General features: G+C 35.9%; 2 protein-coding genes across 2 annotated transcripts; both read left to right on the forward strand.

Moving 5' to 3' along the window:
* Positions 1 to 20568: 20568 nt before the first annotated feature.
* LOC132545208 (fibrocystin-L-like) lies at positions 20569 to 54478 on the forward strand. The gene is made up of 36 exons (XM_060208882.1): positions 20569 to 20740; positions 21110 to 21234; positions 22164 to 22299; positions 22700 to 22889; positions 23392 to 23630; positions 23780 to 23968; positions 24249 to 24413; positions 25373 to 26875; positions 28123 to 28272; positions 28620 to 28791; positions 28919 to 29087; positions 29201 to 29363; positions 29772 to 29851; positions 31395 to 31524; positions 31766 to 32134; positions 32748 to 34255; positions 34874 to 35039; positions 35660 to 35875; positions 37118 to 37396; positions 37643 to 37891; positions 38284 to 38451; positions 39108 to 39335; positions 39936 to 40583; positions 41154 to 41316; positions 41617 to 41849; positions 42665 to 42904; positions 43526 to 44020; positions 44309 to 44350; positions 44688 to 44977; positions 46262 to 46633; positions 47292 to 47691; positions 47895 to 48055; positions 49152 to 49977; positions 50697 to 50919; positions 53029 to 53786; positions 53919 to 54478. Exons 1-36 carry the CDS (start codon positions 20569 to 20571, stop codon positions 54476 to 54478), a joined length of 12177 nt encoding a protein of 4058 aa, XP_060064865.1.
* Positions 54479 to 55098: 620 nt separating this feature from the next.
* LOC132545209 (mannan-binding lectin serine protease 2-like) lies at positions 55099 to 59747 on the forward strand. The gene is made up of 5 exons (XM_060208883.1): positions 55099 to 55153; positions 56096 to 56186; positions 57645 to 57775; positions 58224 to 58385; positions 59584 to 59747. Exons 1-5 carry the CDS (start codon positions 55099 to 55101, stop codon positions 59745 to 59747), a joined length of 603 nt encoding a protein of 200 aa, XP_060064866.1.
* Positions 59748 to 60948: the final 1201 nt, after the last annotated feature.

Genomic DNA, 60948 nt, shown 5'->3' on the forward strand with positions numbered 1-60948 from the left:
GTTATATATCAAACATTGGGATAGTAATATAGGTTATATATCAAACATCTAGATAGCAATATAGGTCAGATATCAAACACTTGGATAGTAATATAGGTCAGATATCAAACACTGGGATAGTAATATAGGTTATATATGAAACACTGGGATAGTAATATAAGTTATATATCAAACACTGGGATAGAAATATAGGTTAATAAAACACTTGGATACCAAATAGGTTATATATCAAACATCGGGATAGTAATAAGTGTTATATATCAAACACTTGGATACTAATATAGGTTAGATATGAAACACTGGGATAGTAATATAGGTTATATATCAAGCACTGGGGTAGTGATATAGGTCAGATATCAAACACTGGGATGGGATAGTAATATAGGTCAGATATCAAACATTTGGATAGTAATATAGGTCAGATATCAAACATCGGGATAGTAATTAGTGTTATATATCAAACATTGGGATAGTAATATAGGTTATATATCAAACATCTAGATAGTAATATAGGTTATATTTCAAACACTGGGATAGTAATGTAGGTCAGATATCAAACATTTGGATAGTAATATAGGTCAGATATCAAACACTGGGATACTAAATAGGTTATATATCAAACACTGGGATAGTAATATAGGTTATATTTCAAACACTGGGATAGAAATATAGGTTAATAAAACACTTGGATACCAAATAGGTTATATATCAAACATCTAAATAGTAATATATATATCAAACACTGGGATACTAAATAGGTTATATATCAAACACTGGGATAGTAATATAGGTTATATTTCAAACACTGGGATAGAAATATAGGTTAATAAAACACTTGGATACCAAATAGGTTATATATCAAACATCGGGATAGTAATAAGTGTTATATATCAAACACTGGGATACTAATATAGGTTAGATATCAAACACTGGGATAGTAATATAGGTTATATATCAAACACTGGGATAGTAAGATAGGTTGAAACAAAAACTGACACCATTCACTCATCAAATATCCGTCCTAGGTTATGTTTCCCGAATCAACCCCCGATATGGCAGTTCAGAAGGATCAACACCAGTCACTATCGAAGGAGTAGGATTTTCAAGCGATTCCTTCAACTACTTACCGGGAACGGAGCACCTTGGTAGTAAGGTGTACTTTGTCAATGCACATTATTCGTATCCATGTGACGTCATCGTGGAAAAAACAACAACAACCCGAATTATCTGCGTGACTAGGTAAATTGAGTTGTATTACAGGAAATGATGTCAGATTTCCCCGTATTTTCATTCTTTCGGAGTAGTGTGATTTTAGGTAGTAAGTAAATTATCATGAAATAGAAAAAGGTTTCGGAATGATAACTGTTAATGTTGACATCATTTCCAGGAGAATTATTCGAAGGAATCGTACAAATGAATAAGACAAACAAGTATCGAGATATACTTTTTAAACATAATAGCTGTTATATGTTAACTCATGTACAATTTGTATCATTATGTACCAACAATGTTTGTTTTTACTTTGTATCTATTTTAGAGCCATGGTACCAAACGAATATTTGGATGTCCAGGTTGTCGTTGATGGCGAAGACATTCCTTGTCCTTCTCTCTACTCCTGTAGATATCGGGTATACTGTCTTTCATTATGTTATATTCTGTTAGTTTAAACAGTACTTAATACCTTTTGTTTTTATCTCTTGGTTCGTCATACAATACGAACACTAGCAATTTACTGACCGAAATCACTAGGATTAACGAAGAAATGTGTGAAGTTGTTATTCCCACCAGAATGTCAACATAGTTCTTTATAACTGCTGAGTTAATCTATGGAAGTTAAATCTACAAATATTTTGCGATTTTTCCCATCTTGAATTTTGGCAGTTTTAATAGTTATTTTGCGATTCATAGAAGAATCAGACATCCAGATCTGACATGAAGCTAGTCACTATGGCATTGATAAGAAAAGGTTAGTCTACAGACGTCATGTCTATAACTGGACGATTTAACACATACAAACTGCAGGGAAGTCATTGGCAAGGTAATACCGAACATGAGGACAGAGTAAGACTACCCTTCTCTCTGGAGCAAGATACAAAAACAACTAAACAACAAGAAAAAACATTTAACTTTTATGTACTATATAGGGAATCATTTTAAGTAAGCGGTGAACAGACTGCTTAACAGTTTAAAGTGTCATTATGTTTTCCATTACACAAATTGGTATTAATGTTAGTTATGATATGTATTGGAAATTTGATGTTCAATTCGCTTGAGTAACTAGGTAGCTCTTAATTCATTATCGACTTCTTTTCTTTGTCTCTGAAAGGCATCAAGCACACCAACTATCACGCAGGTCAGCCCTATGTCAGGTCCTCCAGGTAAATATATTTCATCGTAATGAACGTACGTCTGTAATTAAGTTATCATACAATATTCTTACCATATTGAGGAGCATGGTGATATGTTTTTGTCATCGGAATCAAATTCCTTTACAAAAAAAGAGAAATTACAAACATGGCATCACACATTTCAAATAAAACTCGGTATCAACCAAACAAGAGATAAATATAAAAAGAAAAAAATCCTCGCCAAATTACAGGTAATATTTACAACGTGTGGTGCACCGCTAATCCTTACAAGCGATAACAGAATGACCATAACATACGTCCATTTGTGTATCAAAATGTTCAAAGAATAAAATATGTTTTCCATGTTTTTCCCTTTATTTTGGGGACCAGAAATTTTCCCATCATTCTGCATCTCAGAACCGTATTTGAACAACCGATGTAGTCGTTATATGAGGTGCAGTATCGTTATACTTAAACCCATGTACATCTCGAGTATTCACAATAGGAAATTTGAATTTTAACCCTTATCAAACACCTGTGTGGATAACGTTTTTTGTTGAATTCTCTGTGACTTAATACAAAAGACGCACATGCAAATAACAAATTTCGAGACAGATTAGAATTGAAAATAGTATAGACAAACTATGAACGTAACTGCAGTAAACAGCTGTTGTGTTAATCCAGATCGATAAAGTTACTTAGGGTCTGAATCACGAAGTTAAGAAGGTGACTGACACATATCTAAAATTTGTACGAAATGAAATTTCAAAAACTATATGAGTAGGTTCACTAACCCATACACCAATGTTTTAATTAATCTGATAATTTTCAGTATTGGATAACTTGGATAACTCGAATTAATCAAACTGACATGCTTTGGGAACCTAAGTCCACAATGAGGTCTACCACCCGTAATCTCCAAATAGAATACATCAATAAATATAATGAATGGAACTTTACATACAGTAAGGATCGATCTCTACACGGAACGATCAGCTGTGTCTTTTGCCTGCTAGGCATTATGGGTATATTAGATAAATGATCAACCAGGTTTTGTGTTATGTTATGACATAACACCTTCCGTATATCCATAGTTTAGAAATAAGTTAGAAAGGCCTTGGCCGTGGAATTTGCATTGCACATTTCTAGTTGCGGTAAATACTGCATCACGTAAAATCAGTCACGCTGATCTTTGTTTTATCACAATGAGATAAAACACATATAGACCATGCTTATACATTGATATTTTCTCCGTATTTTCCTAATGACGCAATGAGAAGAGGTTGTCCGAGCTATATGCATATAACACCCAAGGGCTAAGGCTAAAACAGCAGTTGGTGCTACAATACAGCCAACTACATAGTACAAACAATATGACCACCAACAATGAAATCTACTTTCGTGGATATTTACACAATATTTTAGAGATTTCATTAAAGTTGTAATAAAAGACTACTCCTGACAAACGCCAGGTAGCAACCCCGTGAATTGTGTCCATGTCTAATCAATAAACACTTCATTTTCGCGAGTTCCACTTTCACTTCGTGCATGTTCAATTGTCATAGCTCAAAAATGGCTGTCGACTAAGTCACTTGTGCTAATTTATTCTTACGCGAATATGACGTCACGCAGTTTCCACGTTCTCAGGCAAATATCCTTGATATTAGTAATCTATATAAAATAGATTCTGTATTTTTAACGTCAAATGTATGAAATTTTGAAACCAAGAATTCTGTATTGATTATAATGTTGAAAGCCGAAATCATTAGATACAAGCATCAAAATATAGATTGGAACACGCAATAGTCCATTGGATCAGTATCTTTAAAAAAATTGTGTAAGGAGTATTAAATATTTGAAACATCAAGAGAATAAAAGAAGGAATTTTTGTTTTAATTCAGGTACCGTGCTGACTATAAAAGGACAAATATTTACATCTAAATACGGCCTGGATGCTAGTATGAATGGAGATACGGACGATATATCAAGGTACGACGGAAAATCTGTGAATACGATTTGCATATAATATTCCACATGGTGTTTTGTTTAAAGTTGATCATGAATCATGCCATACCAACCGAGGTGTATATTTGCATATATCAAATACAAATATTGATCTAGTATTTGATATTTTTTGTCTCTTTGCTCCTCATTTGTTAGTCTCGACATTGCTGGATTTGTATCAGCAGTGTAAATACACGGGCCACTCGATAAACACCGATCGCATACAATGCACATGTTTAATATGTTTAACAACCAACATCGTTTAAACATAAGTTTCTTTATTCTCTGCAGAGATGAATTGACAGAAAATACATTGTACACAAAGAAAAGAAGATCTTTATGAACATTTATTTTTGTCCCTAAGTATATGTTCGAACAGTAGTAGCGCAGACGTGATCGAATTGTTTTTTTACTTTTACGTTTCAGAGTGGTTGCAGGAGGTCATATCTGTGAGTTAACAACTTCTGGTAATCAAAGGTAAGTAACTCGTAAATCACTAACCACAAAATCGTTTGCTTAACATATTTTACTGATGCCATTTCACATCATAAACACTATGACCCATACAATAAATCCAAGGTCATTATAAAACTAAGCCCTTTTATGTTTTTTTTTATATATTTCTTTACCTCCTGTTATTTTTTTATTGGTTTATTGTCGATTCCTTAGCACTGCAGTCATACTGGATAATAACAAACCGTATTACACAAGTGGTGCCATGACCTGCAAGCTGAGTGAATTGGGATCAAAAATTGGTAATTATGTTGTAAATGTACCGCTTTTCAGATCGCGAAAGCTCGTCTTTCTGTGATGTTTGCAAAAGAATGAATGGAATACCTTAAACATTTCTTGTATACTCAGTATATGTATAATTTAATATAACGCTTTGACAATTAATATGGTTGAAATAAACTTGTAACTGTACGATTACAAATAGGAGACTGTAACTGCTTCCTGAAAGTAATTGCATGTTATTTATATACCTATCTAATTAATAGGGTATACCTATAACAAACACTGAGAAGATCCTCCATTTTCTACTGTGATTACTCTGACTTCAAACAATCCCGTGTTTATTTTGGTGTGAAATATATGTATTGTAATTTACAGGAAATATAAATACTAGTTTCACACTATCTCGACGAGGAAGGTAAGTGTATAGAATATTAATTTAGATGTAGAAAATTTTAATCCTATTCGTTGAGACAAGAGACAGTTCAGTAAAATATGCGACATTTTACTCTATATATATACAATTATATACCATTGGTGCTTACTGGAAGTTATGAAAGTTCTTACAACACAACCAGTAGAAATTGTCAGCGGTAGTATATTTCACATTGGTCAATTATCTAATGATGGTGACATTCAAATTCTCTGTTGACTCTGTTATATGAACTTTCATTCTATGCTCATTACAACCTGAAAAAAATGGTGCTGTCTTCTTAACAAAACTCTTAAGTCAAACTTTAAACTTCCATGAGATCTACATCAAGCACTGTCTCGTTAAATCATGTCGCGTGACTTTTTCTTTGTAAGTAGAAAATCCTATCTCGACATCGCGTTTATCAATAGATTTTTTGCTTTTCTTTTATTTTATATAGTCTCTGTTGTATCTAGTTCTAAATCGTTAGGTAAATGGTGCTGTTCACTTGCGTGTGTTTTTATGCAATTTCAGTAGAAAGGGTCTTACATGTTCTCACCACTCTTTGTATATCTATCACATGTTCTCACCACTCTTTGTATATCTATCACATGTTCTCACCACTCTTTGTATGTCTATCACATGTTCTCACCACTGTTTGTATGTCTATCACATGTTCTCACCACTCTTTGTATGTCTATCACATGTTCTCACCACTCTTTGTATATCTATTTTTTTTCGCGGAATGCATCTTCAAACTGCATTCCAATTTATAGCAATTAATGACAAAAAGTCCCAGATTAGATGAAACCTTCATAAAAATACATCGTAAATTAACGTTTTGCTTGTCTATCAAGATCATAACTATAACGTCATGTTGATGAAAAGTTCTTTATCATTCAGAGCATTCTTCAAAAGTATCCTTTGTATTATCGATCCATAGCTGTCCATCAAGTATGTTGTATTACTTATTACAGATCTCAGACTGATATGGATGTGTATAAAGTTTCCCGAAATGGTCAAATATTCATGTTCCAGAGTTATGCAGGTAACTATTCTACATATACAGACAACTCTTTTATTCGTCATATTGATTTTTTCCTAGTTTCAAGACCAATGATTCACTGTTGTTATTCCCACAGAAATACATTCGATTAGTCCATCAACTGGGAGTACAGAGGGCGGAACACTGATAACAATATCAGGGAAGTTTTTTGATGAAACCAGATCGAAGGTTGTTGTCCAAGTTGGAGGTAGGTATATATGTAATGAATTTATATTATATTGCTCTTGCTTTCCATCTGCAATTTGATCTATATTTCAATAGAGATGTAAATGCTCTTTAAATCTGATGGTGAAGTTTATATAAGCTGATGATCCAGAATGTTATGTGTTACAGGTAGGCCGTGTCGAGCTTTATCCGTCAACTCAACATCTATAATATGTAGAACAATTCGGAAACCGGACACCATCAAACCACTGTACCCAGGTAAACAGTCACAATGATACGTGAAAAAAGATTACATATGAATGGATTTAGCTACTAAGTCATAAACGTTTCAATACTCAATTTCTTTATCATATCATTTATATTGTTTAAGGAAACAGAGGCGTCACAATTGAGTCTTGGAAAGACACTACCGTTAACAACTTACAGACGATCAGGAACCTGACAAAGAATGCGTCAGACTATGATGTCACTTTTTCTGATACAACACTCATCACAAGATACAATACATCCGTTAACTATGTAAACCGACTGTCTGGATTTTTCATTCCTCTTTTTGATGGTGAATATCAGTTTGTCGTCACGGCAGCTGAGGAAGCACAGTTCTACCTGAGTACAAATGCAGATTCCTCTCATATGGTAATTTTCTTTTTTTAACATCAACCTGGTCAAAACACTTTTAACTGCAATTTTTACACTTTTTGGTGAATGATAGTTGTCCTGATTTTGTCGGGTAATGAAGTTTATTACAATGCTTTGCATACTATAAATGCACGGTAACGAATTGGCACTCACATGATGTACATAAGTTTTTGTTTGAAAAATTGATAATGTAACCTTAATCGTTGTAGGTGGCATACATTGCTAATAGACTTTTATTGTTCGAGGTTTGCCACAATTGAATGTCACGTTTTAATTCATTCGGTTTGCTTCACGGCTATGAAAATACAACAACGTACTTGTAAAAGTTTCAGATATATGGAAATGACGATATAAATTGAATTAAGGGAGTAAGAGCAACTCTCAATTTCCATTTGGATATTTCTTTCGATTACGATTGATTTCCTGAAATTGCCTTCTGGAATATACTCAATTCGCATTCATTACTGATGAGTCCTAGAAGTTGTATGGTACAATTTATTTCATTGTTTGGCTCTGTTGTTTCTATTTCTAAACTTTTATTAAAAGATACCATTCACCGATGTGCATTTTGTACAATCTATGAGATTGCAGGTGGTATACATTATTGATAGACTTTCAGTCCTCAGGTTTACCGTAACCTGCGTGCCAAGTTTTAATTCAATCAAATAATGGTACGGTTCAAAATATAGACATGTACTTGACGTTTTTGCAAATTTATCAGACTTATGGAAAATAAGAAATCTATATCATTATGAGGTAGTGCACCAATCAATTACAATTTTCAATTTGTTTTCTGTCGCTTCCGATTATCCACCGTTGTCTCCTAGAATTCCAAAATTTAAGTCCTTTGCATCACTGACGAATCGAAGATGGATAAAACAGTTCTTTGCTGCAGTTTAGTTCATTATTTTGCTTTACTAAACTATTTCTGAATTATATCAAAAGATGCCAATCACTCGTGTGTATTTTGTACAATCGTTCCCTTTGCAACTGTACTATCCAATTTAGTATCCTGACGAGTTTCAGAAAGACGACACAGCTGTATGATGTAGCTTGAATTCAAATTAACCACCACTGTGTCCGATTCTAATATTGAATTTTGCTATTAACTTTTCTTTCTTTTGTACAATATTATAATAAACTGTTATTTTCTTTAAGGATTTGAAAGCTGACGTGGTTGGTGAAGGGATAGACACAACTGAAAAAATATTACTACAATCAAATGAAAGGTAGGTGTTTTGTCAAGTAGAAATGTTTTCTAATTGTTCGCACAAAATCTTTTAATTTTGTATACCACCATGGAGAAATCAAAAACGTACATTGCAGTGATGATAATATTTGTTAGCTCTGATCTCGCAATAATCCAATTGTGAACCTGCATTTTATTTTTTGTGATCGAAGCATTAATTTTTGTGTAGATGTGTGTAATTATGACTTAATTCAATACCAAAAAGTCAGTGTATTGGCTAATGATATATTGGTGTTACCGTGCCAGCATTTAATGGTGTTTAGCTATTTTGCCTGTAACTGTGTTAAATGGACTTTATTAGTTCCATCTAAATTTGTTTATACTCAACATTGAATATTTCAGTTACTACATGGAAGTGCTGTACAGGCAAAAGCAAGACGAAGAACAGACTAATTCAACGGCACTAAAAGTAGAGGCTCGATTCTTAGATAGCAAAATCAATCATTACACCTCAGGAAACGCCTTTCAAGAGGAGCAAGAAATTCACATTAATACGGATATAGTTAAAGAGAGACAGAGAATAACGATTGCAGATCTCCACAATCAGACGGCCGTTTACGAACAGCAGGAAGTCATCGTGAACCAACAGGAAGAAAGGTTTCGCTTGGGATTGTATGGTGTTTATACAGGTACACTTTATGTCGGTAATGTATCCAATTATATGCCCCTGTTTTATTGAATATTTTTTTAAGTTTATATGTATGTCCGTAAACAACAAAAAACGATTTTGCAAACATTTTAGAGTATCTCACTTCTGATGCATCGGAACACGAAATGAGGACTGCTCTTCAAGCCCTGCCTGTGTTTGATGCAACCGAGACCATATCTGTCAACAGAAAATCAAATGGTTCAGGATTTAACTACAGCGTCACCTTTATATCGGAGAGGGGTAATACATTACAGTTCCTGTTGCTTTGACACTATCTTGAAATAGTCATCTAGCGTTGAAATAGTTTAAACGTCCAAAATGTTTAAAATCTACTTGCAAACTATACAAGATCAATATGTTGATTAACTTTGTAATCGTTATTTGCCCGCAATGTTTTGAAGTCGCAAAGTCAAAAATAACTCATTGCAATATCTTTTGTATAGTCCAATCAAAATGGCTAGTGTTTTTAAATGGATACAAATATGTTGTACCCACGCTCCCTTAATTGGACATTGATTAATTATTGATTTCTATACCAAAGTGACCTACATTTTCAAATTATGTGTGATCAGCTGTATGATGTAATTAAATCATTGTTTCCTCTCTTTTGCTGTATCGAACTCTGATTTATCGAACAAAGCTATTCACTTTTGTAGCATGTACAATCTTTTAAAGGAAACTTCCCATCACTAAAGGTTTGGACGGTATCCGGGACGTCTTCCGTCCAAATAACAACAATAAGGGACGGCAAACCTAGCGGTAGAAAATTCGTGTTGTATATGGACGGCACGCCTTCCCCGTTATTAGACAGTGATCCATCTCAGTCGGAGGTATTTGTCACGTTAACCACTGCAGTCATTAATAATACTAGTTTATCATTTACATTCGTTATCAGAAGTGAAGATGAGACAATTTTAACTTTGTTCGTATTCATCAGATTATAGTATTAGAAACTGGGCGTTTAAGAATTAATTATGTAATACGACAATTATTTCGTTACATGCATCACCATGTTTAAAAATACACAAATTGAGAATTCTTGGTGATAAACTTCGCAAATGCATGTTTTAGTTTTCCGCGCTCGTGCATAGGACTTCTGAATTCGTCTGCATATTTGACTTAGACTGTGAGTTGCCGACGTACATTTTATTGGTGGATCTATTTACAATAATATATTCAGTTCCCTTCAGATCGTTCTTCATTTTGTACGCTATTGAAACAGTTTTATGATGCAGATATTACAGACGTAAACTGTGGGCTATGTAAATGTAAACCTCAGTTTCATTTATGCCATACTGGTTGGCACATTCTTTTGTTAATTTTAAATATGAAATCCAATATTACCTTTGTTTATTATATAGATGGAAGCTGCCCTTGACGAGTTGTTTACGGTACGATGTCCTGTCTACTGGACACAACCTAAGAATGCGATCTTATACCTCAACATGGATGATTATTCGTCCCTACCGACATACCTAAGGAGCTACTGGATCGATTCATATCATTACAGGACAAGTCAACATCAGGCATTTTGTGGAAATGGGGCACTGTTGTGTCCCTTCTACTTGTATCTCGTGCAAAACGACTACATTGATCTCACGACCTATCCCATAGTAAATAATCCAGTATCCTAACTATTTATCCATCATGGCGTTGCTTATAATTGAACAAATTATAGTGCTGTTTGAGTTGAGTTACAGTTGATATAATGTTGGTATTATTTGTTTTCATTATCATATGCTGATGCATTTCTCATCTCGTCAACAATTTAAACGTATATGACGTAAAGTAGAGCTTCCAGTAAAATGCATTAATACATTTAGAGAAACAAACGGAAAATCAATCAAATGGATCACCCAAGTACTTTATTTTTCATAATTTGCAGTTATGTGCGGCAACTAAAGGAATCATAAACTATGTTAACGTTTACGCGGAATACATCGACGTCAATGGAAACAAGGATTATTTAGTTTGGCATAATTTTGACTTATTCAACTCCACAATCACTGCACAGTAAGTAATTTTAAGTGATACCTGCAGTACAATTCTTGTTACAGAAACTATCTTGTCATTTTTTTTACCTATTCATTACTTTCCAGTATTAGAGATTAGCAAAAAGGCCACTAGCAACTTGATTTGTTTGTAGACCAATAATTGCTTTATGGAAGGTAAAACAACATTTTAGATTTTAGAGCCAGATATTAAACTCCTATCAACATCGTGTGTATACAAATGCACAATGAACAAGTGTAATTTACAACAGTTTTTTTTCTGCACAGCCGCTGATTCCTCTCCGTTATATAGTGATATGTGCATGTAATATAAACTGAATTAATAAGTATGTTAATACCCGTGTTGGACATTACATATCTTAAACTTTTCAATTTTGCCAAAGTTATGACATGAAGAAAAACATAAAGAATCAAATTATCAAAGAAGTGATAATTGATCATCATTACTACGAGTTACACAGATTCTGGGAGGCGATGCTGGAACGGAAAAAGCTAATAGTTGAAAAAACTCGCGTGATTGAAAGTTTACGAATTGAATGCAAAATTACATATATTACTAATGTCCATTATTTGATTTCAGATGGAGCTATAGATGCTATAATTTACACACTTATTTATTGTCATCAAGAAGGGGAGGAACAAACATAGTTTTACGTCACTTAATGTTGCAAGGAGAAGGAGATTTCTGGATAGATGAAGTCTATTTAGGACAACACGCAACAACGTCCGATACAGGTAAACACGTCTCTCTCTCTCTCTCTCTCTCTCTCTCTCTCTCTCTCTCTCTCTCTCTCTCTCTCTCTCTCTCAAAATAAAACAAAAACAAAAAAGCAAAACAAAAAACTGAGTGCATACGATGGCTGATTGATAAGTTGTGAGCCTTGTATTGAAGAAGTTATGTTCTTTTTTCATTTCAACTTTTTCCTGACTATTCAAGGCTGTGTATGAAGACTGGTGTTAGTTGGTTAGTTTTTGTTGAACAGGTTGTTATCTTAAGCAAGGCAAGTGACTTCTGCAAAGTGGACAAGATCGCTGAAAGAGCAATGATTCAATATTTGCATAAGAAAGGTTTAGCAAGGATACGGATATCCATATTAATATGGTAGCAATAATAGGTAATGATGCTCCTTCATATGCTACAGTGAAAAGGTGGGTGGCGGAATTTCAGCGTAGCAGGCAATAAAGCTCATGATATCATGGCTGACAGGCGAGTTACAGAGAGATATATAGCCAGTACATTTGGAATCCCAAAGTAGAGAGTGCATTCCTTTATAAAGGAAGACTTTGATATGAGAAAGCTCCCGGCCCGTCGGGTACCAATACTTCATACTTCTGACAGTTGATCAGAAGCACAACAGGTGAACTCCTGTTAATTTTCTACAGAGGTTTGTGACTTCAGATGACACATGGATCCATCATTTCAATCCAGACGCCAAACAAAAGTCTAATCAATGAAATCACCCTAGTTCAACCCCTTCAAAGAAGGCAAAGACTTTTCCATTAGCTGGAAAGGTTATGACCTCGGCTTTCTTGGATGTTGGTGGCATTCTGATAGAAAATTATATATAAAAGGTACAAACAATCAATAACACATATTATGTATCTATTCTTAGGCAGTTAAGAAAAAATATTAATCTGAAGCGCAGCGGAAGACTCGGTCTAGGTGTGTTGTTCCACCAGGAAAATGCTACTTTTTACAAGTCAATAATTGCTATGGCTGCCATTGCGATTGTGGTATTGCATTGATTTAGTATCCGCCTTATTTGCCTGATCTCTCTTCACCAGTTTATCTTTTACCAAAATTGAAAAAAGCCATTTCCGGTACACACTTTCGGTCAGATGATGACGTCATTCATGCTGTGAAGGACTTTCTTAACGGTCATGAATAGGCCCTTAAACATCGTTGGCAAAAGTGTATAGATATTTAAGAGATTGTTATTGAAAAATAATGAGATTCTCAACTTATTAATCGGCCCTCGTATGTTTGGCATTATTAATAACGAAGTTATGTCAATCGGAATTACAAGAAAAAGATATTCTGCCTTTATGTTACGCGTTCTTATTATTTAGCGAGAAACAAATATCAACAATTTGTCTCCGCGTGAATCTTTCTTTTGTTCATATGTTGTCCAGTTTTGTATTTCAGTTTGAATTATGATTATGATCACAAGATAATTTTTTTTTTGTTTATTAATGTCGTTTTATAGAACTTAACATAATTGAGATATAGATATTGTGTATTTTTCTCTAACAACTGAAAAACTTACTACTGCAATTGTTTTGTTTTGGTTTGGTTTTGACATTAGATGATGCGCACCTGCGGCGTCTCGTCTGCTCACCAAACGGTTACAGAATCGTTGATACTGATGTGACTAAAGACGGGATTAGTTACGATGTGACTCTCATTCCAGCTTATGGAGGACACGGATTCCCTTTATTTGCTATAGATGATACACAGGTTTGTTATTTACACTGACAAACACATTGAACTTGAGTTTGTATTTATATAATTAGATACAAATAAATTAATTTTAGACACGATTTCTATTCAAAAATTAAAAAAACTTTACCAGACATATCGAAATAACAAAACAACAGCCATAAAGCATCGTGTCGTTTGATATTTTGCACGTGCTTCAGAAAGTGGAGGAAAAGCATTCCCTTTATTACATGCTGATATACATGCTTCAGGTAGAGTGGATAAATTGTAAGCCATGTATTTGACTTTGTAATGTGAATATGTTTACACTTTGGTTTTTTTTATATTTTACACATGCTACAGGGAGAGAGAGTAGCTGAATGCCTTTTGAATTATTCACGGATTAAAGCAAAATGTTTTTAGTTTTCGTGCATTGTTCATATATATCTGAAATTATTTTATGATATTATATTATTAAGTATGTATGAACTTCTTTCAGCGAATGATTATATCATAATCGAAACAATATCTGGTAACGTTAAAGATAACAAAATAAAACGCACACACAACGCTATGTGACAGTTGTTCAACCAATATATATCTAACTGTAAATGGTCTGTAATCTATTAAATTATACAGGTTCAATCCAACACAAGCATCTCCGTGACAAGAATTAACAAAGCGACAACCCCAGTACTTGGCACATTTAAGCTGACGTTGAAAGGGCAAACATCAAGAAGTAAGTATTTCACAGAGGAATCTTGTCTTCGATTGTTTGCGTGATATTTCTCATCCTTGGATCCATGATATTTGTCAAGTGTCATTATGAAAAAAATGATGCTGTTTAGAGCAAAACCATTATATGGATTAAATTCATTTTTTTCTTTTTAGCGATGCCGGTGGACATGGGACATAGTGACATGGCTGCAATAGTGGAGGAATTTAACGGTGTTGGTGTTGTGAAGACAATTACTTACAGTTACGACCCCTTCAACATCTTGTGGAGGTTCCGTTTTGACACCTACATCGGAAATCTAGATCAGATTCAAGTAAATTTCTACATTTCTTCTTCGCTGCAAAATTACCCTGATATTCCCTTGAATCTATGTCATATATGTCTAGAACATTGATTTTTTTAATAAATGTAATCATTTTCAGATCAATGCCACCTTGTCAGGTGGAGTCCGACCTGTTGCATCAATCACCACAATTGTAGATGGACAGTATATGATAAGTCCTTTGTATGGCGAGGTATTAAAGACAGTGCATTACAAACCACAGGTAAAGTCATAAAAAGTTAGCAATTTTGTAACAGTTATTATCCCATTCTCAATAAATATATATGTGATCTTTCCCTTTCATCTCTAAAGGTGGGGTCAACATATATGGGAATTTAACATTAGCATCGGCCCCACTTGGAATTTCAAAATATGATAATCATTAACAGATATTGGTATCAGAAGCTTAAATACCGAAAAGTTAGTCTCGGAATTGATTTTTATTATAAAAATGGGAGCTCCTTGACTAACATTTTAGTGGGTGTTAAAGTATTTGTTATGTAATTCCTTCTAGTGCATTATTATGAGGCAATTCCAATAAAATTATGTCATTAATGAGTGCACATTGTACCAACCAACATTTTGATACCACATATCACACTATTTCAGGGGAAACGTTTCTTTTATGTTGAAACATGCAGCCAAAATTCATATAAAAAGCCATATTCTTTGAGAAAAGTACTGTTTTGGACACTTCAATTTTCATACTTCCGAAACCAGTCTATTTATATCATACTTGCTTAAAAGTTGATATCTTTCAAAAATAGGATTCTTTGAAAAATGAAAACCGGTAAATTTGTCATTTTACACATTTGCTTAAAAAAACCAAGAAACACTGATTTTTTCATTTTCGTTAAATAGTGACAGCTTAATAGCCGTAGTCTAATAGTCTGTAGGTCTTGCTATTTGACAAGGTGGTTGTTCATGTCAAATTGTATCAGTTTGTTTAACATTGCTTAACTTGATCTCTGTTCAATGTCACACAAATGAAATTTGTTAAGATAAAGACATTTTTGTGCCAGTTTCACAATTTGAACATTTAGTTAGCAGCTTTATACAAATCTTTTGATGAAGGTCAATAAAGTGACCTTATTAAATATATTATGTACAGTAATAGTGACGGTTTTTGCATTTGTCAGTTCCGATCCATAATTTGTGGCACTTTGAGAAGTTAATAAGAGATAGAACAGTTGCGTTTTAGTATAGCAGAACTGCTTAAGTGATTGTTTGTTTGAACTTGAGTGATGCATGGACTGGGTTAGTGTGATCTTGATGATGAACTTGGCTCAAGAAATACAAAATGCACGCAACATGTGCACACATTCTAATGGGTCGCTTGCCCGCTGGACAGACACAGTAGTAATCATTGACAGGGTCATCGTGATCATTTCTGTCAAACTCAATCCAAACATTGTTTTTTGACTGTGATTTGTGCCTTCAATAGATTTGGCCTCGGAGAAGATTTTCATCATGTGATAGACCCAAACTTTAAAGTCTCCAGCAGGAGTCAGATGCTCATTAATATATCTGGATTCGGCTTTCAACTGGTGTGGTCCGCAGGTTACTGTTTCTAAATAATCCATATCCAACACTGGAAACTCTATTGAACAGGCATCAAGTTTCACCCAGTTGGCCTTGTTGCGCATAGAAAGGTCAGATTCATCTGCAACCCTTGAGGCCAAGGTGTTGGGCAGAGACAAACGGGATTGCATTCGCTCAGCAAGGCGACGGTCCCTCATGTCCTTCTCTGGTGTAGACACATAAATTGGTCCACGTACAGCATTTAAGGAAGCAGTAGCTACTTCAACCAGTTCCTCTTTGACACTAAGGAAGTAGTTTGGGCTGAGTTGTTCTCTGAACAGTTTCCACTGTTTCAGTCGACCATGGTAGCTCTCCACAACCCATCTTGACTTAGTACATTGGCGGACCTCGTTGGCAGTAAGCGTATCATGCTGTGTCTGACCTGACAGAAGATAGGAAGGCATGTACACAGAAAACCCTGAACCTCGCAGCAGCTCCAACACATCCCTAAACCCCCGGTCAGCAATCACATTGTCATCTTCACTGAGCCACAAGGTCAGGTTCTCAACTGTTCCAAGTTTTTTTGTCAAGATATTTGCATAATTGTCATTGCCATAAAATGACCCAATAGTGTCTAGTACATAACCATTTGGAAAGACAATGCTCATGAATTTAATATAGTTGCGCTTCTTTTGCCCACAGTATGAGGATCTTTGAAAGGGGTGATCAGCACTTTTATGGACATAGATACATAGGTACCATCAAGGATTATCGTAGAAACATCTTGTAAAGGCAGTGTTGTGGCACTCGTCCTCGCGAGTAATGTGTCTTGGACAAAGGAAAAGGGGCACAATGGTCTGGCTCAAGACTTTTAAGACACTTTGAAATGCGCGAGATAAATACTGTTTTTGTCAGACCACACAAGACACCAAGTTGAGACCATGAAATATTGGTCTTCAGTTTAATCCAGAAAAGAAACAAAGTATAGAATGTAGAGGAACATGGTCCTCTATAGATGTGTGATGAGCAAATGCTATGGATTTGCTGCATTTGTTCAAACGTGTAACCAGTCCATGCTTTGAATTGTTCATTTCTAAGATGGTCTACATCCATGCCTGTGTTGGTTGGAGTACAAGCAGAAAGGATATGGCTTAGTTCAAGCAAGAAGGTTATTGATAACCTGATTAGCTCTTTCTTGAAGATGAAAAGCTAACGGTTCCCTTGTTTGCAGATCTAGTGGAACGGAGGATTCATAAAGACGGGCATCAGGGGGACACCATAGAAAATCGAAAAATATCAAGTTTGTCCTGGCACGCTGTGTTATAGTCCATAGCTCAGTGACCTCTTTTCTACATATGAAATTATGTGAAATGCCACCATAAAATAATATCTCAACAGAGATTAGTGGTAGCTGGTTGAATGAAATGAAATCATCTGGAGTGCTCATACCAGAAGGTTCATACAGACTGCAATGGCCTTTGCTTGAGGTACCGCTCGTAGCACTTTCCACAAAATATGCGTTCTTCTGGTATGCTAATGATCTCGGCAGTCAGCAGCTGGTGCAGCCAGTTATACTGAGGTGTCTTACTTGAATTCGGGCTCCTTGAGATAAATAGTTCAACCTGGTTTTGCTGTCACGACCTATGCACACGTCTGACATGATTATTATTAAACTTGATGGGAGATTTGTAGTAATTTAAATTTAATACAGAATGTCTGAAATAAGTGTAACTTTGTCTATGTAATTGTCTATAGATACTTAGCAAAATGGTATAAATACTTTATACTAATACCTTTATATGTTTCAGGAAATTAACATACTTGCACATTAATGTGTCAGACATATCATTTCTGGCCTCATTTATTAATTATTAATTAGAATATCTAACTGATTTATATCCATTATTGTTATGTTTACTGATAAACGAAGAAAAGTGGAATGACGATAACATGTGATCAGTAATACTGATTATTTCATCATTGTTACGTTTTTATAATATATACTAAACTGTCAGTTGTTGATTAGAGGATAGTTTTCTAGTGCAGAAAACACCATGTTAAGTTATATCTACTGAATATGATTTTAAAATAAATGCAAAATACTTTATGTGCTTTGGTACTACACAAAACTGGAAAATATAGCAGTATTTGGCACAAAAAACAACGAAAATTAAATCTTCATGATTATGGCAAATTATGCAATAAGCATGTTTAAATTGCTAAAAATATATTTTACCGGTTTTGAAATCACTAGAAATTTATCCAATAGACAGTATATATAAGTAGAAAGTTATTAAAGAAGTATGAAATATAGACTGAGATTGCAGCTATACAAAATGAACTTGACAAACTTTGATATATTCTTTATTTTGTGAAAATTTTGCATTTTTTTTTTTTACTTATGAGTAATTAAAGTTTTTAATATACTTACATTTTTTATGCCAATATAACATATGTGATATCAAAATATTATGTACTTTAGCTTGGTATATAAATATTTTCATCTAAAGTTCTCATGTAGCAAGTATTTGTCATTATGTTAGGGTACCTTTGTCACTCAACCTGGTGTTATACAAGGAGGTCCAGTGTGACTATAAGTAGTTATAATGACTAATCATTTATGCGGTTGTAGGTTATTTTCATGAATCTACATATGGCGAAAAAATATTAGAAATCTATGTGGGGGCCAAATGTTGACCCCACCTTTCTCTGAAAATCAACATCAACTCTGAATATTTGCTTTGTGTTCATGAAGAACAAACAGCTATTACAAGATATGTGCTTTTTATATTCTGTATAATATTATATTCTTTATATATTCTGTATAATATATAACTGTAGGTAACGGTTATGATAAATGATATCCCATCACAATGTACCGGGAACTGTAGCTACGAGTGGTTACCCAGCAGAACACCTGTCGTTACCAACGTAACCCGTACACAAGGTAAAGAAATACAGGATACTTAACGCCATTATTGTCAGACAAGTATCTGACCAACAATGGATCCTCATTTTGTCTTGTCCTGTTTCTTTTTCGTGAATGCCGAACTATATGAACTTTAATTACTCGCTTTAACACTACTGTAGAATGTATAAACATCAAAGAGACTTTCATATTAGCTGCAATTTTTAAAAGGAGATTGTACAAAAGATACAAGAAAATAATACCTTTGAATACAAATTTACTGTGAAGCAGTTCATATAAAATTTGTCTCGATGCCCTTTTGAGGTTTATACATAATAACGTTATTCAATCCTTTTATTCATATTTAGAATTGTTTAAAACCGTTTTTCGTAAGTTCTCTACAAAACGGGACTTCTGCAAGTCTATCACAGAACTTGATGAAAAATATATGTATACCTTCCCACTTCTACTCTATGATCTTTTTTAAATCTTACATCTGAAACAAAAAATAATTCAAGACAGGGAATTCATTCATTTTTAATAAATCCGATCAGTCTTGCAAGAGGAAATAGTCTCATGCTCGGTAGAGCAACAAACGGTAACGTTGAAAAATGCAGAAATCCAGCCATATTTCTTGCAAAAAGGGGAGGTAATCTAAATTAGTAGGATGACTCTTACGCTATGTGGACAGTCCCTTGAAAAAAAATCCTCTTACTATCTTGGCAGGTATATTGAGTCTTATATATATATTTGTTATTGACTTGGTTAAAATGCGGTCTATTGTCGTCGAAAATATGGCGTAAGAATGACACTGAGGGATATTATGCTTGGCATGCTGGTGTATAGTCATCATAAAATTCTTATATCATATAATGCTATATACACAGTTAGAGGGATACATTACATTACCTTCTCTATAAAGTCCTTATAAACACATTGATAATATGTAATGCAATTTGTAAGATACACGCTATAATTTTATCTTTTTGTTACATTATATATACGGTCTAAGTGGAAATAGCCCGACAATTCTTATTTTTTTTTTAATATTTTAGTGATTTTCTTGATTAGTTTGATATATTAGTCCTGGTAGGTTCACTCTTATATTGGGGAATTCAACAAGAATATAAATGAAGAATAGGTGCAGCTGATATCTATGTACAAGGGTTCAATACCTTACATACAAGGCTTCCACCAATACCCTTGTAACTATTAATTGTTACCGACTGTCCACTTACTACGATACGCATTGTTGATACTGGATCAGTATAACTTTATATTGTTACAGAGACACCACATACCGCTATATATATAACTGGTGCTGGATTCAGCGACATTCCCAATAACAATGATGTAACGGTAGGAGGAGTTGAATGTTCCGTTACCATGGCTACTTCCTCTTCGATCACGTGTGAAGTCGACACAATACCGAGTGGTGAACACACTGTTAACGTAAAGGTCGATGGCAGCGGAATTGCAAAGACCGAAGGCAGTAACATTTCTATTGTCTTCAGCTCAGAAATCAATGGCATTAGCCCAACTAGCAGTGGACTAGGAGGTAGTTAGCATAACTTTTAACTGGTAGTGTACGAAGGAGGTAGTTAGCATAACCGGTCACTAGTACTGGACGAAGGAGGTAGTTAGCATAACCGGTCACTAGTACTGGACGAAGGAGGTAGTAAGCAAAATTGTTTAGTAATAGTGGAGCAAGTGGTTGTTGGCATAACTGTAAACAAGTAGTGAATTACGATGTAATACGCATAACTAAGAGATAAGGCAGTTAGCATAAATATTAACTAGAAATTGACCAAGAAGAATTAGTTTAATTCTCAAAATGTGGTTATATAAAAACAATTTGAAGTACAATATTTATGCTAATCACTCTGCAACTCTGAACGTAAACGACTAAGTATGTTGTATGTTACAGGTTCTGTGAATCTAACCATCACAGGAAGTGGGTTTAGTCAGAATTCATCCGTAACTGTTGGATCAGAGACATGTGACTTACTGTCTGTCACAACAACTAGAATCATCTGTATGTTACCAACAATGGTAATATTCTACTACATATACTATTGTCTTAAATTAATGTTTTGTTATAGATAACCATATCAAGGAATATTTCTTTCAGGTTTACATATTAGGGCAATAGTGCGCTGTCACTACACTCGGTGCGGATTTACGGTTGAGTTTGAGGTAACGGGGCAATATTTGAAAAGTACAAGAAACCGTACTTTAAAAACACTTGTGTTTGTGTTTTTTGACCCCTGAATGATTTGTATGTGTTTTACCATTGGTTGTTTTGTTTCATCATTCGAAATAGAGTTATAGCGAAACTACTGCTTAGTTCATATAGAAAAGTTGTAGTAACTTTAAGCCTTTTTGTATATTTTATATAGAAAATCAGTCACAGAAATATCTTTTTAAACCGTCATTACTAAATAAAAAAAAAACCGATGTTAATGTAACAGTCTGAAGATCGATTGAATAAAAGGCTGTCATGAATGAAAACTGCGAAAGTATCACATCGCTTCACCGAAACGAAAACCAACACAATACCAACATGTCAGAATAATCATATTGCCAAAGAAAAATAGTAAATTTAAAAAAATATATATATATACAAAGAAACATTTACATGCAGACTTAGGAAAAAGTACAGTGATAATATGACCAGGTGTTCCGGAAGTGTAAGTGTCTTCTGCTACATCGGCGACACCCACTATGTAAACATTTAATGTTACATGTCTCAAATGGGAACATGATACTCAACAATGAAAAGAAAAGACAAACTAACGAGCATCAAAATCGTATGAAGAAGAAATAGATCATAATATGAAAGCACATTTTGAACACATTTCGAAATCTTGTTTTCTTAATTGTCGTTGTTGATTAGTATAAGGTTTGGAGACATTGTTTTTTTTAATTATAAATTCATAATACAAATAGTATGCTTGTAAGCTCAATGTTATCTTTTTTAGAATGTTGCGGGTGCAGTATCGATAATAATAGAACACAGTGGAGAGCTACCAATAACAGGAGACCTACAGTTTTATTACAACGAGTCCATGACACCTAGGGTAACTAGCATATCACCAATATCAACCGGAGTATCAGGTAATGAATACCGTGGATGGTTGTAATAGTATACCTCTACCAGCTTAAATTGTAATCCAATCAGAAAATCACATTATCTATAAGGTTACATATGAAATATCTGTACAGGTGGAGAGAAAACACATCACTAGGAAATGATATTGCTTTCTACTTACCTTTGTGTGCTTTGTATAATATAATCTTTCCATATTTTCCTACTGTTTGTAATGTCACGATATCAAATTATATTTAGATGTGTAGACTTTTTCCAGTATATACTATAGTTTCAAACACCGAAGAAAAGAGAGAAATACATCGTTACAAATCATACATAAGTCTAGAATAAAACGTTATTCCTTGAATATTGAGCCAACCGATAATATTTCGATTTTTATATCATTGTATGCTTTTATTCGTCCAGGTGGAGACAAGCTCGTTCTGACAGGTGATGGATTTGAAGCAGATACCAACTTGACTTTACTGGTTGGTAAAGCGGAAGTCTTCATTACATTCTATAACAATAGCTATGTAATAGCAGAGTTACCTCCCTGTTCTCCGGGAACTCATCATGTACGACTAATACCTGGAACCAATGGAGCCGCATTGACCTCGTACGTGTTCCTGTTTTATCATTTGGCGACACTCGAATGCGAGTTTGTGTTGTTCACACTCACACAAAAACTAATTGCAAAATTTAATCCACAAAATACAACAATCGCTCGCTTCCTGAATCTTCCCGTTGTGATATCCTTTGATTTTGATAATCTTGTCGTGCTATGGGGTTAAAGACTTGATATGGTCAAATCTACGATTTGTTCCCTTTTACGTCTTATCCAGAAGATCTTTTTATTTTTATCAATACGGAAATAGCCATTCATGTTGACTTATGCTTTCATGTGTGAAAGATCATGATTACCATCAGGAATATTCAGGCCCAAATCCAAGTATATTGAATATCACTTGTAACGAATGCAAAAATTAGAAAATGTTGTTCCCTACACAAAATTTGTATGCATGGTTTCGTCTCTTTATTTGGCAATATCCTGAAACATCAATCGAAAATTTAGATTCATTGGATTGCTATGCTACTATCTAATATGAGATTCTTTCCAGTATCAACGAACTTCCAACAATCACTTGTAACTTTGAAGTAACTGATGTACGTCCACTCAGTGGCTCGTTATTTGGCGGCAGTAGTCTAACTTTATCGGGGAGGCATTTCTCACCAAATATTGAAGTTAAGATTGGAAGTCATGATTGTGACGTCAAGTCGACAACAGATAATGAAGTCATTTGCTCCATCAGTAGAACACGAACCATACACAGAGTGGACAACTTGGGAATCCATCCAGGTCTGATACTTTCTCTCTATCTTGATCAGTGTATGTTTCCTTTTCTCAAGTTACCATTTCTATCCAAGTTGTGTGTCTTTGAGTCTTTCATACATCGCCTAGTTATAATCTGTAGTATATATATCATAACATGTTTCTTCTTCGAAAAGATTTCGGGATGTACTACCAATGGAGTCCCAAATATGTGAAGATCCTTGTCGGCGATATCGTACGCTGGGAGTGGGATTTTCCGTTCTACATCACGACGATGAAACCACGGATAGAGGAGACGTTCAACATGACGGCAAAGTACGGCAAACCGGGTGGATTCTCGAGTGGTGCATTTGGAACGTCTACTGGTACAAATAAACATTATCATTGTTGTTATCAATCTTAACATTGAGTAAGCCACCTGCTACGTTTAGTTTAACAGTGATAGAAAAAATGAGATCACTGTTATTAAGTAATGCTTTACACTATAACATTTTAACCATGGAATGTTAAATATACCATTCATGTTATCAAGTCCGACGTACCAAAATTAAACGTGATACCCATTATACGAAGTTTGAATCGTTTTGTACTTGTATTTAGGAAAATCATAGGCTGATTAAATTGATTATTCTTCCTCCATTCCAGGAATTTATTTCCATGAATTCAGTAAGGCCGGCACATTTTATTACTGGAGTGGTGTAATTGATGAGTACGGCACCACGTGGTTTCATGGTTCTGTAGAGGTTGTAGAACGAGCCTCTTTTCTGGCCGACATCATTGTAACAATAGGCGAATTCGAGGCCACGTATAACACAACCAACATTGACCAAACTGTTTCACCAACAGGTTTGTATCATTTCTTTTCTGATATTACTACATAAGTTAGACAGGAAAACGACACATGCACAGAAAGATATATTTGTTCATACTTTCACATTAAACGGTTGTGATATAGAATACTATATGATATTTGAGCTTTGCTTCCATTAAACTCAAAACGAGGAAAACTTGTTACTTTTTAGAACAGATTTAGCTTTAAAAGAGTGATTTTTTTCATTTCTCTTTTTAGTAATACAGAGTCGTCCGACAGGTTATGATTTTGAAATATCCTCACCTTTGCATGGTAGCACGACACCTGTCTCAAATATCTTGACAATGGGTTTACTAGTTTTAGTCGAAAACGCTTTGTTTTTAACGTTAGGCCAAGAAACTAGGTTAAAATAAGAACTCTTTCAGTTATGAAACCTATGTACAGATTTCAACCACGTAGATTCATGACTAAATGATAATAACCAAAATTGTAAAACAGTTGGATCAGTTGCATAAAAGAGCATTTCGTGTGAAAATATCATATCGATGAAATATGTCTGGTTAAAGAAAGAGACACAGGGAGAGGTCTTTCCTTGTTTGTCTCATAATGGATCACCAAGCATGAATGATTGCCAGCAAACTCCAGGAGATTACTATATTCTGTTCAATTACAGTAACATATCAGCTTACACGGGAAAAAGATATAGCAAGTGTAAAATATCTAGTCAAAGCTATAGATTAAAAAGGAAATTGAGGTGCTGAAATTTATGATTATTACAGACTTAGTAGTTGTGTGTTGTTTCGTTTACAGCTTTACATCCATCTTTTGTTGGTGCTAATGCAATAGTATTGATTAGCAGTTAAGAATTTAAGATAATGATATTAATTAAACATATAATGCAACTGTTTCAGGAGAAAAGGTTTCCACTTGGATTCCTCAGTTACGTTTTATGAATTCTTTTTATATTCCACAGCTAATACTTCTTTCTCGAATGAAACGACTGCAAGATACAACTGTTCGGATCCTTACCCGTTCGATTCAGCAAACACCTCCATGTTTCGATTCGCATTCTGGACATGCCGAACACCGCTGGTTAACGAAGTAAGTCGACAAAATGGAACCACTGACGATGATATCGTTATATCTGGTGATGGATTTTCTCCCATAAGTTGTGCTAACGACGTAACCTTCGGTGATTATCTGTGTGAACCAGTCTTCAGTTCGGTTTCCTCTGTCACCTGTAAAATTGCCTCTAGCAACAAACCACAAGTCGGAAGACCTCAGTATCTCGAAGTTCTAGTAAGAAATGTAGGTTATGCTTACTTGAACATTGCATCAGATTTACTTAAAACATTCACATTATTTCCGGTTGTTCGATCACTTGCTCCGATAAATGGATCTCTTGGCGGCCATTTAAAGCTTACATTAACAGGAACAGGATTTGCAGACGGGAACCTTGATAACGTGAATGATATCACCATTGGTGGCTACCAATGTCACCTATTATCATCTTCATATACGGAAGTCGTTTGCTTAACACCAAGTTTAACTACTGGACAGCGTGAAGTTGTAGTCATGATTCCAACAGCCGGTAACTTTCTAGTCCCTGCAAAATGTATACCGTCATGTACTTTTGTGTACGACGACTCCGTTACACCAACAGTGACTGGTATCAGTCCAGTGTCTATAACAGGGCAGAAATCTACGCAAGTTACCATTTCTGGAACCGGTTTTGGTAATGATCAGCAAAATATAGAAGTAAGCATGACGTCATCCGAAGTTCACAAATGCCACGTCTCAAATGTTTCTGACTCCTTGATCATTTGTTCCGTAACTAATTTACCAGTGGGGTCTAATAAAGCCGTTGTTGACGTGAACGGTAAAGGAAGGGCTATTCATTCCATCGGGGATGTATCTCTGATCAGTGAAGCAACAATAACAGATATATTCCCAACGCGAGGAAGCATCTACGGAGGTACTGACGTCATCGTCAACGGAAATGGATTTCTTTCTGATGTAACAGTTCAAATAAATGGAGATTCATGCAAAGTGAAAAACAGAACATTACAATCGATCATTTTTGAAACACCTGCCCAACTCACCGGAGTAAAAACTCTGGATATTAGATCTAACGGTGTTTTGTATCTTGAGCAAAACTTTACGTTTACAGACGAGGCAACTCCTAAGATAACTTCTGTGCATCCCTCTTCTGGTATAAATGGACAGAATATCACCATTAGAGGCTACAGTCTTGTAACAATGTTAAATGATACAAGTGTTTTTGTAGGGAACGCTGAATGCCTTGTTTCAGCTGTAAGAGACACGAAAATAAACTGCACTGTAGGTAATCATCGTGCTGGATCATACAACATATATGTCAATGTACAGGATTTGGGCGATTCCAACGGGGATATTACTTTTACGTTCAACATGACGGTTGAGTCGATTTCACCGAACGTAGGTAAGAATATGGTTTTCTTGTTAAAGTTGTAGAATATATATTATAAAACATCCTTATAATCTTGTGAGTAATATTTCTTCCTTCGGTATTAGCAAACAATTATACCAATTACACGTTTTCCAAGGTTAATATCACACCATGATTTACGTTATCCAGACACCAACACGTATAATTTATCTTCTAATGCTGCGATAAGATTTACTAGTATAAAAAAAGCGATGGTATTGGTAGCGGAAAGGGTCAATATTAGCAAAAAATGTCATACTTAAAGCTTCATTTTGCAATAACAATTGCGTTTTACCTTATTAGACATCGGTGTTTGTTTACAATGTGGTGACCATGATTTTGAAAAGGAGGATCCCTGGAAGTCATGATTTTTAATAAATATATAGAGAGCAGCTAGCTATTACTCGTTACCAATACACAATTTATAAAGCATACAGAAATGCTAGACGCAAGAATTTCTGTTTTGTTACTCATGTAAGTACTTACTGGCGTTTGACAGTTGCCTAAAGTCGTCACCAGGAAGTTTAGCTGGAGTTGTGACAATTCAAAATAACCTTTTTCATATATTTCAGTTGCAGACATGTGCTATGCTTATCTTTTTCATGTAGTTCTTGAGATAAGACAATTGATCAATCCTTTAGTTTTTTAGCTGGAAACAAGACTTTAGATAATTAAAAATATCATTGACAGCTTTCCACCAGGCTGTATGATAAGCATGATGATTTCAAATTCCTTATTGTGAAATTTCCAATTCTGGATAGCATATAAAAAAATATGGCGTTAAAAAGTCGCAGTTGGTTCGATATTCAACAGCCTATTTTAAAAATCAGAATTTTCATGCAAGTTGACGTTCAACTGACGACAGACTCAAAAACAAAAATTCAAAAATGCAGGTAGATGACAACTGGTAAGGTTTCGTTGAGAAATATTCTATTTCTTTATGCGATATGAAACTGGACTTTGATGCGTGTTTGTTCCGTTGTTGTATACCTTATTTTCTTCTGAGATAGTGATATTGCTTACTTGAATTGGCCAAGAACGATAAGGCGGGTGTCGTCGATGAAGCAGAGAAAGCAGGTCATGTTTATTCTTCAGGAATATTTGTTCTTATTCTCCTTGTACTTTTTTTCAAGAGTATCCGTATAAATCCTTTCTTTCGTTTAAATTTTGTCCTTGTTTTATTGAATTTAAGTTTGTTTTGATTATGATTAAGTTCACATGTTGATATTTTCTTTTTGCAGGAAGTGTAGCCGGAGACCAGACTGTCACTATATTTGGTACCGGGTTTGATGTTGATATGGTAGTTACTATCTGTGGTCGAGTGTGTAACATCTCAAAAGACCTCCGAGCAAATTCAACACATTACTTCTGTAAAACGCCTACCTCATCAGGTAGTACAGACGGTCCACTCCGGTAGTGTATGCCAGTGATCTATACTGGTGGCCTATGTTTTACCATTATTTATCAATATTAGAATATTCATCCAATCAGATACCTTTAAATAATAGTTATTATAAATACAACTATCATTTTTTTCTTGTTCAGTATTCAGATGAAACAAGCACGTCCTTAAGAAGCAGAAGCAGTCAATTTCCATTTCAACTTGACATCCTTAATTTCATGTTCAGTCCCTTGTATACTTCTACATGTAGCGTTAGAGAGTATGACTTTTATACTTAACGGTTAATAATTGTAATTCTATAATTGAAAATGTAATAATAAACATGTTCTTTTTAAGGTTCCGTATCTACTAACTGTAGCGTCGAAGTAACAGTAAACAGTGTTACTGATACTATTTTGGATGCTTATATGTATGATGTTTCTATCACTCCGCTGATTGATGACGTCACGCCTAAACGTGGCGGTACTGAGGGGGGAACCCAAATCACTATATCCGGATCAAATTTCGGGTAATGTATTATTGTAAATCTATTTCTGGTGTAAACCCAATGTCCTGAATGAAGTGAAATGACAAAATTAATATAGTTTTGCCCTCTACTTGACAGTATTTGAACTCTCTATTATTTTTTTCACCAGATCACAAGTTTCAACGGTTGGCTGCGAGTCATCAGTGACGATTGCTGGAACTTTGTGTAACATCACATCTTGGACAAGCTCACAAGTATTGTGTGTAACGGAGGCTCATTCACGGTCGGAAAGAAGCGTTGTCAGGATTGAAACAGGATGTGGTGGTAAAGCGCAGCAGGTAATGAGCTATTCTAACAGACCGCCGTAGTTATCATAATGATCGTACCTGATGCATATTTTCTTCATTCATCTTACAATATTTGTCAAAAATGGTCTTTTTGATTTGTTCAGTACAATGCGGAATTCCACTTTGTGGATGTATGGTCCTCTGTTTATTCCTGGGGAGGAGAGTCTCTTGGTCTTCCCACAGATGGGGACATCGTGGTTATTCAAACCGGCCAGACCATCGTACTGGATACCAATACACCGGTGCTTAAAATGCTCCTGATACAAGGTAAGACATAGTGTACTGTTATATTAACGTAAAGCTGAGGTTTCTTTATTTTCATTTCTTGTAAGTGATAACCCAATCCAGACTGCAATAGTTCTGTCAAGAGGGCATTGACCGACACGACCTCAGATCAGGATCCAGTTTGTTTGGTTCGGTGCTTCCTACCCTTGGCAGTTTTTGCTCCCTGGAAGCAGAGGACCTATCTTTACACTCGTGATTATATCTTTGAGGAGGATACTGATTGTTGTAGATGGCATCGACAGGCATTCCGTATGTTGAGTAATGAGGTAGTTACCAACCACTTCAAAGAAACTGAAAATGAACATGTTGTTCACTTAACCTACCGAACCCAGCAAACAAACAGAATACACAAGAAGGAGATGAGCATTTATAACTGTTTCACTATTTCAGGAGGTGAGCTGCTATTTGATGAAGTAGATGTGGAACTCCAAGCAGAAAACATCTTGATTACAGATGGAGGCTTGCTACAGGTAGAGCAATTTAGTGATGTTACTACATGTTTGTTATTGCACATAGCAGAATAACACAGGAATCATTATTTTCAAATTAAGGTACATTCTACTCTTCGACAATAATGTAATTTTCTTTTTTTTATCACTGAATTACGGTATCATGGCATATCGCCAAGTTATAGATATCGTGAGATACACGTGTAATGATACTTGTGTGAAAACGGACCGTTCGAATAGAAATAACCTGTCTTATCCGGAAATTAATTCGTTTGTTTTCGCTTATTGATCAAAAACATATAACCTTAAACTTATAACTATTTGAATTGGAATTCATTTAACTAATAGTTTGATATTTCATTCGCTTGAATGCCCCATGATATATCTAATTATTGAACTATCTTATTTCGTTATGCTCTGACATTTATGATAATAATAAGAATGATAAATGATAATAATTATAAATAATAAAAGACTTTATTTAAGATTGACGACACTTTGACTTTACAATACTCTTTTCACACGTGGTTGACATCAGATATGTACAATATTTACAATAAGTAACATTACAGTATCATATACTAAAGAAAACATTTAATTAAAATCAGTGAAAAGATGTGTTATGAATGAGTATAAAAATGTGACACACACAGTGGGGATTAAGAGTTACATAAAATACAATAAAGAGATACATTTACGATGAAACGATCTTCTGAAACTTCCAGACAGTGGAATTTTATGTTTGAAAGTTGGACGTTTTTCATTCAACTTTAAAATCATTCACATTTTGGCATTGCCTGATATTTTCTGGTAAACGATTCCAGAGTATGTACAAATGAATTTCGGAACTTTTTTGTTTAATGTTTAGGGATGGCATATTCCCCTGCAATAGATGATCTGGCCTGTCTATCGTGAAAATTGGATACAAACCATAATTTTTTATAAGGTTCTATTAGAATATTGTGGGCAACAAGGTCAAATGCTTTTCTAAATTCAATGTACATCACACCAGTTAGATTTCCTTTATCCATCTCTTCATATCATCTATATACATTTTGGTTAAAGACTAAGCGACAACATCAGCTGTAATTTCTATGTAAGACCCTCTATTTATCCCATAATTTGCAAGCGCATTCCTGTTTCTGATAAGGTTAAAAAACATCTGGTCCCAAGCACACGTGGTATGACACTATTCACAATAAGGTAGCGTCATCAGATAATGTAGCGTAACCATGTCGCAAATTGATAACGTCATCAATTTTGATGCATATTTCATGAAATATTAATGATGGCACAACGTTTCCGAACGACAAACCATGTGCTTACGTGTTTTTTCTTATATACGTGGGAATGATAATAAAACACGAGTCGGTTGCGTTGACAAATATCTCATTCCACGTGTCTGGCTGACCAGCTCTCGGCAAGCATCACACTGATCAGCCAAACTCTTACATGTTATGTCAGCACGAGATCATATTTGAAATGGAAGTGTTATAGAAAAGTTTAGTCTTTGGTGTTTTCCTTTTCACTAAATGAGATTTTATCGATACCTTATTTGATGAAGGTTGGAAGCGAGGAAGTACCATTCCAGCACAAGGCAATGATAACGTTACATGGTCATCTCAGATCAAAGGAGCTGCCAATATACGGGACAAAATCACTTGCTGTCCGGGAAGGGACACTCGACTTGCATGGTAATAACATATACGTTATTACAGAGTAACTATTTACTGCGAGAATTAAGTCGGATTTAAAATATGAAAATAAGCTCATGTCGAATGCAAATTCATCTGAAAGACGTTGTAAAGAGAGCCAACTCGAACATCTAGATATTGTCGTGTATTTGATATCTTAATGGTATTGCAAAATATTTAGTTTGAACTATGTTTTGAGTTTTGAAATTTTAGGCAAAATATCATGAATCATTTATTTTAGGTACGTTTGTTCCAATCACCTGGACGAAGTTGGCACAATCTGCGGCCATTGGGGATACACATATAATACTGCAGCACCAAGTCACGTGGAGGGTAGGCGACGATATCGTCATATCAACAACAAGCGGTATGGAATCCCAGTACGAAAGCGAGGTCGTCACCATAGCATCTATTGCTCCGGACAACGTGACCATTACTTTGAGTAGTCCACTACGTAACACACATTTAGGAATTTCCCAAACCTTGGCTGGTTGGGAACTTCCGTTCTGTGCAGAAGTCGGCCTTCTGACACGGAATGTCGTTCTGAGAGGGTTTCTTGATTCGCAGTGGACAGACTCCATCACAGCATGTCCTGATGGTTATGATCCAGGTACCACTGTGTATGATCAACAGAGGTCTCTTACAGCCATATTAATTCATTATGTAGATACAATCTAACAGTGACACACACATGTACTTCATGTTCTTGTGAAACTCAGAATTATAAAATCTATTGTTCAAATTTTCACTTAGTTTTAATTTGAGTTTGGATCATGATGATGTTGATGATGATGTTGACCTGTAGCTATTTTCTTGTTTTTTTTTTTTTTCCACTCAAAAGTTACAACACGTCACCGTTTGTATAGGTAAATCTGATTGAGCATGTAAATGGCATCAGCTTTACAAGTGATCTTTGAAATAACAAACTTTCGAAAGGAAAATTAGTACCTGATGTTTTACTTATGAACCGGTACATGATAAATCATATCTGATATAATAACAGGTCCTATCATCATTACATGACTAAAGTCGTATTTGGCTCGTATAACAGATAATCTTTGTTGGGACTCGATATTGCTCAAGAGTTACTACGTTTTATCATGATTTGAAGTAGACAGCACGATTGGTACAAATAAGCAAGTGATAAAAGAATAATGAGTTTCATATAGAATGGAACTGTAAACATGATCACGGTACTATATTGGTAAAATATTGTTTTTTAGGTTACTTCACAATCCAGACGTGTTTCCAAGGCCGCTATGGAAACGAGTTCGAGACAGATCAGTTTGGAGCTCATGTGGTCATTCACAAAATTGATCCAACGAAACCAATGACGACAAGTCGCATCGAGTATGTGCAGTTCTCAAACGTCGGACAAGCTCTCCGTCTTGGTCGCCATCCTATAAACTTTCAAGTAACCGGTGATATGTCCAAATCATATGTCCGTGGTTGCGCCATACACAACTCGTTTAATCGAGCTATCAACATTCGTGACACACACAACCTTCTTGTTGAACATAATGTGTTCTACAACATCGATGGCACGGCTGTAAATCTGGAAGATGGAACGGAGACAGGAAATGTATTCCAATACAACCTTGGCATATTGACGAAAGGAAGTTCACAGTTAATAAACGACGACATCTATCCAGCAACATTCTTGATCACAAATCCTAACAATACACTGCGGCATAACATTGCAGCCGGTGGGACACATTTTGGATACTGGTTTAATCTAGAAACCGACGCGAGCTCTGCTGTGACTGGTGTCTATAAACCTCAGTATACTCCACTTATGGAATTCTATAATAATACAGCACATTCCCTAGGATGGTACGGTGTATATATCAATCCAAAATATACTCCGCGTATAATGTATTCATTCACCTCCTATTCTAGTTCTAGAAAATCAGCAGTGTTGGAGTATATATATGTTTGGAACTGTCGCAAGGGGGTTGAGGTAGAAGATATGGGAACCGTACATATCAAAAATCTTATTGCTGTTAGTAATAGGTTAGCTGGATACGAGGGTAGAACTATATCAGAGGGTAGTTATGATACTGACGATGGACCGACAATCAAGCATTCGCTTGTAGCTGGCCATGTCCCCGCTTTTCCGTCACAAGGATGTACAAATGGAGGAGTTGTCGCCCCCTACAAGTTTGGATTCACCATACATAATGTAAGTTTTGTCAACTTTGACAAACCTACCTGTTCAGCTCTAGCCGTTACAAGGATCCCCGACCGATGTGATTCTCTTTGTGGTGGGTACATGTACAGAACACTCAACCTGACATTTATCAATACTGATAACCGCGTAAAGAATGACTGGGTATGGGAGTCAGTATACGAAGATATGGACGGCTCTCTTTGTGGTTCTGCAATCTGTCATGTCGTACCATGCACTGAAACATTACCTACAGTTTGTAGCGTCTTACCCCAGAACTCTACAAGTGTCTCAATGTGTGTATGTCCGTCAGAAGTTAAACTTTTCCGTTTTGCAATGAATTATTACAATTATGGAAGGTATATGAGCACATACTCTTTTTCTGGATGGCCTATATTCATCACAAATAAGTACGGAACAACACAGCATCCGTATCGAAATAATGCTATAGATCCGATCCGCGGCTGGATGACAAATTTTGTATCTGGTGAATCATACGAATGGAAGTTTAACTTTAGCCATTCGACCAATGTCAGCTACGATGGTTATTTCTATAGAATGCAGGTAGGTAATCATATGAGTGGGCCAATCGTCTTGATATTTTATCTATCTCCTAGTTAACATATGGTTGATAACAGTGTAACGTAAATTTGATATGGATATACATCTTCACATTTTCAAATCCTCGTAAAGGTGGGTTTGTCGCTGTACATTATAATACAAAATTATTTCACGTTTGTTCTTAATCATAAGTAATCACAAGCTGTTTTTCCTTTAGGAAATAAAATTGAGGTCGTAAGGAGTAAACTACATTGTAGTGAAGTGTACAGTACAGTTTACAGGAATCTGATTTAAGTAAATTAGATAGATATAGCATGTACTGGAGAATTTGAATACTCTTGTTCCGAAACTTAAGTATCAATGTCGCATACGGAGAAACAGTATTTGTCGCCTTTTTGCGTTTTCCTTGACGAGGTACACGCGTTTGATACGCTGCTAAATATACATTTGTATTACAAGCGTTTGAAACACTGCCAATAATTAAAATATGTTTTTTAATGAAGCAACCGGCAGTATATGAGGAACAATAACCTGCATTAGTATCAGAACTGATAAATGTATTTATTGTTTTCGATTTTACAATATTTCTGTAAAAAGTTATTACATTTTTATTTGATTTAGTATGGTGATTATGTCCTAATAAGCCAGCCTCTGCCAGGAGAACCGGACAGATTTAAGATAGATGGGTCTAATCTTATCCCTGCAACAAACGGCACCCTGGATCCAAAGATACATTATCACGGAGACTGGCAGTACAACGAAACTTCTGGCATGATCACGTACTTAGGTAGAAGTCTATGTGATTCACTTAGCGAAACAATTTTAGAGGTTATCTTAGATCAAGTCAACTTTGACCAATAAACTGGTTGATGTTTATGTTCTACTTGGTTATGTCTTTAGAATGTGAAAGATAAACCGGTATACATTTGCATAACAATGTACATTAAAACCATGACATTTAAACATTTTCTGAAGTCTACTTAAAATGTTCGTGAGTATATAATTTTCGTGCTTGTAAGTCCATGTCAACCTTTCGATGGTGAAAACGTTACTGTAGATATCTCATGTGAAGTTACATTTCATTTAACTAGTTTGCATCTAATCACGAAAAATCACATGAATGTTTCGTGTAAATGAATAATTTAAACCGGTTAGTTAGTTTATGTGAGGAATAGGTTGCTGTCATTCAAAATTAATTCATATCTTTGTACCTTCATGTTACAAAACTGTCTAACCGTGACGCTTATTTAGTATGTAACTTACAAGTTTGACAATTACATAACAAATATGACATACATGTGTGAAATCAATCTATACAGCATTGAGTAATATAATTTTATTCAATATTTAAAACAGAATAAAACATAACCACGAGAACGTGAAGTAAATTTACTGTTGTATTTTTAGTATCATACCGGCATCGTAACTACAATGAAGAAAGAGATTATGGTCCCCGGGATGTTACTGTCAGATTGCGAGTGGAAAAGTGTTTCTTTAAAGGATGTGTCACACCCCCTCCACAACCGGAACCAGAGACACCAAACTATAGTTACTGGTCCTCATCTTCATCATGGCCGAACAACACTCTCCCAGCAAACAATGATGATGTTATAATTATGACAGGTAAAATAAACATATCACTTTTGGATTGTTCCCAATGTAATGATTCCCTTTTCCTCTATATATTATCCTCTTCCCCTAACGTTCCTGATATTAAACAAAATCAAATTCATTTCTAACGACCTAATTATAACTACATATGATTTATATCGTTTTGAGTAACAGTTTCCATGTAAATCCTTAATACCCAATCATTTGTATACTCATAACTTTATATACGTAGGATAACTTTTATATTATTTTGCAATATTATTCAGTTTCAAACGATAACATAAAGAAATCAAATTCCTTGACATCTTGCTTTGATTGAACAGTGTAATATTATAACTTTCTCTTTAACCACTTTCAATCTATATAAGGAAACAACAAGAAAACACCAACAGCTTAACATAATCATTATTCAAACTAAAATTTAATCAAACTAGGTCAAATTATAAACAAAAGAAAGATATACGCGCAGACTCCTGATAAACTACCAGGATAATAATGTGTTCCGGAAGAGTAGGTACGTGATGTCACGTTCTCTAATGAGCTAAAGGTGTACAATAATGGAACCAACAGGCAGACTAACGAGCATCAAACACGTCAAGCTTCATTTAGTACAAAAAAAATAAATAGAATATTTCTCAATGAGATCACTATGACGACCGTAAAACTTCCTCATGATTTTCATCAAACTGCATCTTTTGCACCCTTATGTAAACAAATCATTCATAAAAATCTATGTCTAACAGTGTTTGTATCTGGATACAAATTGAAAACAAGGCTGTCGTTTAAAACAACAAATAACATAAACAGATGTCAACAAAAGCTTAATTCAAAGTTAAATTCGATAGAAAATATCAACAAAAGAAAGATTCACTTTGAGACTCCTGAAAATAGTAGAATAAGACCAGGCTTCCCTGGACAGTAAGCGTATTCTGCCAAGTTTAATGTCACATTTCCCAAATGAGAGCAATTAACAAAATGTGATGATTATAGCGACCGTGAAAGTGTCTTCCCCGTGCTTATACAAGGCTCAACATATTCTCAAGATGTTAGAGTATATGGAGCTGACACCTACGATAAATTTGGATGTGATGATAAAATTCCGTGTTTCTTAATAATTCATTTTTCCAAAAGGGATATACATAATGTAAAACTTCTCACACAGAAGTAAATTTTCTGTTCATTATAAACTCCAGTAATGGCAAGTTTGATTAATGAGTTTGTTTATAAGTCGAGATATCAAAATCATTACTACAGATAAGTGGATGCTAGCTGATACAGTGATACCGCGGCTTAACAAACTTGTTATATACGGAGTGTTGGAGTTCCACCACGGTCCGGTAAACGGGTCCTTCAGAAACTTTACCGTAAGTGCGACAGACATCATCATCATTGGTGGAAGACTTCTAATTGGTTCAGTAAGCGAACCTTTCCTTGGCAACATTGACATCGTCCTTCGGGGTCATCGTCCCGATCACTCGAACACAGAGGAGTATCTGCCGTCCTCACATATACCTGTCAACTCTAAAACATTAGGTAAACATGATTACATTCAATACTCATTTCTTTTACTGTCACAAATGAAAGACAAAAGCGGTTTGCTTCTGTAAAGTATGTTAAGACAGTGGCTGATAATGTCGTCAAACTGAAACAGACAGTGAAAAGGCGTGTAACGAATGATTACTCAATCTACATAACGATTCCATACATTTGTATAGTTTGTATATAGCTTCGATATCAAGAAGTTTTTTTGCTTGATTTGCTTTAACTTTATGCATTAAGGCGTATATGGAGGACTTTCCCTTTATGGGAAGGAAGTCGGGATCGCCTGGACAAAATTGTTCAGAACAGCGAACCCTGGGGATACTTCCATTACTCTAGCTGTTAACGTCACCTGGAGAGTTGGGGAGGACATCGCCATCGCCACCACCAGTTACGATATTTCTGAGACGGAAACTTTCAGAATCACTGATGTGTCCGCTGATGGATTCACACTCCGGCTCAACGACTCGTTACAATACAGGCATATCGGTACGTAAACAAGTAAATATCGCTAAAGATTCATCAGATTACTATTTTGTAAATCATAGTTATGTCCTGTATGTATACATAACATATTAAATTCTTGGCAAGAGCGTTCGTTTTCCGATATTCAAAATATTCATTTGTCCAAGTGACTGAGATTCTATCCTAATGTTTAAGATTTACCAGTTTATTAGTGTGTAGTTTGCAGGCATGTCCTGTGGTCCCCACATTTTTTGTGAGAGCCTTATTTTGTTTGTTTGTTCTAGCGTTGTTGTTTGTGTGGCTGATATTTAAATCATCAGACGATGTTTTAGTAAACCAGTACTGCTATTGTTTATATACTAATTTCCAAATAGCTTCAAATGATAAAGTAGGAGGTATGTTTGTCTGTGTCACAGTACATGACGAAACGATAAGCGGTCGACGAATAGTTTTGGCGGCGGAGGTAGGCCTTCTCACCAGGAATATCCGGATAATCGGCGAAAATGAGGACGAAATGTATAGAGATCGGTATGGAGGACGAGTGTTTGTGGGTTCGACCGTGTTCAACAATACGTTTTATCAAGGTCAGTTAACACTTTCGTATAGTTTTCATTTGTGATTTACTCTTACAGATTTTTTATTATAAAATAGCTTCCATGTTCGGCTAGCTGTACAGCAACACAATCAAACATTATGATGTTTTATTGTAGAAGGATAGGAGAAACAATGGATTCGAATTGTGAATTGTCTAGGACCTTTACAACAGTTATTAAACACGTTACGTTAATCATTCTAGTTGACTCGGACATGATTGATGTTCCAACTTTTGTTTTTTCATAATTAAAGTCTCTCTATATTCCAAAATTCCAAAAAATCAAATTCACATTACAGATATTGATTTTGGTTTGTTTGTATACGATTTAACAGACGGGTGTATTTTGTCAGCGACGTGCGCATGCGTTGTTGTGTGCGTACGTGGCCACGAGATTTCCGGAATACATCGCCTTGGTTAATAGAGCATACGAAGAAGGTTATTCCGTTCTAAAATGAAATCAATGCAACCTGTAATTGGTCTTGAACATTCGCCGTAAATACTGAATATATGATTTCCAATGTGGAAATCTCTCTTTCGAAATATGATATACGGCCACTAAAATGACTTCTATTTTGACTTTTCGACATAGGCGAATGATACTTAACGTTATATATTATTTGAACTTCCTAAAATATTTTCTTTCAGGATATGCGAGTTTCAGAAACGTCGAGTTTTACCATACCGGTCAGGAATATCCCTATACCAGTACACCGTTCTCACTGGCGTACTGGAACTCTGGCACTGTTACAGAACACACACCATCATCTGTTATTAGTTGTGCTTTCCATCATGGCTTTTCTTCAGCTATAGGATTGTACAATGCCAATGATATGGTACTGAAAGATAACGTCATTCACCATTCTGTCAACACAGGTATGTTTCCGTGCATTTTCTCCTTATAATGAATTATAGATGGTTGTAGTTTGAAATGTTATCCTTTAATTGTGGTCTGTTAGTAAACTGGCCACACACAATTGTTTTTCTGTAGTCTGCTTCCTGTCTAGGTAAAGCACAGTCCTTCTTGTGTTAATCCTTACAGCTTTGTGAAAGGCGTTACGTACAACCTACACAAACAAGAAGCTTAATATAACGAAATCATGATGTTTTTACCCCATACCGTAAAGGGTGTATATTTTCGAAAGTAGAAGAGCGTGATAAATGTTCCTGATAAGAATTGTTACTGTCTGAGTCGGGAGGGCCGGGGTTCTATCTCTTCTATAAAAGTTAGTTGTTTCAGTGATTGCTGTGTTGATCTGAACACATTTCGGCTCGTAGTTTTGTCTTTAAATAGGAACCTCTTCCGGCAAGTGCCTGGCATCTAAAACGAACATTATTTATGCAGCCTTTTTCGGTTTACATTTGGGATAACTTTGCTGTAGTTTAACATATTAGGTTATCGCTATACTTATCTTGCATAAGTATATTTGTATCCTTTTGATATCTTCACATTTTTTCATGTTACTATCGTTTTAGCGATCGAGACACTTTCTTTAAACACTTCCATTCAGAGGAATCTCATCGTACTAGTCATGGGTGGCAGTTCTTATACAGGAGCCATCAGTGGCATGGCGTCTCGTGAGTTAAGCCTTGTGAATAACACAGTCAGTGGTACCTATGGCGTGGCTTTTCACGTTCCTGGAGTGGAATGTGGGGCAAGCTCTGGCCCAACTGGAAATGAAGCTCACAGTTCATCGATAGGGTTGGCTGTTTATCCTGGGGACACCGTCCAAGGCTCGTGTTATCAAATATCACATTATTTAATCTGGAAGTGTAATGACATAGGGCTGTATTACAATAACAGGCTGTCCGTAGTTCTAACCGATAACATATTGGCAGATAACACTCTTGGAATACATAACCAAGTTATAGGACCGAGTGCTGTTGGTCATTTATATTCACCAAAATCCTGTACCGTTAAGGACAGTCTCATCATCGGAACAACATCGTCCTACAACTGTACAACAGATCAGACTATATCTACAGGTATAAGTAGTCAGGTCATCGGGGGTCGAGTTGGTATAACATTTACTTCCTTCATGCAAGGGAGCAATGAAGCACCGTACTCCGACCTGATCGGGATTAGAAGTTATCCGGCAATCATGGGAGTAACGAACGTTCAGGGTATGTAATACATCGATATGGTTATTCAATAATCTAGTAACACATGTTATATCTTAGCTACACCCTCGCTGTAACAAAATTTGATAAATCTAACATTACCAGACAACGTCCAACAAAATTCCATTGTTGACATAAAATTGTTCTACAAATGTTTTCAACGTAATTATAAATATCGGATATTACCTGATTATACGACTGGCATTCTCTAATTGGTGAAATGCAGAGCAGTCCCATAGCCTGTATATCTCTTGTGATTGATGACCGAGGAAATTTAAGTCCGTATAAACTATGATATTATTTATATGTAATCACCTTTTGTGTTTTAGAACTGAAGGAGTTTATGTTTAACGGTTCATGTAGTTTGTTCACTGCATCAGCTTTAATTCAACTTAAATGTCAAGTTAGACTAACACGCCATTCGGAAGCTACAACTCTGGTTAAGAACAGCTTACAGACTGCTTGAATTCCTTATCTATCTGCAATCTACGGCAATCTAAACGACGTTTAGGCTATATACACATGTTAATTATTCACATGTAATTTACATTCGATTTTCTTATATTGTTTTAGGTGTAACATTTGCACATTTTAAAAGCGTTTGCGGGTCGAAAGATGTTATGCTGACAACCAATAAAGGAAATGATGACGGACAACACCCCTTGGTTATCAAGGAAGTCACAAAATTTGACTCGGAAAATGATACTTATTTCTTCATCCATCGACCAAATATCGAGTAAGTTAAATCACATGGTATATAATTTTGAATCGTTACAGTACAGGATTTTAGAGGAATATCTATGAAGAAACTCAGATTGATGTGTTCTAATGTACGTCCTACACGGGAGCACGAGAGAGGCTACAATCTATCGTCAGAAAAAATTACATTGTTTTAGATATGTATACACCCTCTTTATGATTTTTTTTATACATATATTTTGTTGTAAACCTTTAATCTTTGATTATCAAAAAATCGTACTGCAATCATTTACTAATTAATTATAAATCATTGCGTCTATATACATCTCATAAACAGAAAAATTAATCCAAATGCCTGTGTCGATATGGATTGCGACGGACTGAAGAAGGCGTTAATACACGACAAAGATGGATCCCTCCTGGAATCAGAGGGCTATGTCCTGTCCCAGTCAGAATGGCAATGGAACGGTGACCCGAAAAGGGGTCTAGGAGACTACAGAATACCGAAAGAGATGTTGACAAGCCTAACTGGAGAACGCATCAATGTTAGCAGTATCGCACCTTATAAAGGTAAACACGGATAAACATGCTTACCCGAATAAATTCATTACCTAATAAGATATTGACGGAGGTATGGAGTGAAATTGGAATGTATATACAAATGTTCATGTAGATGTCGACGGAGGTATGGACGGACATGTATGCGCGTGTAAAATCAGTACTTAGATATTAGTGGAACTATATCAACAGAAAGTGCTGGCTACATAGTGACCGATTTGAAATACTACATTGATAATAAGAATACCGGAGATTTTATTACAATATATTTAATAGAGATATAAACATGAAACTGTATTGAGCCATTCTATTTCCTCTTGATCTACATCAGTTTTATGCGAACCAAAAGAGAGAGTATATAGTTGCCTCTTTGTCCATCCGTCTGTTTGTCCGTTAGTCTGTCATCCTTTTGTTCGGAGAATACCACGAAAACTATAAGAGGTATCGACATAAAAATTTCCATGTAAGTAGTTAATATCAACAAGGAGAACTACAGTGTACAAGAACCAATCACTCTCTGTTACATAATTTAGGAGTTATTGCCCTTTGTTATTTTCCAACTTAACTTTTGGCCGGAGCATTACACTAAAACTATAAAAAGTATCAACATGAACCTTCATAGGGAGATAGATCTCAGCAAGTGCAGTGCACAAGAATCATATCTCTCTTGTTGCCGTTTGTTATTTTTCATACTTAAATTTTGTCCCATTCGGGAAGCAGAACCCGTTTCTGATGGCACTTGTTTTAAATAAATCTGCAACATATGTATGTTTGTGGGGATTCTTTGTGGACATCAAATCAATAATACCGATTTACTTTTAATACAGGAATAATACGAGACGACCAATGTCGATACCGACCAGCATGGCAGGCGTACGAGTGTCATAGTCTGGACTACAAAATGCTGATAATAGAGAGTCTGGACGCGGATACGGAGACTCGGCGTCTGTCACCTGTCGCTGTTCTCGGAGATGGATATCTTGATCTCATTAATGGCCCCCAGGACCATGGTAGTTGTAGTTACGGCAGATGTCGCCTCTCCACCTTTATGTCTATCGTAGCTACAGGTTTGTATGTTTTAGTTATGGTTTGTGACAGCCATGTCTTACATTACAGTTACTTTGTTTAGCTGTCACAATTATGTCAATATTCAGCGACGTTGTACTATGTCACATTTCGTCAATATTGAACAAATAATCACAATAAATCTGAGTATTGTTATCTTAGACAAGTTCCTGTATATCCTCTTGTTCTCTTGGTTATTTGTTTCCGATTTCGCATGAAAGTAGGAGATGGTGCAAATTTCGTCTCGTCATAAACGCTTTTCATATACATTTATCCTTGTCAAGGGTCTATCACATGATAACACATCATTCCAATAAACACTATTTAACATACGATAACTATTCATTATGTACATCTATCGACATTCTCCGTTACGTTATTTGTGTTTCAAACTCTAAAATTCAGTATGAAAAACAAAGACGGATTCAGTATAGTACAACATATTAACTTAAGTTTAAAACATCTCTTAATAATATTCAGATTCTCCCTCGGGAAGATCTTTCTTTAAAAGTAACAAATAATTTGTGTAATGTATGTCATGTTTGTTTATCTACAGCGTAGTACATGTAATGCTAGAGTTTGTAATCTATGTCATTGAGAAAAGAAATCTTGTCTTTATTTAGGGAAAGATTACCTCCTTTATTTCACTGCCACCAGTCCACAGACGATGCAATTCTTCCTCTTAAATTCCAACGATGACCACGTTGTCACACTGGGTATATGGTACTCTCAGTCCAACCGCCGAGATGTGTATGTTAAAGATGAACTAGTCCTGGCAAAAAATGCAAGGATGGTTAATGGGAAGTACGTTGTAGATCCGCCATTGTATCCGGGAGAATTTATTCCTGACGCAAACTCGACTGACATCACGGGAACAAACTTCTTTGACAGAGATTCAAATATCCTGTATGTGCTAGTTAGGGGAAGTACTCCAGTTAAGATCGTAACAAATCCATCATTTATAGTGTCGTTTCAAATACCCGCTTTAACGCCGGAGGAGTTTTACGGGGAGGCTTTGGTACATAACTTAGCCTTGTTCTTTGATGTGCCTGCGGAGAAGATCCGAATAGTAAACGTCGTCCGTGAGTCGAGGAGGAAGAGACGAGATGTTGATGATAATGATGATCACGTCGTCCGAGAGTCGAGGAGGAAGAGACGAGATGTTGATGATAATGATGATCACGTCGTCCGAGAGTCGAGGAGGAAGAGACGAGATGTTGATGATAATGATGATCACGTCGTCCGAGAGTCGAGGAGGAAAAGACGAGATGTTGATGATGATAATGATGATGATGATCACGTCGTTAATGAGTCAAGGAGGAAGAGACGAGATGTTGATGATAATGATGATGATGATCACGTCGTTAATGAGTCAAGGAGGAAGAGACGAGATCTCGGTGATGACGACATAAAAATTGAATTTGAAATAAGTGATCCGCCAACTGCAAGTAAGAAAAATTGAAGAGAGTTTTCCTCACCAATATCTGTATAATATCGTTTAATTTTAAACTTGTTTTACAGTATTGTAAACATTTAAATTAACCCGAACAGATTGACGTTTCTTATAATATCTAACCTGTGATGTCACCATGTGTTAATGATGATGACTATGTCATTGCTTTGTTTATTTTCACACTTTTTCAGTGACTTCCGTGTGTATTTGGCTTTTTACATTTTGTCCCTATTTCATCTTTAACAACTTAAAATATGATTTTATTGATATATCGCACAATTGTTATATACTTACATTACAAATATACTTTGGTGTTCTGTCATGTTTTTAAGATAGCAATGTTACGGTAAACGAGTCCATGACAACGGACGCCTTGCTGAACTTGTCTTCTAAGTTCATCAACGAAGTACAAGGAGGAGGCGATATAAGCGAGGTACTTAATGTATCTGTGAGAGGTATAGCTGTGAGTGAACCTCTCCTGGAGGCCGACTCCTACACTATAGGGGATTCGGGCGGCTACCTGACAATACCAAAGAGTATTAATATTACCATACAGCCGGCTCCATCATATGAAACAGTAGAATTTCCTACACAACCATGTCTGAAAGTTTTCGATGAACAGGTAAGTTACGTTCCATTTATAGATTTATCGTCAATATTACATTGAAATAAAGGAATATATCATTATTGCAGTGATAAAAAAGAGATCTTATAACATCATAAGTGCTAATGACATCACGTTTTTAAATATAATTTTGTATATATATATATATATAGTTTTGGTCAATCAGAGAGGTGTTTTCTAGTCACCGCATTGAAATTTGCCGATGTTCCTATTAAGACGCAAATAATGCGAAGGTTCAATAAGATATTTTTACATCAAATTCAAACATAAGGATGTACTCCCCTTACAAGTAAAAAATATCCAGAATTAAGCTTTTTTATGATGATGATAATTTTTGAAAGTTTGGATTATAGAAAGTAGATTAAAAGTAAAATAAATCAAGAAGCTACTACCTTACTTTTATCCGGTTCAGGCGTCTGAATATGTGTAAAAATCATTCTATTTTTACGTATCATTCTTATTTTTTCCTGAATAACAGACATTCCCTCTCATTTTCGTGGCACCCTTTTTTTAGTTACAGTTTCGGTTTTCATTACAAGGTAAGGGATACTTGGATATAAAGAACAAAATTAGCGATAAGGCTAAGGTTTCATTTGATTTAACGAGCTTTTGCGCCCAGAAATGAAAATGTTCCAAAACGACTTAAATTCCTTATTTTACCACCTTCTAGTAGTAAACTGTTTAAAAACTTTATATTTGGATAGAGAAATTTTCGAGGATACTTTCCAAACTCTGAAATCAAGCTGAAATATTTGTTTTCGGGCCCTAAAATTCTGAATAGTGGTCCACCAAGTCGGAATTAACAAATTTGAAATCTGAGAATTGCAGTAATAATTCATGCAAAATTTAGTTGAAAGCTACCCAGATTTTCAGAGTTTTACTTAAGAGAAGTTCCTTAGCAGCCAGGGAATGTGGAAATTGTTGACACTTTAATCAAATAACATCATCAACTACGCCAACAAAAAAGTAGTCCAAAACCCATTTTTTCAAAACATCAGAAAAAGTCGTCCTTAAGATGTTTATATGTACACTGTAGATAACAAAGTGTATCGGAACACAGAAACTTCAAGCTATTATGCTGGAACTAATTTTATATTGAATTATGTCATTCTTCCGGTCAATCGTCAAAGGAGTTCATCCTTAAAATATTCCAATATGACATTGTACCATTCCACCGTGCAGGATTGATTTGTGCCAAATCATACTCAGTTGGTCTATGTTTTGATGTGTGATGTAATGTGTTATAGACATAGTAAGAGTGGAATACACTTGATATTACAGGACCAGCCAATGACAAAGTTAGGCAGTATTGGTGATCACTGGCGAGTAACAGCCTATCTTATACCAGGAGGGAACTCCTCCGCCCAGTTACATGGTACTACAACTGTGGATATCGTTAACGGATGGGCTAATTTTACCGACCTCAGTATCTCTCACTACGGTATCGACTACATACTTCTCTTTAACAAAACTTATCCAGATAATGAAAAGTATTTCTCTGCGCAATCAGAAAGATTTTCTGTGTCGAGATTGGAAGTCGACATGAAGATTGATATTTCTAGTGAAGCAATTGTTACGCACAATACTACCGAAATAAGGATATCACTGATAAATAACATCAGCAGAAATCCACTCCGGGATGTATCATGGAGGGTATGTATTGGTAGACGGAGAAGTCGGGTACATTACAGACGAACAGCTACCTGATGTATAATTGCTTAATTGGCTATATCTATATAATTCTAAATTCCTATCGAAGATGTTATTCACTTTTGAATCTTTTGTACTATCTTTTTGTGTCCATGCAGCGCTAAGCACTGTAGAAGTAATGAGAACCAAAGAATAACACTACTATATATACACCTTTTGTATAACCATCAAAGCAATTCAGGTAAAACGCATTTAATCTAACATGGTAGGATCATATTATCAAATTTTGTATTGTATGTTCCTTGTAAGGCTGCTGTAAAATATAAATTAGATATGTGTTCGTGTATATGCGTGTTTTGTAAAGACTTCATATTCGAGGTTTTGGTGTAACCTGTATGTCACCTTTACTTAATTCGATTAGAGACACGTTTCAGAATGAGCACACGCACTTTTGAATCATTCAATATTGATCTCTTCGAAAAATTTATTGAATTTTGGCGATGAGTAACTCCCCATCTGATTTATGATGATTATTTTTAGCCAATATGTTTTTGTTTCGCCTCCTCACTGATATATCCTACAAATATGAAATAGGTATGTGATGCAGTTGAATTCAAATGTTCTATTCACCTGTGTATGTTTGTACAATTTCTAACTACAGGGTCACATTTGGATGGCAACAGCCAAGCTCCTCAATGAATCAGAATCTACTGGAAATATGTCGGGAACACGCCAGATAATGTTTGATTCCGACACTGGCGAAGCAGTGTTCGATTCTCTGACATTCGATCAGATTGGCTTTTATTTTCTGACATTTCAAGTAATTTCCACGCCAGAGGAGTATAATTTCTACGGAAAGGTCCTGGTTCAAGTACTGAACGAAAAACAGTTCTCATTGCTAAAAGACAACACGACGGTGGTTACCAATGTCTCCTTAAGGTTTCAAGACAATTACCAGCAGATTGTAGGAGATGAAGAGGATAGCTTTGGAGCTATGATTGCTAATATATTGGTACAACAAAATTCAGACGTACTGTTTAACTCAGTATCAGTATCAGAAGGTAATGGACCATAAACCAAATCTCTTAAACCTGAAAAATTGAAAAATTAATGGCATGAATTTTGTGGAAACCATTCAATTGAATTCGTATTTCGGAAAATCGGAAAACAAAATATCAATAAATGTGCTCAAAATATGTCCAAAATAAATATCGAAACTTGCTTTGATAATGTGTTGATATATCTCCCTTTCTTAATTTTAAAGGAAGCATCGTATTTGGAATTGTGATACAAAGTCAACTTGATCAAATCAACCAAACCGTAGAATCTATTGGGGAATTAGTGCGATCTGAAAGCTTCATTTTCAACGGCGTTCCTCTGCAAAGTCCACAGCTTAAAGTGAACGGAATAGATCAATATTTATTGGTATGTATGATAAGATACAAAGAAATTCTATCTTACTTATGTGCCACTCTCTTCTAACATAGTTTTCATACGTGACTGAATTAATCTTATCATGATAGGTCACTTAAACCTTATTAAGGTCACCAATTTCACTTTCGGATAATTGATAATCTCTTTTAAAGAACAAAAATCCGAAATCGAGGACACGACAGACTTTAGTTTACAAAGTCTTTTTACGAAAATATCCCGCCAAGCTTTATAATTGAGCCCATTTTCCATTTCTTGACAGTAAACTGCCTGCTTCCCAGCTTATGGCGTTAATAGGTAGTACGTGGTACGATACTCAATAGTTTGTTGCAAAAGTCCTCATTTTTCTGCAACACAGTATGCTTACAATATAGTTTCATGATCATACGTATGCTTTATGATCATACGTGAGGTATATATGATGCTTGTTACTATATTGTTATTGTTATTACAAGCATCATTCCGGAACACCTGGTCTTATTCTCCTTCTATTTTTTTCCGAAACAATTTTTTTCTTGTGTTTTCATTTTTTGCTCCTGTTCCATCGATTACATTTACCGAAACAATGCATATTCTTGTTTTCTGTATAAATTCTACATCGACCTAAATTGATCGGTCATTTCAATATGGCAGCACAACAAAGTTGGCTTCAGTTAGAAACTCTTACAAGGCGCTGATACGGACATACCGCAGACTCCCCAATCACACACAGTCAACACGTGTACTCGCCTCGCATCCATCGAAAGACTGTCCTTCAAAGATCAAATCTGTTGATAGGACATAAAACAATATAAATCAAATACAATCTTTGATGTAAATGCAAGTGCGCTCTAGAATCATTGAGTGTGATTGTAGTTCAGTGTGTCAGAGTACATATCTTAGTCAGTAAATTAAGACTGATAACTTTGATAACACATTGTCCACAGTCTCGTATCTATTGATTCCAAACTGTGTTTTCATCGCGGTTTCAGACAGTACTTTCTGACATGTTCAGAGATTCACTCGAGTGCCCCTGTCCAATAAACCAACCTATGAACATTGGTAGTTTAAGCTGTGCTGTATATAATGCATAATTATAATTTTCTTGTAGGACACGACAACGATCGCTGTTAGTACATCAACGACCGAAACTATTACATTGATGGACACCACAACACCGACCGAATTTAAAACTCCGACGGAAACTTCAATACCGACAGAAACTACAACACCGACAGAAACTACAACAATGTTGGAAACTACAACACTGACCGAAACTACAACATCGACAGAAACTGCACCAGCGACGGAAACAACAACACCGACAGAAACTACAACAATGTTAGAAACTACAACAACGGCCGAAACTACAACATCGACAGAGACTACAACAATGTTGGAAACTACAACACCAACAGAAACTACAACAACGGCCGAAAGTACAACACCGACAGAAACTACAACAACGGCCGAAACTACAACACCGACAGAAACTTCAACATCGACAGAAACTACAACAGCGACAGAAACTACAACAATGTTGGAAACTACAACACCGACAGAAACTACAACAATGTTAGAAACTACAACACCGACAGAAACTACAACAACGACAGAAACTACAACAACGACGACAAATACAACTCCGACAAAAATGACGACAATGACACGGGCAGCCACGTCATTATTGACTTACCCAACAACAACGGAAACATCAACACCAATTGATATTCCAACTACAACAACTGGGACGATTTCACCAACTATCGACACCACAACACCATCTTCTGACACTACAATGTCAAATCCACCGACCACCGGAATGTCCTTTACTTCACTCATTTTGATTGTAAGCATTCCTGCAGCATTGCTTCTGGGAGCTATTGCACTGTTTGTTACCATTAAATGCTGCAAGATGCGAACTCAGGATGGAAGAGGTTAGTTTATATCGAATCTTTGGACACAAAATGAATTTTATACGAAAAACGTATTAATATGATTTCAAGAAAATCTATTAAATGTATTTTTGTTAATCTACTGCTAGTTAAAAACACTTTGCTTCACGTTGTATGTACAGTGTATTTTTACTGCTGTGTGGGAAGTAACAACCAGCAATGGTTGTATATGGACGGATGTACAGCGTAGCATTATCATTGCGGCCGATATAAACATTTTTCAATGATCACATTTTGAAATTTTCTCGAATAGCGTCCGTTATCGCTGAACCCCTTCTACATTTGATGAGAATCTTCCTGAAATCATAATACGCCATTTAACTCTGTCAGGGATAAACTTTCCATCTGTCAGTAATATTTATGCGTTTTACATCAAATCTCGCGTGAATAATTCAAGTGTGTTATTATCTCTGTGTAATTTGCACATTCCTAAATATCAACATTGCGATGCATGGAATCTTAATAAATGACTCCAAATGCATTACATCTGTGTGTGCGAAAACCTATTTAAATGACGACTACAACATCAGTATCATGTAATAATGGTTAAGAATTGAACTTTAATCCTGTTGAATGATTAATTATGATATGGAAGTTATACAACTGCTTTATAACTAACCCATGTTTAGTGAACAAAATACGATCCTGCTGAAGTTAGAGAGTAATTTTAATCTAAAACTTTATATTTTTTATGTTTACAGAGCAACTGGCCAGGAAATCTTCATCCGTACCTTCTGAAGATGTTTACACAGGTGGATATGAAACAAGGAGAGACGAACACCACTACCAGTCTCCGCTTTCTATCACAAATAATATGAAACCACATCACCCAGAGTTGCCACGTATACAGAGTAACTCAATCCTCAGATCAGTCACTCCCTGGACAACACACTCAGGTTCCACTTACAAGGGTAGTGATGACAGGCAATTCTCTCCGAGATTTTATACCGGAAGGGAACAATACTGAATCAGTCGATATTGACTACACATGTATATATAACGGAACAGTAGAATTATGGGATTGTATTCCGTGTTAATCTTTTTCAATAGGCAATTGATCTTTTGAGTTAATAATTCTTACGAAAACTACTAGTACTGAAACTTCATGATGTTAAATATCATTTGTGGGTTACATTAAGAGCTTCCGCGAAATCAACGGAAACAAAACCTGTAAATTGATAATTAAAGATAACATAATCTCTTGTTTAATATCTTATGGAAGATATTTAATTTCAGTTTAATATCATAATTGTATATTTCAGGTGTATGAAACAGTTTCTTTTTTCATGAGCGTGACTAGATGAAAAGAAACTTCGACCAAGTTATCATTAGACATCAAACTCTGTTTTATTTTGTGATGTACGTGATATAGGTCATGTATTGCAATATGATATAATGCACCACTCGAAATGGATTCAGTTAAAAATCTGAATGTTTAGAAATGACTGGTATAATTTCCGTTTAGTTAGTGAGTTGTTATATATCTATTTAACGGTTTTTTACGTCCACTATTATGACCTTTCAGCTGACTCTTCAGCAGATGTCGTCTACCATAATGTCGTGTTGTAAAAAAAAAAAGAGATAAATACGTCGGATTCTATATCGGCTCTAATCGTGATAAGCCTGGAAGTTACCTGTGTTGTAGAACGGACACCTGTTATTTGTCCATTTCTTTATACATAATTAAACGTCAACTTTACTCACATTTTAATACGTATGTAAACCACGATAAGATTCTCAAGACAAGTATTGATCATAATACGAAAAGATGACATGATACTCCAAGGTAATCCCCGTAAAGATGACTTCCTCAAAGTTCATATCTCTGTTTGTAAGCATTATTTCATCATATGCACTTCTAAAAATTGCTTATTTTTTTTCACTTTACTAATAGTCTTTTTAATATGATACTTAATGCAGAAAATACTAATCTTATTTATAGCGATTAATAATTGTATTCCAGACTTGTGTCAGATATTTCTGTCTTAAATAGATTGTGATTAAAAATTAAAAATTCTTTTTCTCTTCGTCTACAATATCGATATTCACAGCTTCTTGTCTGCTTGTTCTAATCCTTAAAACCGGAATAAAATGTCTTTCTTTCATACAGCGAATTGTTTTTATTTCATTCCAATCAACCGATTCCTGCTATAGATTGTGATAGGATGTCAAATCATATCTCCACAATACTCATATTGACAACAATAACTGTAAACAACCCTAATTTAATATAGACAAAATACCTGAGACTCAATGTCACTTGTGTTTTAAATGTTACCGTCATTCTACAAAATGACGATATTCTGTGCGTGCTTATCTAGATGTTAAAGTTTATTTGTCGGTTTTCCTCAGTCGCCTCCTATGTTTCAAGCCCTCAACATCACTGATAAGTCCTTGAAGGACGGAAAAACAGTAGCATATACTTTGATTCTAAATTACATTAATATATCTAATTTTACATTTGTATTAAAAGGCGCTGTTCACTTGTGTTTTTAACGAAACTTTAAAACTGATATTTTTAAAGTTAATTAGAATACGTTGTTGTTGACCCGTATGTGTGGTACGACGCTCCCTATCCGTGACGACTTGTGTTTCTCGGGAATCTGACAAAACGAGCCTGTCTGTGTTGTCTTAGTTGTCTCATTGAACGAGACACTTTGCCCTAATTGTTCTGGTTGGCATGCGGCGGACTACCCATATGTTGTTCTATGAGGTAGCCATCAGCTATTACAAGAAGATCCCGCCTCAAAATGACCCTGGCAATTCAAAGTGATCGATGTCAGTTGTGAGCCTTGATCAGGTTTGGAGCACGTCAAAAGATCAAAGTCCACTAAACACAAAGCAGGCTTGTTATGGTAACACTCACATCATGTATGATATAGTTAGAAGGTGTGTCCTGTGACATGTGATGGACGACTTGTGGTATGGCATTTTTTTAGATATGTTTTGTTGAGTTCGAATCTTTCTGTTGGTAGTATGATGATCTAGCTATTCTTTGTTGTTTTCTAATAATAATAACAATAACAAGCGCAGTAATAGCGCCAACAACAACAACCGCGGTAACTGCGGCAACAACAACAAGCGCAGTAATAGCGCCAACAACAAGCGCAGTAACAGCGCCAACAACAACAACCGCAGTAATAGCGCCAACAAAAACCGCAGTAAGAGCGCCAATAACAACCGCAGTAACATCGCCAACAACAACCACAATGACAGCGCCAACAACAACCGCAGTAACAGCGCCAACAACAACCGCAGTAATAGCGCCAACAACAACAACCACAGTAACAGCGGCAACAACAATAAAAACCACAGTAACAGCGGCAACAACAATAACAACCGCAGTAATAGCGGCAACAACAACCGCAGTAATAGCGCCAACAACAACCGCAGTAAGAGCGCCAATAACAACCGCAGTAACAGCGCCAACAACAAGCGCAGCAGTAACAGCGCCAACAACAACAAACGCAGCAATAGCGCAAACAACAACAACAACCGCAGTAATAGCGCCAACAACAACCGCAGTAATAGCGCCAACAACAACAACCGCAGTAATAGCGCCAACAACAACAACCACAGTAACAGCGGCAACAACAATAAAAACCGCAGTAACAGCGGCAACAACAATAACAACCGCAGTAACAGCGGCAACAACAAATACCGCAGTAACAGCGACAACAACAACCGCAGTAATAGCGCCAACAACAAATACCGCAGTAACAGCGGCAGTAACAACCGCAGTAACAGCGCCAACAACAACAACCGCAGTAACATCGGCAACAACAACCGCAGTAACAGCGCAAAACAACAAGCGCAGCAGTAACAGCGCCAACAACAACAACCGCAGTAACATCGGCAACAACAACCACAGTAACAGCGCAAAACAACAACCGCATTAGTAGCGCCAACAACAACAACCACAGTAACAGCGCCAACAACAACCACAGTAACAGCGCCAACAACAACCACAGTAACAGCGCCAACAACAGCCGCAGTAATAGCGCCAACAACAACAACCACAGTAACAGCGGCAACAACAATAAAAACCGCAGTAACAGCGGCAACAACAATAACAACCGCAGTAACAGCGCCAACAACAACCGCAGTAACAGCGCCAACAACAAATACCGCAGTAACAGCGACAACAACAACCGCAGTAATAGCGCCAACAACAACCGCAGTAACAGCGCAAAACAACAACCGCATTAGTAGCGCCAACAACAACAACCACAGTAACAGCGCCAACAACAACCACAATGACAGCGCCAACAACAACCACAGTAACAGCGCCAACAACAACCACAGTAACAGCGGCAACAACAACAACCACAGTAACAGCGCCAACAACAACCACAGTAACAGCGCCAACAACAACAACCACAGTAACAGCGCCAACAACAACCACAGTAACAGCGCCAACAACAACCACAGTAACAAACAGCGGCAACAACACCACCAGCAGCACCAAGAATATATGAACTGAAAGAGATACAAAACTGAAGTTATGATTACGGAGTTAAAATAGATTCTATTGTCCGTGTTATCATATACGACTAAGGTAAGGGTAACTCTCACGGCACGATTCCGGCCAATAATACCTGGAAAACTTTACAAAGTAGATTTCTTCAATTGGCACAATAAGTTAGGACTTGCCTTCACCTAGCAGATAAAACACAGCATGATTACGCTATATATACATGTCTTTATATGCTTTATAAATAAATCTATTATTGTTGTTTATTTATTTACACACTTTCACCCTGACTGTATTTCTCAAGCATCACAACTTTTTTCCCTAATTAAATCTCATTATCAAGTTTACTTTGTAAATAAAGAATCGGTTGAAAAGTAATGTAAACAATTATATTGAATTCGTCACAAACACCTTGGTTGGACCGTTCTCTATATAGGTAAGTCTGCCTTTAATTACGGGTGGTGGTGGTCCGGTAACACCGACCTCTGACACGGCCTAGGCGATAATCCTTTCATCCGATTTACAACTTTAATTACACGAACTTTCATTGTGAAATCATATCGTTAATCCGTTAGACGTGTTGATATAAATGGTATATGAAGGTAAATGGTTCCATGTCTATAGGAAACATGGCCTCTCTGTTTTCTCTGATCCGGACAGGGTTCGTGATAATACTGTCCTATGGTAAGTACATTATTTTATCTGTTCCATCTTCAACCATTAATTTAAACAATAGATTCATGGGTTAGTCCAGTCTGAAGGAGGATGGTTAGAAAAGGATTATATTTTTTCTGGAATATCTCAAAAACAATCAAGATACATGTGTAAATACTTTTTGGCCAAAATGAAAACTTCTGTCCCTACAACTACAAATCCTCTACAACACAGAGTACACGTATAAAGCTTGCATTGTCACTTAGATAGTCACAGTGCTTGTCTAACCGTACATTACATGCACAGGTATGTAGTACCACGGGCAGACTATCAAATTCTAACCTAGCCTGCTAATTTGTATATGTGAGAATTATTTTGAAGACAGGAAAAATCTTTTTATTATCCTCATACAATGACATTTTTAACATGCAACATCCTAGATATATAAAAAGGACATGGTTTCGATTTGTTAATCACGTTGTAGGGACACTCTTAACAATTCTGTGGGCATGTCTCCACAATTACGGTCACTTAAATGGCGCGAAAAGCCAAGAAGAATGTTTTTATTAAATGTCCCCACAAACTTATTACTCTTTGATCATATTTCTGCCTTCTCTCCTCCTCGTAACTGTATGGGAACAATATCTTCATTCTGTAAGGACATTGCTTTGATGTCCTCGCACCAGAAGAGATAAACAAAGATATTCTATCACATGAAACCTGACCGAGATTTATTCAATATTCAGGAGTGAATAAGTTGGGTTTAGGTATGGTATACACGAGCCGCCATCTTATCTATGATACAGCTGTCGGAAATGTCCCCAGAATGTCGGAGTGAAACTCATGTTTCCACAGATACAGTAAAATCAGACGAGGAGAGATACTCGTGAAATGGATAAATAATGACCCTACTTAAAAATTATCAATTCATAAAACACTTTCCAGATTGATTTTTATGTCTAGGTGTAACAGATGCTGCTCGTAAGACAGTGAAGTTTTATATCACAGTTGGAACCGAAAAACAATATTTGACATCCCCGAACTATCCACAACCATACCGAAAGTAAGTATCATAACTCTACACTAAATCTTCATCAATTGGAGGAAACAGTGTACTGACGTATGATTGGTGTTATTACAGTGTACTGACGTATGATTCGTTTTATTACAGTGTACTGACGTATGATTCGTGTTATTACAGTGTACTGACGTATGATTCGTGTTATTACAGTGTACTGACGTATGATTCGTGTTATTACAGTGTACTGACGTATGATTCGTGTTATTACAGTGTACTGACGTATGATTCGTGTTATTACAGTGTACTGACGTATGATTCGTGTTATTACAGTGTACTGACGTATGATTCGTTTTATTACAGTGTACTGACGTATGATTCGTTTTATTACAGTGTACTGACGTATGATTCGTGTTATTACAGTGTACTGACGTATGATTCGTGTTATTACAGTGTACTGACGTAGGATTCGTGTTATTACAGTGTACCGACGTATGATTCGTGTTATTACAGTGTACCGACGTATGATTCGTGTTATTACAGTGTACTGACGTATGATTCGTGTTATTACAGTGTACTGACGTATGATTCGTGTTATTACAGTGTACTTACGTATGATTCGTGTTATTACAGTGTACTGACGTATGATTCGTGTTATTACAGTGTACTGACGTATGATTCGTGTTATTACAGTGTACTGATGTATGATTCGTGTTATTACAGTGTACTGACGTATGATTCGTGTTATTACAGTGTACTGACGTATAATTCGTGTTATTACAGTGTACTGACGTATGATTCGTGTTATTACAGTGTACTGACGTATGATTCGTGTTATTACAGTGTACTGACGTATGATTCGTGTTATTACAGTGTACTGACGTATGATTCGTGTTATTACAGTGTACTGACGTATGATTCGTGTTATTACAGTGTACTGACGTATGATTCGTGTTATTGCATTGTACTGATGTATGATTCGTGTTATTACAGTGTACTGACGTATGATTCGTGTTATTACAGTGTACTGACGTATGATTCGTGTTATTACAGTGTACTGACGTATGATTCGTGTTATTGCATTGTACTGATGTATGATTCGTGTTATTACAGTGTACTGACGTATGATTCGTGTTATTACAGTGTACTGACGTATGATTCGTGTTATTACAGTGTACTGACGTATGATTCGTGTTATTACAGTGTACTGACGTATGATTCGTGTTATTGCATTGTACTGATGTATGATTCGTGTTATTACAGTGTACTGACGTATGATTCGTGTTATTACAGTGTACTGACGTATGATTCGTGTTATTGCATTGTACTGATGTATGATTCGTGTTATTACAGTGTACTGACGTATGATTCGTGTTATTACAGTGTATCGACGTATGATTCGTGTTATTACAGTGTACTGACGTATGATTCGTGTTATTGCAGTGTACTGACGTATGATTCGTGTTATTACAGTGTACTGACGTATGATTCGTGTTATTACAGTGTACTGACGTATGAATGGTACCTTACTGCTAACTCCTCTATACCTTACGGAGTTATAAAATTCAAGGTACTTGACTCTCGGATCCGGGATGCAACGCCTTGTTACGAGGAAGCCGTCGTTATCTACAACGGTAAAATATCTCGGTTCAACTAGAAAGCCTTGTCAAACCAGGTTGATTTTTCTTTTCCTCTCATATTGTATTTTGAAGTGCCGAGATTGCAATGATATGTCTGGGTAAGACAACTTACCCAAATTGCTCTAAAAGACATGTGACGGGCCTCTCGTATATAGTTCAGTAAGGTATTCACCAGCAACTATTAGGAGACCTGACTAAAAATAACAGGGACTGTTCACGGAACAATAAACTCAGCAAACAAACAAGGCTCAGTAAGTCATTGTCAATATCCTACTTATATCTTGAACTCATCTTACATATACCGAGGCTATACTCATTGTCTATGACTTATGAAAAAAAATCGCACGTTTACGGATCACAAAAAATAAAGATAATGTTACATTTTTTTCTGAAATTATGATTTTCTATGTTATAATATTCATTGACAAGCTACCTGTTACAGGTCCGAACGAGTGGTCACCTGAGTTAGCATCCTGGTGTGGATACAAGTTCCCTTCCAAGGTTCTCACTACTGTCAAGCAGACATCTCACGTGGTGTTCACGTCTAGCGCTCAACATCATTCCAATCCTGGCTTTAGGATAGAATACTGGGCAACTTCCAAACGTAAGTAACTGTGCGAGTCGTCACGTGGTGTTTACACCTAGCGCTAAGGTAGCAGGAAACAGTTAATTTGAATTTTTTGCAATTATTGGTCATGTTTGAGATATATGGGTATAGCAGTTTGGTTATGAAGAATACATCATTATATGTATATATATTTATAAACTACATAACAATTACATTAATAGTAGAGAGTTAAACTGGTGTTAATCAAATATTTTCTGATTTCTGACATGTGATTGTCAATGGTTACCAACTGAAAAAATGCAAAAGTACTGCTAATTCCAGCCTAACACTACACTTTTATAGAAGAAGTTTATTTCTAAACACCTTTCTTAAAATCGACAACACTGTCATAGTAACAAAGTACTTACATTTCTGCAAATTCTAACTTGGATTCCTTCATAACATGACCACATGTAAACACTATGAAATTTTCACTTCCTGTAAAGCTGATTTTTGGCGCATAGACACAGAGGATTCGAGACTGCCCAAATAGTAATCTCCGACTCAAAGCTAAGATATTATTCTGAAAAAAATGAAACCCCACATTGTCCACTTCAACAAGACAGGACCAATTTTAGAAAGAATTTGTTTTTTTAATTTTAATTAAAACCTTTATAATGGGGTAATCTAATGAACAAAAAAATCACCCATGGCCACACCGAGAAACTGTGTACTGCTACCTTAACATCATTCCAATCCTGGTTTAGGATAGAATACTGGGCAACGTCCAAACGTCTATGGATAAATTGTTTTGTTTAGCAAAGCGGCCAGTCCATTGATGAAGTGATATTTTTCAGTAAATTAAGTTTTGTGTGATGGTAACTGATGGCTGCCTCAGACGGGAGTTGTCTCCCATGCCTAGCTCTCCAATTTCTGGAGATAGATAAGTGCCAAAACTAGCATGGTCATGCTGCTTGGATGGTTCTCGCAAAAAATCATAATTTTGTGGTATCGTTGTAAATTGTTAAAATTATTAATTATTGTATTTCTCATCAAAGATATTGGTATGGTTTATTATTGTGAATTAAATGTGCCCAACCTTTATTCATGGTTTGTCATTTTGTTACCATCAGCAAATCGTGTTGATAAATAGTGTTCTTCATTACAGCGCCGAGTCTATTGATAAATTGTTTTGTTTAGCAAAGCGCCCTGTCCATTGATGAATCGTGTTGATAAATAGTGTTCTTTATTACAGCGCCGAGGCCGGTAAAACCTGTGGTGTTAACATTGGTCCACTACACCCTGTTTGGAGTTTTTGTGGGTGTGATTTTCATACTCTTGGGATATATTCTAATCATCTCTGCCGTGCGACGATACCGCCAAGCTCAACCGATAAATCCAAAATACCTCATTACATGACGTCATAAACAGAAGAGAGTTATCTCCCCGTATACCGGATATCCCATCGACTTATTTGGGGCACATAAGGTCATTTTTAAACTTGGGAACTGAGACTCGATCACACTTATCCCAACATACATGTGAGAGCGTGACAAGGCCACCAACGAACCGAACAGTCCCTGAGATACAGAATGATTCATTTTTTTCGAAAACGACTCTGAAAAAAACCTGCGTACGTGTATATTGTTTATGTCTTCGTACACAAGATGTACCTTTGCTAGTATAAATGAGAGGATATCAATTGATATAAATGGATAAAACAAAGTATCTGTGGTACCACTCTACGCTGTGTGTTTATAAAGTAAATTAGTGTCAATTATTGTCAGTGTTTTCAATTATTGTGAAATCTGTATCCTGTGTACTACAGGTATGAATCATTGTGAATATTAGTTAATTGTGGACAGGTATGGATTATTTTGAATGGGTGATATGATAATTACTGCGTTCCTGTGTGAATAATATTGTGGTACCATTCAAAATATGTTAAGAATTGTGTGTTGTATGGGTTTTGTAGATGCAGATACAAGATAAAATGTGTGAATAGGTGGCCTCAGGCGAATTAAGTTGGTACTTAGTTAAACAGGACTGCTATCGACTGGTGCATATTTGTGTATAATGATGTACTATTGTATATAAGTGTATACATATATGTGTGAGCGAGACTTATATGTATACCTGGTGGTTCACAAAAGAACCTTAGATAGTATAATGAATGAAGTTACATCGTAACTGCCAACCATTTCTCTGTGTGCTCTGTTGGCTACATATCCGTTTTATAGGTACTATCCCGAATTCATTTTATTATATAGCAATGTTAAATAACAGGACAATTAAGGCATCCATGTACAAAATTGTATAGTGGTGTGGTAAAGGACATACATTTACTAAGAGTTGTCTCGCTTTGAACATCGTTAAGGCTAAAACTTTGTTACCGTGATACATTAAATCACTTTGTGTGTAACCAAAAATAGAAATATACTATCACCACTAAATCATCTTCCTGTCATGATCAAGTGTATTCAAGATATGATGTAAGAATGATGGCCTGGACTATTTATTTGAACTTTGACCTTGACGTGATGGTCAGAGTGACATGATTTTAGTGACAAACACCCCACCTGTAAGTGACGTATTCTCATCAATATTTCAAACGGTTCTA

Source organism: Ylistrum balloti, unplaced genomic scaffold (assembly GCF_031769215.1).
Source record: "Ylistrum balloti isolate Yb309-2 unplaced genomic scaffold, AGI_CSIRO_Ybal_v1 Utg369830, whole genome shotgun sequence".
Lineage (NCBI taxonomy): Eukaryota > Metazoa > Mollusca > Bivalvia > Pectinida > Pectinidae > Ylistrum > Ylistrum balloti.

Bases quoted from the DNA above. Each gene is read 5' to 3' on its own strand.
- LOC132545208 (XM_060208882.1), top strand. From the start codon at position 20,569: ATGGCTACTTCCTCTTCGATCACGTGTGAAGTCGACACAATACCGAGT. The intron at 26,876-28,122 runs GTAAGAATATGG...TTCTTTTTGCAG, and splicing joins GTCGATTTCACCGAACGTAG to GAAGTGTAGCCGGAGACCAG. The intron at 44,351-44,687 runs GTAAGAAAAATT...CATGTTTTTAAG, and splicing joins AAGTGATCCGCCAACTGCAA to ATAGCAATGTTACGGTAAAC.
- LOC132545209 (XM_060208883.1), top strand. From the start codon at position 55,099: ATGGCCTCTCTGTTTTCTCTGATCCGGACAGGGTTCGTGATAATACTG. The intron at 55,154-56,095 runs GTAAGTACATTA...TAGGTGTAACAG, and splicing joins CGTGATAATACTGTCCTATG to ATGCTGCTCGTAAGACAGTG. The intron at 58,386-59,583 runs GTAAGTAACTGT...TCTTTATTACAG, and splicing joins ATACTGGGCAACTTCCAAAC to CGCCGAGGCCGGTAAAACCT.